This window comes from Callospermophilus lateralis, chromosome 7 (genome assembly GCF_048772815.1).
Source record: "Callospermophilus lateralis isolate mCalLat2 chromosome 7, mCalLat2.hap1, whole genome shotgun sequence".
NCBI classification, from domain to species: domain Eukaryota; kingdom Metazoa; phylum Chordata; class Mammalia; order Rodentia; family Sciuridae; genus Callospermophilus; species Callospermophilus lateralis.
This window is the reverse complement of record NC_135311.1, coordinates 57,204,518-57,276,606: the sequence shown is the minus strand read 5'-3', so window position 1 is coordinate 57,276,606 and position 72,089 is coordinate 57,204,518. Positions and strand designations below refer to the sequence as shown.

At 37.6% G+C, this 72,089-nt stretch overlaps 1 protein-coding gene across 1 annotated transcript; it reads left to right on the top strand.

The window, feature by feature from the left end:
* Positions 1-22,739: 22,739 nt before the first annotated feature.
* Palmd (palmdelphin) lies at positions 22,740-67,925 on the top strand. The gene is made up of 8 exons (XM_076863412.1): positions 22,740-23,230; positions 37,390-37,470; positions 43,144-43,268; positions 60,304-60,418; positions 60,559-60,592; positions 60,717-60,830; positions 62,365-63,459; positions 67,565-67,925. Exons 1-8 carry the CDS (start codon positions 23,186-23,188, stop codon positions 67,606-67,608), a joined length of 1,653 nt encoding a protein of 550 aa, XP_076719527.1. The 5' UTR covers positions 22,740-23,185; the 3' UTR covers positions 67,609-67,925.
* The last annotated feature ends 4,164 nt before the right edge of the window (positions 67,926-72,089 follow it).

The window sequence follows — 72,089 nt, the reverse complement described above, 5'->3', positions numbered from 1 at the left end:
ATAGTTATTACTTAACTAGACACAAAGCCACTTCATGTCTAATTAACTTTAACTCTCCACTTTTACTCATGTGCTGAAACCACAATTAAACTGGAAAATAGTATTTTGAAACTTTCCCCCATCTCCTAAATCCATAACAAAGACAATAATATCTAGTGCTGAGAAACCTTGAAGCAAACCATCACTTCTCTTTTGAGAATTTATTTTCCTTCATTGAGGCTCTTTAGGGATATATCAGAATTTTTTTTATGATTTTTCTTCAGGTGTGGGGAATAAAGCTGCCTTGGTAACCCAGAAAGCTATGCTAAAATCAAGTTGCCTGTGGGTGTCTGTCAGTCACAAAGAAACAAAGAAGAACACTCTGGAAAATAACATGAAACTGAATGAGCTCCCTCTGCAGGTGGTCTGCCTTCTTTCCCCTCGCCCTGGCTGTGAGTGGTTGTCCTGCCTGTGCATTATAGTCAGGCACCTGTCACTTGCTCATCTCCTTCTGTGGCTCCACAGGACTGAAGGCAGGGTTCATGTGTCTGAAGCTGTCTGTCCTCCCACACAGGCTACAGCAACTGACCAGCTACGAAGCAGAGATGACAAAGAATGAAAGTCCCCATGTTTCAGAAGGCGTTTTAAATTTCAAGAAATATCTGTGAGCTGCAAAGAAAATGCTGGGGGATCAGCACCTGATAAGCAGATGATCACACTCTTGACAATTGACATTATGGTGTGTCATCTAAGTGACAGGATTGGAATAGCTAGACTCCCTGGAACCAGAGGACCAGATCCAGGCAAAATTAGCTCAGCTTTTCATCATGGTGATGACTATCATCTTTTGCACTCCCTTGAGTGCTTTATAGGCAAGGATTTTAGGGAGAGTTTGCCAACAATTAATCCTAGTAGAGGCCTGCAGTTTTCAGGGTGGACATTCATTCATTTTATTCTAGTCCAGAGCACGTTTTACATAAGGCTGTCTGCAAGAACTGAGTCTGTGAAACCATCTGCAATAATATTACACCTTTTAATCAGCGACCCTGTTAAGGATCTCATGTCCCATGCTGATCCCAAATATAGAGACAATGGAGATGGCTGTAAGCAAAGCCTTTACTGAGCCTGGGAAATGCCTAGGCATCTTACCACCACACTGCCTACCAGCCCTAGTTAGAAACGTGAAATCCATACCCCGGTGCCGCAATCATCAGCTGGCAGTCTGAAAGTTTGCTGGGGCCCCTTCGGCTGTGGCTCTCAACACCCCGGAACTTAGTCTAAGGCAGAACTGCCATAAAGAAAATGTGTTATAAACAGAATAGTATTTTATGCTGAAATTTTAGTTCTGGAGGGGGGGGGGAGGAAGAGAGAGAGAGAGAGAGAGATTAACAAAAGGAGTAATTTGGCAAACAGGGTGGAAATGGCATAATTTCCCCTGGAAGGTAGCTTTCATTTTGCCCAGAAAAGATTTAGAGTCATAAAAATCACAAAATCATAAAAATCGCTTAAAGTAACAACCATTTCAATGAAAGTTTACACCAAGTACAGTAAAAAATATATTTCTGTTTGTCAACACTATTAAACAATCTTCTAGACCAATTTCCTTATTTTACAAGAAAAAAAAAAGTAGACTTTTCCCCCTAATAATCAACCACTTAAGAACAGATTTCCACTGGAGTGGAAGAAGAGGGTAGATCCAGGAGGGCGGAGGTCTCAAGGATCCTCTAGGAGCAAACCAGAGACTAGAGTCAAGACATGAAAAGAGAAATAAGAATGCTGGAAGATCAGATAGAAGAAAAGCAGAAGCAGGGTTGCTTATTCCACTAGACTAAATTCCACCTGCTCTGGAAGGTGGCAAAAAAGAAAAAAAAAATTAGAATTCTAGGTCCACAATGAAGCCAGAAAATTTTATAATCTTATGCTGAATAAAATTGCAACAAGCTTCTTTGGAACCTGGAAAGTACTCCCATGAAATGTGGCGAAACGCACAAGTTCTTTGTCAGACATTGCCTTGCCCTGTGTCCTCTCATGATAATGTTAATACACAAATGAATAGAAAATGAAGGATATGACTCCTACGGAGTCCCATAAGTTTTCCTGTGTGAAATTAGAATGGTAAACATATAATTAAAATATGTACTACTTTGCAATTAAAAGAGTGCCATTCCCAAGCTTTCTGACAATGCCATATAGTATCACTTTGCTTCTAAAAATTCCTTTCACAGTTGGCTCTATAGAAGTTTACATTCTGCACTATTCTTAGCTGTCAGCTAGATCTACAGCAGTTGGAGGATTCCGGGGAGTCCTCATCGCCAAATTCCAGGACACGTAGCTAATGTCACTATTTCAATATTCTCTTGTTAAAATAAATGCATGATCTAGAAGGTTTTAGTTATCAAAAGAATGGTACTTTTAAATATAATACAAACCAAAACAAAAATTTTTCTATAGCAAACTCTTAAAATAACAACCATTTCAATGAAAATTTACACCAAGTACAGTAATGGTGTTGACAAACAAGAATATATTTTTAAAACAATATCAGAATAAATAAATGATTCCAGCACCAAAATTACAAAGACAATATATTTTAGTAGAACAATTTGATCAATGTGTTTAATAGGCTATGTTGAATACATGTCTCATTCAGATTAATTCTTGATCAGATATTTGCTGAGCACCTTCTGAACAAAACACTCAAAAATGCCAGACTTCCTGAAGTTTACATTGTAGGGTGGATATTAAAAAAAAAAAAAAAAATTTAAAATAGAGAAATCATAGTGTATTAGGTGACAAACACTGTGCAAAACCAGAATGGTTTTGGAGTGTCACAGGGGAGATGTCAAACCATGTTAAATAGGGTGGCTTGCATGTACCTCATTAAGAAGGGAATACCCAAGAATGCTTACAGCAAGAGAAGGACCCGCCATGTGGGTATTTAACAGCATTCCAGACAGAAGCCTGTGCAAAGACTCTGAGGTGTAGCATGTCGGCATGTACGAGTAGCAGAGGAAGAGTAGCAGGAGACTGAGGCAGCTCAGTTGGTACAGGACTTTGTACACCGCTGTTAGTACTTTGGCTTTTATACTAAAGGTTCTGAACAAATGAATGATACGGTTGTACTCTAGAATGATCATTCCAACTGCTTTCTTGAAACATGTGGGATGGAGAAAGAATGGAAGCAGGAAACCCAATTAAGGGGTGAAAGACAAATAAATTGTTCATAGTAGTGTGCTAATAGTAGAGATAATAAGAATTGATCAAATAAAATATATAGTGATTTAAAGGTAGGAAAAATTGAATTTTCTGACTGGATGAGGGTATGAGAGAAAGAGAAAATTCCAGGGTATCTTAGAATTTAACCCTGAGCAATTAAAAAGGTGGTATCACCATCAACTGAGAAGGGGATGGCTGGGAATTAATTACTGCTAAGTTGAAGATCTGATGTTCCATTTTGGTGTATATTGGATTTAAGATATTATTTGCAATCACAGGGGAAATTTCAACAAGGCAGTGAATAAAGGCAACTATATCTAAATATTGCCACAAAAGCCCAAAATGGGATGGTAACTGGCAAGTTGGGAGAGGCAGCAGGAAGCTTTGGTTTACATTGCTTTAATATAAGAAATATTAGGGCTGGGGTTGTGGCTCAGCGGTAGAGTGCTTGACTCACATATGCGAGACCCAGGGTTCAATCCTCAGCACCACATAAAAATAAATAAAATAAAGTTATTGTGTCCAACTACAACTAAAAAATAAGTATTAAAATATATATAATAGATATGAAAGTATATTGGTATATTTGTAATAATATATTTATATAAATATTAAAGATGATAATGTTCCAAGAAGGTGAAAACCTGATGAATCAGGAGAGACAGAGGATTGCTTGAACAATTATCTTGAGTAGATAAGAAAGGATGGGATCCAGCACACAAGTAGAAGGAGTAGGCTTCTCTGTAAGAAGAAGCAATAGAGACAAGCACATACAATAAAGTTTATGGAGGCAGATGCTGGTAGATGGGTAAATATAACGGTTGGAGTCTGAAGAATTGTCTTTCAGTTGTGATTGATGATGATGGAGAAGGGGTATAAAGTTTAAAAAAGAGATGTAAAAAAAAATTAACTAGAAAAGTGGAAAAGTAAATGGATTAGGGAAGCATAATTCCAGACAGCATTAAGAATGAAGCACAAGCTGGCTTGTGCATGCCTGTAATCCCAGAGTCTCTGGAGGCCAAGGCAGGATGATGGAGAGTTTAAAGCCAGCCTCAGTAACAGCAAGGTGATAAGCAACTCAGTGAGATCCTGTCTCTAAATAAAATACAAAATAGGGCTGAGGATGTGACTCAGTGGTTGAGTGGCCCTAAATTCTATCTCCAGTACCAAAAAACAAAACAAAAAAGAATGAAGCACAGCCTCAGAGGCCCACCTGAAGTACATAATAATTAATTTACATTTGGACTCTATTCAAATTTTACATTAAGGCAAGATCGGTTTTTCTCCAGTCATGTTCACATTCATTGGTCCAGATACACAGTAGACAGAGAAATGGACTTACAGCTTTGGCAAGGAAGAACAGTGATGCCCAACCAGGCAGGGAATTGAAGATACACGCAAGGGGGTGACTAGAATGGTTGAAAAGGAATTTAAGCTTGGTCAAGACAGAAGAGAGCCCATTAGAAGGAGAGTAACAGAGTGATAAGTAGGAGGATTAATGGGCTGGAGAACTAGATAGGATCTGGGAAATGTTGTGGATCATTGTTCCAGGAGTAGGCTAGAAGGGAGGAAATGGTCATCATAGAGTGGGGAGAGATTATGCAGATGTTACAATTATGAGTAATCCAAAATTCAGGATAATAATCTTTTTTTGTTGTTTTTTACCCAAGGAAAGGTACTATAGAAAAGAAAAATATAATGTGAGCAGAAGAAAATGAGGAATGATTAAACACAGTTCTATTGAAAGGATCAGCAGGCTTTCAAGATCAGCTGTTAAATTGCTGCCTTTGGATTTCCATCAGTATAGAGAAAATAATGACAGGTGGCAGCCAGTGTAAGAAAAAGACTTTATTTCTCAAAATAAACTATCTTCAATGACTTCACCCATTAGAGATTTATTTAACACTCTTTTTTTGAAATGCATTTATTGTATCAGTCAGCTACATCTTAGTATAAATTGTAGTGATTAGAATAGTCCAGTACTTACAAAGCAATAGTAACAAAAACAGCATGGTACTGGTACCAAAACAGGCGGGTGGACCAATGGTATAGAATAGAGGACACAGAAACCAATCCACAAAATTACAACTATCTTATATTCGATAAAGGGGCTAAAAGCATGCAATGGAGGAAGGATAGCATCTTCAACAAATGGTGCTGGGAAAACTGGAAATCTATATGCAATAAAATGAAACTGAATCCCCTCCTCTCGCCATGCACAAAAGTTAACTCAAAATGGATCAAGGACCTTGATATCAAATCAGAGACTATGCGTCTGATAGATGAAAAGGTTGGCTCCGATCTACATATTGTGGGGTCGGGCTCCAAATTCCTTAATAGGACACCCATAGCACAAGAGTTAAAAACAAGAATCAACAAATGGGACTTACTTAAACTAAAAAGTTTTTTCTCAGCAAGAGAAACAATAAGAGAGGTAAATAGGGAGCCTACATCATGGGAACAAATTTTTACTCCTCACACTTCAGATAGAGCCCTAATATCCAGAGTATACAAAGAACTCAAAAAATTAAACAATAAGAAAACAAATAACCCAATCAACAAATGGGCCAAAGACCTGAACAGACACTTCTCAGAGGAGGACATACAATCAATCAACAAGTACATGAAAAAATGCTCACCATCTCTAGCAGTCAGAGAAATGCAAATCAAAACCACCCTAAGATACCACCTCACTCCAGTAAGATTGGCAGCCATTATGAAGTCGAACAATAACAAGTGCTGGCAAGGATGTGGGGAAAAGGGTACTCTTATACATTGCTGGTGGGACTGCAAAATGGTGAGGCCAATATGGAAAGCAGTATGGAGATTCCTGGGAAAGCTGGGAATGGAACCACCATTTGACCCAGCTATTGCCCTTCTCGGACTATTCCCTGAAGACCTCAAAAGAGCGTACTACAGGGATACTGCCACATCGATGTTCATAGCAGCACAATTCACAATAGCTAGACTGTGGAACCAACCCCGATGCCCCTCAATAGATGAATGGATAAAAAAAATGTGGCATTTATACACAATGGAGTACTACGCAGCACTAAGAAATGACAAAATCATGGAATTTGCAGGGAAATGGATGGCACTAGAGCAGATTATGCTAAGTGAAGCTAGCCAATCCCTAAAAAACAAATGCCAAATGTCTTCTTTGATATAATGAGAGCAACCAAGAACAGAGCAGGGAGGAAGAGCCGGAGGAAAAGATTAACAATAAGCAGAGTCATGAAGTGGGAGGGAAAGGGAGAGAAAAGGGAAATTGCTTGGAAATGGAAGGAGACCCTCATTGTTATACAAAATTACATATAAGAGTTTGTGAGGGGAATGGGGAAAAAATAAGGAGAGAAATGAATTACAGTAGATGGGGTAGAAAGAGAAGATGGGAGGGGAGGGGAGGGGGGATAGTAGAGGATAGGAAAGGTAACAGAATACAACAGTTACTATTATGGTATTATGTAAAAATGTGGATGTGTAACCGATGTGATTCTGCAATCTTTGTAATGTTTTGAATAACCAATAAAAAAAATTAAAAAAAAAAAAATTAAAAGTTAAAAAAAAAAAAAAAAAAGAATAGTCCAGTACTTTCTGATCCCTAACTCAGATCTTTCCAATGAGAAAGTGGAAGATCTCAACAGAAAAAATGAAAATATTGACTGATGTTTATATCAGCTTTATGCAAAATAGCCAAAAAGTAGAAACAATCCAAATGTCTATCAACTGATGAATAAATCAAATGTTGTCTATTCAAACAATGGAATAGTATTTGGCAATTAAAATATGCAAAGTTCTGATATATGCCACAACTTGAATGGAATTTTCATTATGCTAAATAAGTCAAACATAACCTAGTGAGACCCTGTCTCAAAATAAAATTTAAAGAAAAAAGGGATGGGGATGTAGCTCAGTGGTAGGATGTGACTGGGTTCAATCCTCAGTACAAAAAAAATAAATAAATAAAAGCCATATATTGTTTGATTCTATATAAATGAAATGTCCAGAAGTGACAGGTCAATAGAAAGTAGATTAATGGTTGCCTAGGGTTACAGGTATGGCGACTGAGTGTGAAAACTATGGTTAGGGGGTTTCTTTTGGTGGTAATATAAATGTTCTAAAATTGATTTTGATGATAATATACAACTCTGTATAGATACGAAAATAAAATTGGAATTTATAATTATTTGGGTAGATTGTGTAATATCTGAATTATACCTCAATTAAATTGTTTTTGAAAAAAAGAGAAAAGAAATGTGATGAAATGAAACACTGAGCTGTAGTGTAACACATGGTTAGCATACCCAAGACTTTGGTTTCAATCCCCAATACCAGAGAAAGAAAGAAAGAAAGAAAGGAAGGAAGGAAGGAAGGAAGGAAGGAAGGAAGGAAGGAAGGAAGGAAGGAGAAAAACTCAAAGTTCAAGTGAGCTTTGGACAGCTAAAGGGCAGTATTAAAAAAGACCACATTAAAAAAAAAAAAAAAAAAAAAAAAAACTTGGGAAACACTGAAAGAAGCTCTATCTTTCTTGGAATTTGACCAGCTGATAATTCACATGTGAATCTCTCTGGAATCTGCTCTGCAACCATCTTGGGCCCTTCTGCTGCTCACGGTTGCTAATGCTTCCCCAGAAGAAACACACACTGACCAAGCAAACCCAGAGCTTTTAGAGAACAGTGTATAGAGCTCAGTCTCCAATTTCAGGCAGAAATTAAATTCTCACTGCTGCAGGCTGTGTGTGTGACTTTGGATAAATCTTACTGTTCTTGGTCTCCATGTTCAGTGGGAAAAAAATGGGAAAGTACCCATCTTATAGTATCATTGCAAGAATTAAATATAAAGGGCCAAGAACTTATTGCAATAACTGGCACATAATGACTGCTTACTTATAATAACAACAAAATTTTAAGAATGTACAGCCAGATGGCTAGAGATGCCAATATATTTTAAGGTGTATACTCCAGCACTCTCTATTTATACCCCCAAGCCAGGCAATCAGAAGGAAAGAAAAGTAGTGCATTCAAGTGAGGTCTCTTTCCCCGCTTCCTTCTCTCCTCATCAAATACTTCCTCTGTGACAAATACTCCTGTCTCTGAGTGAAATTGATCCTTGCCTTCAAAAAGAAATGGCAATGTCACAGGGGCAGCTACTTTTCTACCCAAATGTAGAACAATTGCTAAGTTGTTACCTTTGGTGAAATGAATCAGGGTTGCTGCCATCAAATGGCCTTTGTAAACCTGTGAAAAGAAATTCACCAAAAATATGTCTTAATTTGACACTAACAGTTCAACGAGCAAGCAATGCTTGTGCAGATTTATGCTCTAACATTTATTTCATTACTTAATATATACACAAAAATAATAATTATTTTATAAGTAATAAAATAACCACTTTCAATTACTTCTTATTCATAATTATTATTAGTTAATATTTGATTACTATTTGTTAATCATTAAAGTAGCACAATGTGCTATGGAGTTACACACAAGAGAAGGATTAGTTCTATTAGCCCTGTCAGGCTTCAGAGAGGAGATATGCTTTCAAGAGGCCTTGGAAGGATAAGAAGAAATTCTAAAGCTAAGAAGCGGGCATGAGGACAGCAGTTAACTATCTGTCCACTGGAAACCACGTAATGGATTCCGGAGCACAACAACTCTAACTCCAGAGGCTCACCCCAGAATCCAATGCCCATGTAACTGGTTGAAGTGAATAAAGACAAAAAAAAAAAAAGATCATTTGATTTGACAGTGAAGACACTGGGTGAGATGCGTTTTCTGAGGAAGCTGTTGGTTCTGTTAGATATAAGAATTTCCTAAATTATTTCTCTTTTCATGTAGACCACTTCTGCAGAACTGAGATAAATTCTTTAGTAATTTCTTTGAGTGGGAAGCCTTCAAAAAGACATAAGCCCATGGAATTACTAAAAGGAAAGTCACTTCTCATTGGGGAGAGGAATTTATTATCTCTGAAATAATTATGCTTATAGCTGGAGCCTGACTATAAAAATCTTAAGTCTTTCTTTTTTCTTTTTTTTAAAGTACTACCAATTACCTGGAGGCAATCTCCCCTAGTTGTGAGATATTTAGTCTAATTTTTTAAAGGAAATAAATTCTTCTCTATGCTCAATTTTCATGCTCATTAAGTGTTTACAGGGCAAAAGAAAAAAAAATGTTTGCATAACTTATAAGGAACAAATCATAACAAAGTACTTAGTTAAAATTTATAAGTTCATAACTATGAAAAGAGGAATCTGCTTCAGAAAGAAGCCAAGTTTTCAGACTGGGAAAATTCAAATGCTATCTCCTCAGAAAGACTTTCTTGACCTTTCTAAGATAACAGCACATCCCACCACTGCCCCCCCAAGCCCTAACCATTAAATCTCTTAAAACCCCTGCTTTGTTTTCTCTGTAGCATTTAATCTAGAACTTTGTTCACTTTTCTCTTGTCTTTCACCACAAAATCTAAGGTCCAAGAGAGCAGATACATGCCCATGTTGCTCAGCTTTCTACCCCAACCTCATCCAGTATCTGGTTCATGGTGCACTATAAATTTTTGTGGAATGCATAAAATCAACCGGGCCACAGCAAAAATGATCTTAAGGTGAATGGCACTGAAAGGTTTCACCCTGTGAACCAGAACGTGAAGTTAACATATGATTCCCAGCAACTCCAAGTAATTCCATCCTTTCAAACTAACCACACAGGCACACACAAATGACCAGCTAACACACAGGTGGTATGTAGAATGAAATTTCCATAGCAGGCCTACTGATTTCAAGCTACTTCCTTAGGGAAAGGATCACTTTTTTTTTAAAGTAGTACTGGCCACTCAGTAAAGCATGAATGCTTGATTAAGCTCGCATTCCATTTTAGACTGTGGGAAGTGTTTTCCCCACTAAATATATCATTCATTTGACCTAAACACCTGGAAAGGTGACAAACTACTTTTATACCTGGACTCATTTAGTTATGTTTTCCCCGAGAAACATAATTATTTATGTTTTCTGTGGTTAAAGGGAGGAAGGGTGGAAAGGGGTGGACAAAATGGGCTGCATTTAAATAGTGAAGATCCATAGAGGCAGCCACCAAGAATTTTATGCACATTTGGATGAAAAGGAAAAAAATGAAACTGCCATGATATGGGATTAATTATGCATGCTGCTTGAGTCAGAATGTTGACTACAAGCTACAAATGTGTTAGCACTTCTTGGTTTGGTGAAAAGAACCAAGAGCTATTGACAAGAACAGAAATAAAAACTGCAATAATATTGCTGTGGGAAGCGAGGACTCTCAACTGTTATTATAACACTTTATCCAAATGACTTTAGAAAACCCAAGTTTTTCTTCAAATCATTTTTGTTATCTGTAGTGTTTAATTTACATCTTACTATTGCAATGGCCACTGCACAATGAAAGGTCTTTCCCAAATCCAGTCCTAAACATCCAACTGCAATTAATTTTTGCATCTTGAGCTCTGTCTTAGCTTTTTTACTTTTGTGACTAAAAGGATCTGACCAGAACAATTTTAGGAGAGGAAAAGTTTAATTAAGGGCTCAGGGTTTCAGAGGTCTCTATCCATAGACAGCAAGTTCCATTTCTCCAGGCTCAAAGTGAGGCAGAACATCATGGTGAGAGTGTGTCCGCTTTTTCGCTGCTGCGACTGAAAGACCCTATATGACAACTGTAAAGGAGGAAAGATTTACTTAAGGACTCACAGTTTCAGAGGCCTTAGTCCATAGAAGGCCAGTTCCATTCCTCAGGGCTTGAGGTGAGGACATGATGGCAGAAGAGTGTGGCAGAGAAAACCAGCTCACATGATGATCAGAAAGCAGAGACAGAGAGACTCTACTCTTCAGATGCAAAATACATACCCCATAGCCATGTCCCCAATGAACTACTTCCTCCAGCCATACCACCTGCCTCCAGTTACCACTCAGTTAATTCCATCAGGGATTAATTCACTGATTAGGTTAAGGGTATGACCCAATCATTTCTCCTCCAAACTTTCTTGCATTGTTTCACACGTGAGCTATTGGCGGTTACCTTACATCCAAATCCTAACAAACTCATAGCCTGCGAAGGCACACCTCTCCTAAAAGTCGAAGTCCTTTCAGTCCCAAGAAGCTCCCACACTCTCCTAGTCCTTTGCTGGAATTCTCTATCCATTCAATGGTGACCTCTTCTATAGCAACTGTTCATTCAATCATGCTGATCTCCTTCTCTCTGTTCTCCACTTACTCCTGCTTACCAATTTGAGGCATCCTGTCTTGCTTGGTCTTTAGAAGTGTTTTAGAAGGAAAGTATCCTCTATTGATTTTTACAGCTCTTTCTTCTCAGAACTAAAGTCGGTTTCCTTCACATTAAAATCAGACACTGGGCTCATACACATAAAAGTACTCCTCCCAAATAACTGAGCAGTTTCCCAGACTCAGGTATGCGTCTTTTCAACAATCTCCTTTATCAAGATGAGTTCTCTACTCAGGATATTGCTAGAGGTTCCCAGAGTCCCAGGGATAAAGGATCAGTTCCACAATTATCTCCTTATTTCTCCTTGACTCCCACTGGCAAATGCCTTGAAAATACAGCATCCCCCTCAGGAGTGTGCAGATTAGGTTTCCTCCTACCCTACACCACAGTTTTCCTGCAAAGGTGAAACTTTTAACATGAACTTGGTGCCTTGGAAGCAAATGAAGGTAAGGAATATGAAAGCTCAGATTAGTAGCCCAAAATTCCTCATTTACTGACAAATCTTACATGAAATAGAGAAAACACCTACCGATTAAAAAACAAAGAAGTCAACTAAAGTTGGTAGCTTGAGTTTCAGCAAATAAAAGAAAAAAAACTGAACATGAATCAGCTAACATTTAGGACTTCTCTGTAGGAGTGAATATTTCTCCCAAATAGAGAGGTCAGTGGGCTGCCATGTAACATCTATTCTATCAGCTAGAACATTTCGCTCTGTGGTATAATGGAGCTTGTAAATAAAGCTAAACTCAGAGTTGTTTCCCAAGGGGAGATCATGCAGTCTGCTCTGGTGGAATGTCAAGACGTAAGGGGAAAAAGAGATCATCAATAAACAAATGCACAGAACTGAATAGTTACATTCTTTTTTGTGGACAAACCCGTCTTTATTTCAGGCCCTATGTTAGGAAGTCACGGCTTCTCCTCTTTATAAATAGCTTGGCACTTGGAGGCTACCATTTGTAATGGCTTGTGACAGTCTCTGTACCTTTCCCACTCTTGTGTACCCAACGCATACCATTTGTTTGCATTCTATTGTCAGCGTGTACATTTGCATTTGGTAGATTTGTGGGAAGGCGGAGATGACCCAGCAGTCACACAAAGCTCAACACAAAACCAAAGGTGTTTGCATTGCTCAAGAAACTTTCTACCTTCAGTAGCTCCCAGAAATATAATCGTCTACTAGGCCATAGTAAGACACTTTTTCTTGATTCCCCATGCAGACAGAGTTAGTAAATTCAAAGAAAGGAAAATGGACCTGCCCCACACCCTAAGCGGTTGAGATTTTTATTTCATTCATATCCATTTCTAAAAGACACATGTAAATAAAGGAAGGCAATAAGAATAGAGTTTGATAAAATCAAATTGTCAAATGGGCAAAGCATAGTAAGTTAATAAAGCTGTGGACAAAATTAGCCAGAGATAGTCATCTAGCTTGACCTTTGTTTCCCAAATGAATTACTATTCTTACTCTATTCAGGGACTACTTTTAAAGGGCTGGTTACTATGGGGGTACCACAATAGCTTCAGATTTCATTTTTTAAGAATTCAAAGGTCCATGAGGAAGAAAGCAGCCTGTTCTTTGGAATTTCACTTGGAAAGAAACTTACACTTCAATAATCTTCAAGTTTTCTTCTGAAGACATTTTTATGCTCTAAGATTAAAATTAAACATATACAAAGAACTATTTGTATTGCTGAGAGTTTTAAAAGTGGGTGATGGACAACTGATACGGATATAAAGGAGCAGCTACCTCTGTCACTATCTGGCTATGTTCTAAGCCTTCAAATTGCTCAGGAAGTAAGGTTTCTAGTTAACCTTCAGCTCTAAAAAGGTCCCTACAGATCCATTGTGACAATCCTAGTTTTTGGAACTTAGTGTTTTGTTTTGTTTTTTTAAATCTCACCCCACCCACACCACTGCATGACTACATAATGCAATTCTTTCCGTCTTTGCCCTGAGCACACATTAAGCAATCTAACTCCTACACTTAGAATCTCACCAAAAAGGAAAGGGAAAGAGAGAGAAGGGAAAGAGAGGAGCAGAAGGAGGGATAAGGTGGGAAGGAAAATACAGGGTATGCACACAAAAGAATTTCACTTGTATGATGGATCTAATGATGAAGTAACCAAGTTTTGTTTTAATGTTAAAATAAGGCAAAACTTCTAAACATAAGATGTTTGGGTTTTTTGTTTTGTTTTGTTTTGTTTTTTTATTTCCTATGTTCCTTTTTAAAGGCCCACTTAAGACATACAATAAACACTGGCAAAGCATCCATGTCTCCAGAGAGAGACCCATTAAATATTTTGGAAGTTAACCTTTAGTTGGCATCTTTCTAAACACGTAATTCCCAAAATCTTCAAGCTAGAATTACAATTATCTGGAACTCAATCTGTCAGTTAGCAAAGCCTCACTTTTAATAGTGAAATGGGCTGAAGGGCAGACACACTGACAGCTGGCTCCTTGCTCACTCTGCCATGTAAATCCACTTTAACATAACTAGCTCACACCCTAGCTTTTAGAGTGATGGCTCAGCCTAGAGGCTGTTCTAATTGGATAAGCTTATAGACTATTTCCATAATGACAAAGAATCAGACGACGTTTTTCCACGATTTCCACAGTCAGCCTAATGGAAAGTCTGCTGGACAGGGAGTGTTACCATCTGATGAATCGGTGCCCTACCCAAGTCTGGCCATCTTGCCTCAATTTTCCTAGGTTGGAAATGAAGATATCCAAAAGCTTCTTCATCATGAGGCAGGATGAGACTGGTCTTTCTCTTGAATAAGTCAATTACAGTATTAGGTCATATGTGTAAAAGATTCATGCAGCAAATGTGAAGACACTAAAAGAAACAACAATATGCCTGTAAGATTTAATATACTTTCAAAGAAAGTAGCTATTATGCTTCATGACCAGGTTAAACTAAGTACTCATTTAATCTTGCTGTAAAAAAATTATAAGAAATCATTATTCCCACCAGTTTACACCTGAAGAAATACTCTTTTACATATCAATCAATTTTCCTCAGTATACTCCACTTACAAATGGAAAAGTTTAAAAATAAGCCCATGTCTCTGATTCTGCAACCACTAACAGTTGTTAATGTATGGAAAAGAATAAAGATTTGATGTCCATGACCTAGTTAAGGATCATTAATAAATATACAGAGACACAAATATATTGATTGTGTGTGTGTGTGGTCTTTAAATACCATGTACCTTATAAAACAAACTGGGAATTTATAAACCTCTATGTGACAATTTGGTAGTATGTCAACTTGTCATCTTCTAGAGAATCTATACCTATAAAGTTTATTCACCTTGTCTATGATGACATAGAAAATGAGGGGCTATGACTGTACAATGTCCTCTCTGCTTCACTACCTCCACCTTTGACTCATTCTCTTAATTAGTTAGCTTCTATGTGTCCACATCTAAAACACAGCTCAGTGGTCCTCTCAGCCACATGAGTGAGTGGAAGCTGGTCTTCCCTCTGCCCAGAGTCTAATTTTGGACACTTTTCACTTTTCTCCAAGAGTTTACTTGTCTTCTGTTTACCTCCTCACTTCTCTAATAAAAAGAGCACATTTTCTTATTTCTCTTTGTCTCCAGCACATAGCATGATGCTGGTTACATGTCAGCAGATGTTTAACTAATGTGTGATGCATGGGTAGATGAAAGATTAAATGATAAGGACTCATAATGCCAGGCTTCCATTTAGCGGTGACACACGTTTACAATTCCATATCTAATACCCGAATTGCAATCCTGTGCATAAACAAAGTGTTCTTTGAAACTCTTGAGGAATAAAAGTATTTGAGATCCAAATATTAGCACCAGAAATCCCCATGCCCAAATTTGGGAGCCTAGTAGAGCTGTGGAATCAACAACTTCTTCATGGGAAAGATAGCTCCTCCATGACCAGTTTCATTTCTCTATTTGTATTTATGATCCCAACATAAATACAAGTATTTATTTTGCTATGCCAACAAAACCTGATTAGACTTTAAGAAGAAAGGGAAAAAAGGAATGTAACAATTTCAATAAAGGAAAGGGACCCCACTTAATATTTTTCTTTTTGCAAATCTAGGACAAAAATTACCAACTACTCAAATACTAGAACTTATAATCAGTTACCCTTTAAACTCAAATGACAAACTTATGGGGGAAAAGTAGAAATAACTTTTCAAAACAAAAAGCAAAGAAAGATTGAATTTTTCAAGTTCAAAAAGCAGCTGAGTACACACACAGAAGGATCTGGATAATTTTAAACATACAGTTTAGTGTGCGGTATCATATATCATGGGCACCATTCTGAATACTTTTGGTTTCAGGAACATTTTTTGGTTCAAATATCTTAAATATCATTTTGAATTGACTGGCTAAAAAAAAAAAGTGTCCAGTGAAGGTATCAGATGGAACAGCATTTTTGAAAACACCCAAACCCAAAAACAATGCTGAGGGAAGGGCGGCTTCCCTACCCTGCTAACAAAGGAAGGAAAGTGAATAAGGCGAATGTCCTCAGCAATAATCTCACTCTAAACAAATGCATTAGAGCTAAACCTAGATGGTCCCTTTTATCCTGCTCTCTAGTGCACATTGTACAGGGGTGTGAATGCCACAAGATCTGCATGTATGTGTAGTAAATTTATAGAGGAAAACGCATTGTGCTGAAACATCAGTGTACTTGATCCTCATGGAATGATAACCATGGACTGCTTGGCCTCCAGCTTTTTCTGTAGTTTGCTTTTGTTTTTATTTTTTGGTGGGATTGTGGCACAGGGCCTCACACCTGCTAGAAAAGTGAGCTACATTCCCAGCCCTTCTCTAGCTGAGATAAAGTCATGTTTGCTATGATGCTTATTATTTTTATGTTCCTTTGGAAGCTGAGGAAGAGGGAACTAAAATACAAGGTCACAAATATGTTAAAAATTGACTTCTTGCTGGGCTCAGTGGCACACACCTGTAATTCCAGTGGTTCAGGAGGCCGAGGCAGGAGGATTGCAAGTTCAAGGCAACTTACTGAGGCTCTGAGCAACTTAGCAAGACTCTGTCTCAAAATTTAAAAAAAATAAAGGGTTGGGGATGTGGCTCAGTGGTGATGTGGCCCAGCACCCCTGGGTTTAATCCCCAGTACCAAGTTTTGATATGGTATTGGATAATTGAGGCTCTGTTCAAAAACAGTTGCATCTTTTATCTCTAAAAGTCAAACAATTGGTTTAATTAAACAACCTTTTCCATTAAATGGAGCAGTTGTTGACCTCTGAGAGATTCAGCCTGAAAGAATTATATAGATGTTCAAAGAGAAAGCAACTGCTTAACCACACACACTGTCCTACTATTTGTTAGATTTTTTTTTTTTTTTTGTATTGATAGACCTTTGGAATATTTCACTTTCAGAAAAGTTATGGTCTAATCCATGAACAAACTTCTAAGGAAAAATGGTTATAGACTGTGTCCAGTCTTAAAAATCAATGGAAAAATCAACAAAATGATCACATTTACATGTAAAGCATAATGCATTATTCTATGCATCTAATAATAATATGTGATTAAATATTGTGCTATGTCTCATTAAAACTAAGGAAAATTGGAGGTTGGATGGTTTAGAATTCAGACATGGAGCTTTGGGACCAGACAGTCCTAGATTTAAATCCTAGTTTCATTGATTACTGTATCTATAACCCTTTAGTAGGTTAGTTAATCTTTTTGAGGGTCAATTTCCTGGGCTATATAAGTTCCTATATTCTATTACACATCAGAGTGACTATATTTAATAATAATATATTAAATATTATAAGATAGACAAAAAAAGAAGATCCTTAATTTTCTCTCCCCAGAGAAATGGTAGATGTTTGAGGTGATAAATAGGCTAATTACCATGATTTGATCATTATGCAATACATGCATGTATTGAAACAAATATCACATTGTGCCTCATAAATATGTACAACTAGTAGGTGTCAACTAAAAATAAAAGTATTTAAAAAAAAACTTCCCAACCCATTAAGTAAACCTATAAAGCACCCGACATATTGAAAGATCACGGATCATGATGTCATCCTTTTAACCATTATTTATTGAGTGTCCATTAACTATCAGGACTTTTCTAATGGCTTAGAATACAAACACTGTATGGAGATGGTATTCCGGTGAAAGAAGACAAGCAATAAACAACAGAAGTACATTGACAGTATAATAGAAAACATAAGGGCTATGGGAAAAATAGAACAAGGTGAAGGGGATTGGTGGTATCGCAGAGGGGTTTGTGGTTTTATACAGTGTGGTCAAGGTTACCCTCATTGAGAATGGGCATCTGGGCAAAGATCTGAAAACTGTGAGGAAATGAGTTGTACAGGTGTCTGGAGGAAGTAAGTTCCAGGTAAAGGTGACAGTCCAAGATCCTAATTTCCAGTCTAAGCTAGAAACATAAATCCAGAAGTCTTGGTATCTAAATGGCATTAGAGCAAAACTTCCTAAGATCTCTAGGGAATAAGCAGATGGCAGTAGAGAAGAATCATGAGCAATTGAGCACTGAGTGAGTGAGGCAGGAGTAAAGGAAGTGAGTCAAGGGAAGAAAAACAGAAGGAGGAATCAACTGTACCCAAAGCCATGGATAATTCATGTAAGATAAGCATCTGCACTGTAGACCGTCTTGAAGCCCATTTACCCTCCAAACCATGAAGCTCAAATTTATCTAACAAAGAAATGATAATATCATGATCCTGACTATATAGAGCACCCCAGATGAAAGTAAAGCAGCTTCCTCTCTAGTCAAATGTGTGATCACCCTACTTACAGATCTCTGTCTGACCCACTTAATCCATAGTTGAGGGTGGTACCCCTGAAACTAAACACTTCTTGAAGGTCCCACCTCTTAATATTTTACAATGGTAACTGAATTTCGTTTTCTTTTTCTCTTTCTTTTAAATTTTAAGACAGAGTCTCACTAAGTTGCTTAGGGCCTCTATAAGTTGCTGAGGCTGGACTTGAACTTGCAATTCTCCTGCCTCAGCCTCCAATTCCCCCTCCCTAGTCTATGGGATTACAAGCATGCATCACCATGTCCAGATGGTGATTACAATTCAATTGAGATTTGGAGATGACATTCAAACCATAACTAGGCACTTTGGGCCTCTGGGTTCATATCTTCTGAAGGTTGTAAAGAATTCTGATGACCTTTTCTTTTATAGAACATGGCATTTTTTTTTTATTATTTTTTTTCCACAGGCGCTCACACTTCACTTTTTCTACCTTCCAAATAGATCTTCTTACCTAATATTTCCCTCTTTTTGTGTGTTCTGAGAAAAGTTGGCAGTTTTATTCTCCTGAAATGTGAATCTTATCTTTTCTCTCCCATTCCCCTCATTCACTTCCTTAGCATCAAGTTCTACATACAGATGTGTGTTTCTGTCAATCTTTCTATTTCTTCTCTCTACTTCACGCAGGACAGTCTCCTTCATGGACCTCTACCACATCATGTTTCCCTCCCTTTTATGCTTACAAATGTCTTTTCTGCATTTAAATCCTGTTTTCCCTGTGGTAGCTGTCCTTCAACTCACATTAACCTCCACCTTGTTTAATTTTTCTTGGATGTACTCTAAGTGCCACATGCCACTGCCCCTGCACTATGTCACACCATCCTAGCCTCAAGCAGCTCCATTGCCATCACTTTGTTTTAGCAGAGCATAACAATATCTGGTTCACTATTTGTTCCTTTAATTACTTCACATATGTATCTCACCTCTCCAACCAGACAGTAAATGCATTGTAAGAAGAGGCACTAATTCAGAATCTCTCATACCCCTGAACTCCTGATATGAGGTCAGCTAAGGAATTATAACTTTTAACTCTTGCCATCATCATTTACTCTGGTTGGCAAAGAATAAAATATTTAGTAAAGCCAGCTTAGTAAGATAATGAAGAACAGGCAAAGCTCTATTGAATCTGTTTTACAAAGGCTGGATTTGTCCATGAATCCATAGTTAACATTTAATGGATTCTAGCTCAGTAGAATATGATATTTTGTGAAAAAAAAATGATTCTAGATATTTTGTGATCCATCTTACTTCTAAAGATATAATAAATTTTATAAGAGACTTTGAGATTTTGTTCCTCAACTCCAGATTCCATATCCAGTTGCCTATTCAACATTGCCATATGGATAACAAAATGACTTATTGAAAACCGAGTTCTTGGTATTTATCCTCATCCAAAGAAAGAAAGAAAAACAAAAATCTCACCAAATTTCCTATCTCAAATAACGGCAACTTGCATTTGCTCAGATCTGGAGTCTTAGAATTATTCAAAATCTTCTCTTTTTCTCCAACTCTATATCCAATCTCAGGAAACCCTGTTGGTTCTATCAAGAGTATTAAACTATGGATGAACTGTCCACAGTTTAATCAATGCCCACCGTCCTCATTGTTCCCACCTTGGACCAAATTGACCATCATCTCTCACATGGATTGCAACGACATCCTGCCTAGTCTCTTTTTCCATCCTTGCAAAACTTTTCCCTATTCAGAACATCTCAGTGGCTTCTCACTCCACACAGTGAAATCTAGAGTCCTTTCAAAGGCCTAGAAGATTGTGCATGAATTGGAACCTGTGACATTTTCAGCAGCATCTCCTGTTACCCCTCCTGCCCTCCCCCTTGTCTAATCACCCCAGTCTTGATCCTACAATGTGCTAAAGATGGCCCACCCTGAAGCTTTTGCACAAGATCTTCCTGATATGCTCTTGCTCTGGTAGCCTAATTCCTACCTCTCCTTTAAGACCTTATTCAAAGACTCCTGCCTCATTGAACCTATCTTAATGACTGTATTCTAAATTAAAGTCTTTACTCTTTCTTTCCATAACATTATCACAGAGGTTGTCATGAGAAAGTACCTCTCAGACAACCAACTACAAAAGTAAAATTGAACAAGGGTCTCAGATGGTGTACTCTGAAATCCAGGCTGTGCGTTTGCATCCAGGCTGTGTTTTCCTGGGGCTGCTAGTAGGCAATGATTGAACATGGCAAGAATGCTAAGGTAGGCTCCTTCCTGGGACACATAGGACCACTCTGGTAAGCTGACTTTGGCTCCAGGACTCTTTAATGACCTTACCAATATCTCTTAGACTTCCCTGCTGATTAAGCTGTTTCCACACAACTTTTTCTCCCTCTTTCCCCCACTTGGATCTCCCATACCTCCCCAGCCTTTATTGCCTTCCTCCACATTTTCTCTCATATATTTATTTCCTCTAATAAAATTTTGCACATTTAGCCCACCTTGGCATTTGTTTCTCATAAGATTCAGAATAACATAATCATCTTCTCACCTATTATGTTCTACTTATTTATTACATTTATCTTTTACTGCCTACCACAAGATGAATTCCAAGAGAGCAGGAATTTTGTTCACTTATATATTCCAAACACTTAACATAGACCTGGACAAGTGTTTAATAAATACGTGCAGAATGAATGAACAACACCTGCTTTAAAAATATTAGCAAGTGTTTGTAGCATCAACTAGACAAATGAACAAACACATGACAATACCAATTGCTTGATACAACTTTGCTCCTTTCTTAATTCCCTGATCCTCTTATTTTATCGAGTCTTACTTACGCTAAAAAAACAAACAAAAAACAACTTTGTACTTCCTATAATAAAAATGAGATTTGAGGGAAAATTTGATTTTAGAAAAAGATCCAGATTAATAATTGGAGGACTGCCCATCTCTTCTGGGGAGCAGATATGCAGTTCTGACTGATATTTACCACTGCTACTCTCTTGTCTTTAATTTCAGCCAAGATCTGCAGATAAACAAAATTGAAAGCTTTGAGGGTTTGATTTTTTTTTAAGTTTAAATATCCATCCAAATGGCAGCAAACTTGGCCCATGCCTAAACAATTCTTGAACTCTCTATTCCCCCCAAGTGTCTCTTTTGAGGATGTAAAAACAAAGATAAACTTCACCCAAGTATAATTTCAGACCCTTGAAACTGCTGAGCTTCATCTTGGGATTGGGCTCTAGGATTGGGAAGCAAAAAAAAAAAAAAAAATATATACACACACACACACACACACACACACACACATAAACACACACATATGAAAATCTTATTTCATTAGGGCCCCTAAATTTCTGCAAAGGAGAATCCCATAGGGTTCTGTTGGAGGGTTTTACACCAGCTGTAATTTTTCTTGGAGCTGGATGGAGGAGGAAAGCAGGTTCAACCCTTCTTCATAAAGACTAACTTAGGCATCAGTCTGTGACTTACCTTGCCTGTGTCCTTGGACAGACCTTGATGAAGGGCTGTTGTAAGACCAGACAGTTGAAGTTCCAATCCTGACTTTGCTACTTATTATCTATGTGGAAAATTACCTCCCTGAACCTGTTGCCTCATTTTTTAAATAGGGATAACACATTTATTATTCAGCACCTTGTCCAATAAATAGGATGTAACTCATTTGCCCATAGAGAGTGCTCAGTAAATATTAGCCATTACTATTATTAATAACAGAAACAAAGGAAATTAAACCTTATGTTCAATGTTTGGTTTGTCTTTTTAAACTCTTCAGCTGTTAATATGAAGGTGTTTGATAGTATCCAAACATGTAATAATGAGGTAGATGGTAATTAGGGTTGACTGCATCCAAATTTAATTAAAGAACTGTCCCAGAAAAGAAAACAAAGTCAATTGCAAAGTTTCCTGGTCTCTGCTTCAACCTAAGAGCTTCACTGGGTTTCACTCCTGTTTTCTAAAGGGCAAGGGAACGTCCACGCAGGGTCGGGCTGCCAGCAGTTACAGAACATCTCATCACACTTGCAAAGGCTCACTCCTCTCTCTTGTGTAACTGGTGAGGTCAAAATGGGCACCTTCATGGAAGCCCAGAGTGCCATTTCTGAATGAAGTCCAAGAAAGAACTGCATTCCATAGAAATCCAAGTCAGGCACCAGCAGAGCATGGCACTTGCTGTTTAAAGTGCACTGAGCACTCCTGGAGGGCCAGCTTTTTAATATCATCACCTTAACACCTTTGATTTCTTCATGACCTAAGATTCCAAAGTCTCCAATAAACTGCTACAAATGGGGAGGTGGGAGAGGAGGACAGCCTGATGTAAATTTACCACTATGTGAAGTTCTAAAGTAACTATAGAAGTTTCTATTACTGCTCAAAGCCAAACAGAGGGAGAAAGACAAATAAGTGACTTGGCACTTCTGTCCAACTGAGGTGAGACTCTCTCTTTGTAATCCTGGAGTGAGAGTGCAGGTGAACTAACTTCCTGCAAACACACACAGACCCACGCATACGGGGACAGCTGTGTGTTGCTGGAGCACAGTCTGATTAAACAGTGCGTTGGTTCCCTGTGCCAATCCTGGAAAATAATGAATTGGGTAAGGAACAGTTAATAAGAAAATGTGCCTTGCTAACTGTGCACATTACAACAAAGAGCTGGCAGCTCCTGAAGGAAAAGGGCTTGTGCTGCTGCCGTTCAAACTTGTCAGTCAACTCGTGCCAGCAGCCTCAGCGTCTGCCTCCCCAGCACACCCTCATTACATGTGTCTGTCTGGCCTGATCTGTGCATCTGCTCAGAGACGCTCCTGACAAGTCGGGAATTTCTCCATTTCTCCCTGGTGCGAAGAGCGGATTTCTCCCTGCTTCTTTTCTATCACCTCCGTGCCTCTCCCCAAGGAGGCTCTTTGATTTATGGTAGCTTTGGACTTCCTTCAGCGTCTGCCTGCTCTTGACTTCTAGAATGGAAGAAGCTGAGCTTGTGAAGGGAAGACTCCAGGCCATCACAGTAAGTCTGCATATGGTTATAACTCATTAAGGTGGTTGCTTAGAGGAACAGCACTGGTTGCTAGCTGTCCCTGTTGCTGAGCCCCCCTCAGTAAATAAACAGATCCCTCAGCCTTCATGGATGCATCTCTGCTTCTCTTAACCCTTGTGACCCTCTATAACTCTTAGGCTTTAGAACCTGAGTGCAGGGCAAATGTTCCTGATTTTCACAGACAGTTCCTATGTTTTAAACAACAATCAAAAGCTTTTAAGGCAGTCTGGTTAACTATCATTCAGCTTCTGTGTACACCTTAAAAATACTGTTTCTCCTTAAATTTCTAATTGATAGGCATTAGATCAAAAAGCAGGTCCCCAGCTTGGAAACTTTTTAAAGCAATGAATGCAGCAAAAAGTTTGGATTTTTTTAAAAGGGGAGGAGAAAAAGAATTAAAACAAATGATCTGAAACTTTTTATTTGTAGTGTCATAGTATGTTCCAGAAAGCCTAACAATTAAAATGAAAGTTGGTATATTTAAGCTAAGCATTGAACAAGAGAAAAGTAGGTAAAAGCATGTATCAGATTAATTCTCAGAGATCAGTTTCCAGTACAGTCATAAACTGAATAAGATCCTGATAGAGGAATGTGGTGCATGCAATGGATTTGGAAAATATTTCGTTAATGCCGGGAAGAAAAATAGTGCATTTTTTATGCTTGTTCTGGGAAAGAGTCAAAGCAACAAATGGATTACTTTTCTTAAATGATTCAGCTATTTAAAAAAAAAAAAAAAAAACTTCTTAAACATGCACTTGGCAGTAACCTGGAAATTCATAACACAATCATTTATCATTAGTTGCAACTTTTAATACACTTTTTTTACAGGGGAAAAAACCTTGAAAATCAACACCTAATTTCTCATATTTTTTTGCCACTGAAATTAGCTGACAGGAAGAAATGAGTACTTTTTAAAAAACTGATACTTAATCAGTGTGGGTAAGGAGGATGTTTTTCTTGTCTCTTCAAATTCTCCTAGCAAAACTAATAATTCAAATTCTCATAGCATAACTAATTTAAGATTTTTATGAAATAGATACAGTGTCTTAGTTCCACCTAGGAAGGATTCAGTACGTTAAAATGTTTTCTTAGCCAGTGGTAAGGAACCAGGAGTCCATTGATAAGGCGGGCACTCTTCCATAAGATAATACTTTTTTTCATGTGTCTAACTTCTAATCATTATATTTCCTTTCTTCAGAAATCGTTGGCTTGGGTTGTTGTTTGTTTTGTTTTGCTGTTAAAACCCCACCACCATTTCAGCTGTCCTGCTTGAAAGGACAGGAACTCCCCTCTGTTGTTTTTGGCATGGATCTTTTATATTACAGCTGTCGTCTAAAGGTTGCTTTACTGGACTATGTGAGTTGTATGGTCACAAGCTCTTTTTAATGCTTCTTTCTCTTAATGAAATGAAATCATGTCCTCAATGAAATGTAAAAATAGATGCTTCTGTATTTTCCTTTTTGATTGGGGCATACCCTAGGTTAAGCCTGTACTACCTCCAGTGCACCTTAAAACTCATACTGAAGTAGCACATATTCCAAAGATATGGCTGCATGCAGTTATCCAGGAAGACTAGGAATTTTCACTGAGGGTCCAAATGCAAGCAGGATCCTAATAAGTTAAAAGCAGTCCAGGGGGTAGTAAGTTCCTAAATATGGAGACACATGGATTTTTTTGATGATTAAAAAAAAAAAAGAACTAATTTTTGGATTATTCCATTAGCCTAAACATACCCATTAAAAAGAATTAAGCAAATTTTCAAAGGTCACAAAATACTTGTAGCTTAGAAGTAATATACTTGTATAAAAGTTGTAGAGAAAAATGGAAAAACTTTATGGGAACAAATTCCCATTCGCCTACACCTCACCAGGCTAAATCCAGTCACATTGGTCACCACCTAGAGGGGAAATGGAGCAGTAGTGTGTCCATGGAAACAACACACCAACCTCCTCCCTCCTGGGGCCCTGGAAGTGCCAGCTTTCTCCACCCTGGCCTTACCCAGGAAACCACCTCACTATTCCCTTTCTTCCTGGGAAAATGAAAATATGTGGTATCCAGGAAGCTTGCAAGGATTATTTCATTTTTGGAAGTACTTATAATCTTCACAGTCTCTGACCTAGACTAACACTCAGAGGCAATCCTCTCATCTTAACCATTTTCCTGAAATAACTTCCATGTACTTCAAGAAAAAAAATCAGAAGGCAATTGCCTAATGTAGCAAGACACACCAACTCACAGACTGCACCTTGGAAGAAAAAAAACTTTAAAACTCTAAGATCTGTTTGAAGTATAATCTCTGCTCTTCTATTTATTCCACCTGGTTTCAAATGCCTTAAAAGTCATTATTTCCACTTTTCAAAGAATTGAAAAAATAAACGTATATGTCTATAATCTGACAGAAACAAGTGACGAACTTCCTCTTAAAAAAAAATAGATTAAGTAGATGGAATGTGGCACTTGGGCTCTCTAACTGAAAATTAAATTACTGTAGTGACGCCATTCATTTCTTGTATTTGTAAAGTGAACTTTAGACTAGTCAGAAATCTTCTTGAAGATTTAAAGACAGTGAAGGCAAAATTATAAAACTACACAGGAACAACTGTTTAAAAGAAAGTACTTCAGTGTAGGAGTACCAAATATACATTCAACTTAATTACTTACTTTGATCTTCTTTCTTCATTACTTCATCCATGCACCGATTCTTCCCTTAGCAAATTTGTGGTCAAAATACCCCTTTGCCAAAGAGTTCAGTTTGCACCTATATTTTTTAAAAAGGACTGCTTCAAACTGGTTAAATATTATTTTTCATGCCTAAAAGTCTCCTGAGGCTATATTCAAGTTAGTACATATTTTAATTAATAGTTGATTCTGATATAAAGGGAGAGCTATTGAAGTCATAATTTGAAATTCACTTGTAAGGTCGCTAGAACTAATGATATCAATGTCTTCAGCACTTTTGAAAGAAGTGGGATGAAGGCCTGAAGGTGTCCCCACAGAGTTATCTCTGAAGAATTCTGTAGAAGTAAGCATGAAGAATAGTAAAAAAAAAAAAAAAAAAAAAAAAAAAAAAAAAGCCTGGGTAGATTCCCCTCAGAAAGATCTTTTTAGGATGACCACTCCATGTGCTCTTGACATCCTCCTTCACAAGGAACACATTGTCTTATGTCTCCTCCTATGGGGACATTGGAAAAGACTGTTCCTAATATGGAAATGCTCAAACTGGAAAACTCCTGGTTCTGAAACTATCTAGAAATCACAGACTTGCAGAAACAGTTCTGTTCCAGGGTTGATCTGAGATGAATTCTGAGAATTAGAATCAATTTGCAGAGAACAGAATCAACTGAGCAGGCAGGTAACAAGATAGCTGCCATTTGTAGTGTCATCAAGACCTAACTTTAACCATTAGGGATGTATGTATCAACTCATTCTTTTATGGGTGGGTTATTATGTTTGGCAAAGAAATGTGATGTAGCACGTTGGGGGGCCTTTGCTCAATTAATCATTGTTAAGCACTTCCTGTGTGCCGAGCCTTATGCATTTATATGAAAGAAGAGAAATAAAGATCCTTGGGAACCTCCCAAGTAAAGGTGGGAGTGGGTGGCAATTTTAAGAGGCGTGGTCAGGGTGTGCTTCACAGATGGGGTAACAAATGAACATAGCTATAAGGGAGGGGGCACTCTGTCAAAAGTTAGACAACAGTAGAAATCACAAGTAGAAACACCTACCTACAACTGTCTCCCTTTGGAAAGGAGCAACAAAAAGTTCTGACCCTGGAATTTGAGCAATAGAGCAACATTTGCCAACCAGAGCTGCTCAAGAGAAAAACAAACAAACAACAATTGCAGCAACAACAACAACAACAAAAAAAAAAACCCCTCACATTTCCCTGGATCCACACCCTATTTCTTTCCACTCCCAAAGAATTTTTTTTTTTTTTTTACTTGTAAATACAGGAATTTAGGAGGCAGGAAGTTTTTGACATAAAACAGAAATCTTCCCTTTCAAAGACCCATATTATAATAATAACATAAACGCAGATGGGTTCTAATTATTCTAACATGGGTTCCCTTCACCTCATCTCCTTCTCTTTTGGTCAATATTTGAGATCTTCTTAAAGTCAATAAAACATCTTATGACCCAAAGGCAGAACCTGCTACAGAATTCTCAGGGCCTGTACATAGTGAAAATGCAGCAACATTTGTTCAAAAAATATGCAAAATTTCAGAATGGTGACACCAAAGCTTAAAACTAAGAGCTGGGCCCATCTGAGCATGGTGCCCCATGTGATTTTGCAGGTCACTTGCCCAAGAAGCCAACCCTGTCTCTATATTCTAGGCCAGCCATATGTATTTCTTCCTGTTCATTCTACCTGCACAAACAAAAGAGTGAAACAAGAGCAAGCTAGCCTGGACCACTACTTTTGTTTGGACCATTGTATTATGTAGAGTTCTAAGAACTTCTTAAAGCACTACCAGTGGTTAAGAGTGTGCATAATGAACCATTGTTACATACCATGTCTCATAGTTCAGACAAACTTACAAAAACAACTTCTAATTTGTCACGAGCATTCAAAGACATCCACGGGAAGATGGTAAATGAAGATGTAGCAATCTCCTCAATAAAGAAGCCCTATACCAGAATATTCAAACAATAACGCTAGGCACAATTTCCACAGTGCTGCACCAAGATTACATGTTTCTTCCACAGAGGGAAAGATTTCTTCAAATAAATGTGCTGTGCCACATTTCTTTGCCAAACATAATAGCCCACCCATAAAAGAGACCATGTGACCAGGTATAATAATTTTGATAGCTCATTAAGGAAACTGCTTTGATAACATGGGAAGGTTTTTCCAGTGTGCTACAGAATGATAATATTACTTCACTAGATACTCCACTGAAAAAGATCACCATGAACTTTCTGAACATTACAGAATGGTCAAAAAATAATCTGCTTCTTTAGAAAACTGTGTTAAAACAAATTAAAGTCTAAATGTTTAACTGAAGTCTAAGCAAATGGAGCACCTAAAACATGGCTTCCTAATTCCCAATTTCCAGTCTCAAACCATCTAGCCTTTTTAAAAATAAAAATATTTAAAATCACTTAAACTGCAGTGATGTCATTTTGTGGAGAGACTCTGTGAAAATTGACTGCATTAAGAAGTTCCCTTACCCAGAACAGCGTGGGATGAACATTTTCCTAAAACACCAAGTCGACAGAGAGTGAGAGCTGTCCTTAGCTTTTCCATAAAATCCTAAGGACTAAGAGGAGTCAGTCAAGCCATTTAAGACATGGAACTGGGATATCCTCTGAAGCTCTGAATGGAAATAAAAACTGGCTTCTGTCCTAAGCAGCAAGTTTTCAGTGTATCATTGCATCAGTCATCGACAGGGTGATGCGGTGCAGTAAGAGGAGCTGTGACAGCTGTTCCTTAATGGATCTGTGCTAACAAACCTAGAATATAAAGTGCATCTCTTAAGCAGAAGAATTCTAAGATTACTGACAACAATAACAACACCTATTCTTCCACAGCATTTAGGCTTTAAAAAAATGTTCACAATTATTATCTCATGTGTCCAAAGAGTCCTATGATTATTATGACTATTTTCAGCGACAAATGTTGCCATCTCCATTGGACATGTGGAAAATCTAAGACCAAGGATGATTAGTTAAATGGTAGAACCTCTTCTGTTTGTCAGATTTTCTGACCACAACATCCCAATAAACTCTTTTAAACATCAAAACTGCAACCCTCACCCGACTCAGAATTTCCTTTGATTTCTGTGGCTTACTCTTATGAATAGAGTTTGAAGTGGAGCAAGGAGAAGAACCTTTAGAGGTTCTGCTTCTTTTAATCACATTTTCTAACTCAAATCAAACCTCCACTGCAGGCCCCCCACCTTCCTTAACCTGCCAGGAGTAGAAGTGGGCAAAAGAGAATGTGTTGCCATTGCAGAAGTGTCTGTTATTTTTTTTAAAAAAGGACTGAGATGGAATCCAAGTCATTTTTCATATCTTGCAATATTGAAAGACCTGGTCACATCCTCCCTATCTGTCTCCATTGCACAGTCTCTAGCCTCCAGCCAGGATTTCTTAATACCAAGACCTCTTAGCATCTCTCATAGTTCTCCAACCATGAGCTCAGCACTAGCTGAGCTGGGGCACCAATATCATCATGTGGATGGGCAAATGAAGTAATGAACAATTACAGTCAAGCTGAGAAGGGTAAACACTAATGATTGACCTGCTAACAGATCGCTTTTACACTGAAAATTAGGTCAAGCTTACTGTCACCCCTTAATAACTAAAGGGTTTGTTTTGTGTTTGTTTTTTATCCTTGTTCTATTTTGTCACTATTCATTAAAATAAATGAGAAAAGATAATAAAAGAGTAGAACACAAACTGGACTTCACTTGGAGCTCTCTTAGAATTTATTGTAAGGTTGGAAAAGAAGACTAAAAGTACAGAATGAAATGAGATTTAGAAAGTTTTTGTTTTTTGATTTATTATTGTGATAACCACCATGCCCAATTTCCATGGCTACTTAAGAAATAGGGTATTTCAAAGTTAGATTCACAAAATACTATAGGACCAAGAGAAAACAGAAAGTCTCTGTTTATATTCCTATGTTCTTCACTCCATGCTTAGGACCTATGAACTCAGCTTCTCCTGGAATGCCTCCAATACCAGGGAGATCCACACCCTATTCCATTTGAGAACAGCATTCTGGGTTAAGATTTCTGACAGGATGTGCTAGAGTCTGGTTTCCTTCACCTTTCACCCAACTATCATGGCTCCAACTACTGGTGCTTATATAACTTCATTTTCTGGATTCTGATCATTTGATCATAGGCACATTCTAAACACTCTCTAAAATGTCAGTATCACTGTTAAAAGTTGGTGCTGAGAGTTGAACAGGACCCTTACCAGGACAGAGTCCCTTATTTTGGAAATTGTATTTCTACTGATATATTTGGTAAGCAATAAGGTGCATAAAAATTATCACTGGTGAAGCTACAGAAAATTAGGCTTAACTCAAGTTCCACCACTGGGTCAACTGTATGACTTAAGAAAATTAAACACTCTAGTCCTCAGCGTCAGGGTCTCTGAAGTTAAGAATAAGAATTAATTAAGTTCAGCGGTCATATGCACAATGAATATACAAAAATCAATAGTTTTCTTAAAAGCAATAATTACTCAGAAATATAATGTGAAAATATCCCATTTTCAGTAGCTACAATTTTTTTTAAATGTAAAACTTAAAAATAATACTAGTAAGGAAATATGCCAGGTTTATTTGAAGATTTTTTTTATACTTTTACATCTTCTGAGGAAATTTATAATAAAACTTTGCTAAGCAGCATAATATATGTGACCAGAAAGGCAACTGTTCCTGGATAGGTGGTTTGAATTCAGAAAAATTGTCATAGACTTCCAAATTTATTCTAAGTTTAATGAAATTTTAATCAAAATTTCTAAAAAAGCATTCTTACTTACTTCTGGTTAAAGCCTGAAATCCCTAAAAAAGGACAATTTGGCAAATGATATAAGAAATCACAAAAACTTTTTTATACTTTGATGCAGAACTTCATTACAAGTAATTTATGCCAAAGACAAATAAAAGATGTACACAGACATGGACATCCTAAGATGTTCATAATAATTCTATCAAGGTGTGTAGTTTTCTTGGTTTATTTGGTTGGTTAGCTGGAGTTTCTTTTGTTGTTGTTGTTGTTGTTTTAAATTTGGTGGAGAGTGAGGAGAGATAAGGAATTGGTTAGATTTTCAATTTAGTTTCTATTAGAATTAAATAAAATGAATCCAAGGTCCATTTGGAAAAATAAATTATTATTGTTAATCAAGAGTTTCTTATAAGAACAATAAAAGAATACTTGCCCAACTCTATCTTCCTACAGGCCACTGGTATGGAAAAGCATTAAAAACACTAACCTTCAAATAAATATTCTTTCCTGCTCACATTTTCACAAATTTGTATGGCATAAAAACTTTTTAAAAAACCATGCAGAACCAAGGCACACTGCTTTCCTGTGACCTAGATTTACCTCACAGATATTTAGAGACAATTAAATAAATTGAGACATTTATGTGTTTGAAGTAGTTCCTAAAACATTAAAAGTTCTCAATTAAGGCTGGGCACAATGGCACACACCTACAATCCCAGTGGCTCAGAAAGCTGAAGCAGGAGGATCACAAGTTCAAGGTCAGCCTCAGAAACTTAGTGAGGCCCTAGGTAACTTAATGAAATCCTGTCGCAAAATAAAAAATAAAAAAGGACTAGGGATGTGGCTCAGTAGTTAAGCACCACTGGGTTCAATCCCTGGTGCTAAAAATAAAGTTCTCAATCAATGTTAGCCATTATTACAAACATCAAAATCTTCATCATCTGCAGATCTTGAAATAATTAAGATTCAAGGACAAACTTTCAAATCTTTGTTTTTTACTTTCTGTTTTTTTTTTTTTTTTGGTGGTGCTAGGGATTCAACCAAGGTTCTTAAACATGGTAGGCAAGTGCTTTACCACTGAACTACACCCCCAGCCCTAAATCTTTGTTTTTAATGATCAAACCCTACCTCCTAGACATGCCTCTCTAAATACAACATTCTAAATACAATTCATTCTATATCTTTGCCAGGGATTAACCCATAAATCCCACCAGTCTTTTGTAATTCATTTTTACCCTCTTTCAGAAATTGGGGCATTTGTCTCTTCCAGTCTTCTATCTTTTCACTCCATCCAAGATTCCAAAGAAATTACATAACAATATTCTTCTGCCATGTCTATAAATTTTTCTTCTCCCTGGAATAAAGCTCATCGGAGACCGAAGAGCAGCTCTGTCTCAGAGAGTTTACCTCCTCTTGGGTGTTAATTTCCCTTTAAGTGTGTTGGTTCCATCCTTCCCAGGATCAAGACTACTCTCCTTAATCAAAACTATAGGAACAAACTAGAAGTGCAATAGTTCTATTTTGTCTCTGTTATTTTAGTATTATGTTGCACTATTCATCTCAGCAGTAGTTTTACTGCTTTAAACATTTTGCTATAAGCATCTCTCTCACACACACACACCACCATCACCACCCCACCACCACCCTCAACCCCCCACCACCACCACCACGCTTTTGTGACATTAGTGCTTTTCATGTATGATCTTCTCTTCACCCTGGATATTTACTTTATTTATAACATTAAGAATACGTGCAGCCCTCTTATCTTTAGTCTTGGTTACATGAGCTCATTGAGAAGGTCACAGTTAGAATTAAACTATGTGGCTTGGTTTTTTAATAGTACCTTCCTTTTTTTTTTTTTTTTTTTATCCAAGATTTTTTTTTTCTTTTGGTACTGAGGATTGAACCCAGGGCTACTCAACCACTGAGACACATCCCCAGCCCTTTTTTACATTTTGTTTAGAGACACGGTCTCACTGAGTTGCTAAGTGCCCTGCTAAATTGCTGAGGCTGGCTTTGAACTCATGATCCTCCAGCCTCAACCTCCTGGGATTACAGCTTCAGCCTGTTGGGATTACAGGTGTGTGCCACCGTACCCAGCTCATTTTTAATTGTGTATTCGTGGTTTCATTTATAAATGGCCCATGCCTCGTAATTTGTCTTCTCTCTAAAAATATTTGTTTCTTCTTCAAGAATTTTTTTTAAAGAATTTTGAATTCAAATTCAATTTGGTTGAATTCTTTTATGATTGCTCTAACTGGCTCTTAAAAATTTTTTGAATCCATTTAGGAAAGTGCGCCTGTTCCCCCTTTCTGGTCAGGTGGTATCTAGTATAACAGTAGCAGGCTTCTGTTTTTCTTTACTTTTTTCTAAACGCCCACAACTGGCTTTGCCTTTCTTTTGTGGAAACAGGAGAACCCAAAAGAGACCTGGGACTGGAAACTAAGGCTCTGCTACTAAACACCCTACTAAGCAATCACTTCATCTCTCAGTGCCTTAAACTCTTAGGTGTAAAATGAAGTACGTGGACATGTGAGAACTGAAACTCTGACAATTTGTAATACCAGAGCACCACGACTGTGCTGATGTGTCAATGTCTAAATCCCTGTGAGGGAAGCATATGCCTTTCCATTGTTCCTTTCGGTCTTGTGGCCTATTATAAATAATATCTAACTGACCCTGAAATAAGCTTCCCTGTGGGCCTCCTTCCTCCCTTACTCCTTAAACGTGACTGTGTCATAGGATGTCTGTCCTTAGCCCCTTCTTTTCTTTTCATAAAAGTATTTCTTATCATATGGTCTCATCTATTCCTTTCAACACCTACCCCCGCTTTAGCTCTAGCTCTGACTCCTCATCTCTCTCCATCCAACATCTCCATCCCACCAGACAGCTCCACCATGTTGTCCAAGAGACACCTCAAACTTATTGTGGATCCATCATCATTCATCCCCCAACTGGTTCCTCCTCCTCCCAAATTCCTATATCTATCAAGAGATTCTGTCTTCCTGTCAGTAACATCAACATGGAAGCCCTGTGTTCCCTTTGGACTTTCCCTCTCGCTTATCTACATGTCCTCAGTGGCCAAGTCCTGACAATTTTAATGCCTTGCAGTGTTGGACATCCATGCCCTCTGCACGTTCTTCCCAAGTACTCATGACTTCTGCTTTGTCAAGTAGCCTACCTGGTCCCCCTTCAGGTTCTCACTCTTTAATACCTACTAGGCAGTGAGGCTATATTTCACATCTTAAAACATGGTGATAAGCCTATTATTCTTTTCTCCCTGAAAATGGCTCATTGCTCCTCCCTATCTCAATACATAAATAAGTTCCAAACCCCTGTCATGCTATTCAATACTCTATTAAAAATCTATCCTCATCCTGCTATTCTTAGTTATTTCCTGCTATTCCCTGTATGGCAATTTAGATCTCAGATTTGCTGTTCCAAATAATACCCCAATGTTCTAGTTCCAGGCCCTTGACCTGAATGCCCTTTCTCCCCACTCCCAGCCTTATGCCATGCCAAAGCTTCTCCTAACCACATCAGCTGGAAGCAACCTCTCCCTGTCTCCCCTCAACCCTCATACCACCTTTCTTAACAAATGAATGACAGCTACCACTATATTTCTCTGACAACAGTCAATTGCACAAGTAATCTTCCTTCTTCATGAGACCAGAATCTCTTTGAGGGAAGCTTCTCTTTCTGAATAATTTTTAAACACTGTAAAAGTCTTTTTTTTTTTTTTTTTTTTGGTACCAAGATTGAACTCTGGGGCGCTCCATCTCTGAGCCACATCCCCAGTCCTATGTTATATTTTATTTAAAACCAGGGTCTCACTGAGTTGTTTAGTACCTTGCTTTTGCTGAGGTTGGCTTTGAACTCGTGATCCTCCTGCCTCGGCCTACTGAACTGCTGGGATTACAGGCATGTGCCATCTCACCAGGCTAAACACTGTAAAATTCTTAATGTCGCATGAATATTTGTACCTAAATATTGAATAAATTAATAACAAAGTAAAACAGAATAAATCCTGCCTTCTTGACTGAATAGGCATGTTCAATACTAATTGTTAATCAATAATACCTCCTAAGTTATTAATAATTCCTAAGTACTGTGATCAAGGTAATATCTTTGGATCCTAGATGATGACAATAACTTTATAGTTGTACAACAGCTATCTACAGAGGTGCTCTACATTCTGGGGAAATTTGGGGAAGCAGATGGCATTTCACCTGTGTTTCATGATCATTTGAGAAGGAATTAGCTGATTTTGACAATTTCTGGTACGCTGGCAATAGAGCTAGATATAAAACTTAGTTTGTACTGCCGTATTGAAACTAAATTATTGTGATATTATTTTTCAATAATGCTTATAGATTCCTATCAAATTTGGCAAAGGATAATAACTTATTGTTGATGGATATCTTATGAGGGAAAAGTATTCCTATCTTAAAATAGGATTATGTCTATAACATTATAAAATTATCTTCCCACCTACCTAGACCAATAGAAAAGAGGCATCATGTTACCTCTAAGTGACAAAACACTGGTATTCCTTAGCAACCCTTGCATAAGCCTTGTGTTGCCAAAACACCCCGAAGGCTCTGCTTCTACCTACAGCTTTCATTACCTGATTACTAGCCCTAGGATGAAACCAGCCCAAATAGGCAACCATCAGGGTAGGAAAGTTTTGCTGAGTTTCATAGTCACTCTCCCCAACCATACTGTACTCTTTTTTTCTGGGCTATTTGTGAAGCCAGATAGATACAGCATCAGGTGTAGAGAGCTGAAAATGCTCTCACTTCTAATAAGAGGTCCCACTGTTGCTCCTGTCCTGAAGCTGCCTTCAGGCCTTGGGGCTTGGTAATGCAGATAAAGATAAAGGAGGTTGTGACTAGCTTAACTAACTTCCCGCTTGAGGAAGTGCTACAGGGACTTGGCTAAATTGCCTGGGATTGGAACATGGCTCTGCCATGTCTTATTTATGCAAACTTAGATGAGTTAGTGTGCCCTAAACTTCCATTTCCCATCATATAAAATGAAAATTATTACAATATATCTTTGTTATTATAACTATTAAATAAAATAGCACCTGTGAAACACCAAAATGCTACTAATATTTGCTCAATAAATCTCTTATGGAGAATTGGCTCACAGAGGTTTTCAAGAGTCTTTGTGACTAATGACTAAATTTCATCCAAAAGAAAGAAGCGATTCTAAAGGTCCATGTTTTCTGCCTAATTTTTCCCAAAAGAACTGCTTCTAAAATTTAAGAAGTAGTGCTGATGAAGTCAGATGTCTCTCCTATACACAAAGAGAAACAGGAAGTAAAGTTGGAGAACAATGTGTTGTTTTTCTTCAACAAATGTACCTGCACTTACACATCAAAAAAGAGTTTTAATCTTCAAAGGAATCACATCAGGAAGCCATGCACTTATTTCAATAATGCTGCCAAATATTTTTGGAACTCTTCCTTCTAAATTACCTTCTGAATCTGCTTCAAATTCTTTTAGATGTCTTCATTGGCAACAAAATTTTATCCTTTGGAAATTTTCCATTTTGAAAGCAAATTTAAAACCAACTCTTATGAACAAAATGGAGGACAATGTCACCTCTAATCAAAATAAGGACTTCTTTACATGGCTATTCAGCTGCCTTTATTTCAGATATGGAATCTCAGGCCAGTAGAGGCATGGTCATAATTAATGTGTTGTTTTGTGAGTAAATAACAGGTTACATTATTACGTTACAGGAAACTTCACATATATTTGCTCACCTAGTGTTCATATCATCTGAGGTCTGTACTCATTTTCCCCATTTCATACGTGAGGTAATTGAAATGCAGAGAAGTTAAGGGTTTTGTCTAAAGACAGAGCCTTAAGTCGAGGAGCCAGATATCAAACCCAGACTCTCCACTTAGTATATATGCTATATTTTCTAGAAAGTACAACCTGTGCGTGTTAATGATTTTGCTTTCTGTTGTGTTTTGTTGTTGATTCTTTCAAGATACTATCATTTAAACTTGGTGAATGATAGTGTGTCTCTCCATGTTTTTTGTTTGTCTGTTTGTTTACCTCAGCTACTGTAATGAAGCAGTATCTGAACTCTGTCTCTCTGTTGTCTCTTTCCAAGGAGGAAGCAGTCCCACTTTCTGGCTGCCTGGCTTTCTAACTACCCAGAGGCAATCCTGGGCTTGCACAGGTGCTGGCCTTTCACCCAGCAGCCTCTTTACCCTTGAGCCAGAGGCCTCCCTTCTATAGTGCCTCCTCAGGCCTGTTTCAAAACTTCCTCTAAAAACTGGCTTCTTCCATTGTATCATTCAGCTGGGTCAGTCTCACTGGATTGAAGGAAAGGAAAGAAGAGGAAAGTAGGAAGGAAAGGCATTGGGATTTTTTAAGTTCTTTTAGGTTTAAGTTGATAAAACACCTTTGCATATTATTTTCCATAAACAGAGTGCTCTGCTTCCCCTGACCCCTGCCCTTTCTCTCTTTCCCATTTCTCTCCTTGGCTCCTTTGCTTTGAACTATAGGTTTCCAAAGCAGCTTCAGACCAATGTCAAGGCCATGTGGCTGACCAGTCATTCATTATTCAAATAATGACAAGCCCAAGAAAACACGTGTAAGCAAATTTTTTTTTAAATTAATTATTCTGGAACTTTTTAAATTTCAGGATAAAAGAAAAATACAGGAAGAAATCTCTCAGAAGCGTCTGAAAATAGAGGAAGAAAAACTAAAACACCAGCATTTGAAGGTAACCTATGACTTTAATTGTATTTCAATGATTTTGTATTCAAATAACCTAATGGCATTCAAATTTCAATAGAAACGATGCTTTCAGAGACAGAAAATTCCCAGCATAGCTCTCAACATTCTAATAGCCCTAGAAGAAGCCAACAAGCTAGCAATATTTGCATATGAGATGAATACCTTCTGTCAAACTCATGGGAAGCTGAAAACATGGTTTGATTACTTCTGTCCTTTAGCACTGAATTTCCTAATTTTCCTCAGTAGCCTTGAGAATTCAGCCTTGAGAATTTGGCCCTGATACAGTCTTTTTTAACATCCCTGGGGAGGGGATCCAGCTAGGAAGTTCCCTTTGAAATCAGTGAAAGGCCAGGCATTCCCCAGGGGATGCAGAACAGACAGTGTCCAGCCTGGTCAAGGATGCTTGTGTTTAAAAGCTCAGTGTGATGAATCCAATGTTGTTGGAGAATGGCTCGGGTTGGGTTTCTGTTTTATTTTGTTTTGACAGAACATGAGATCATAACCATAAATAAGTCTCCATTTTTAAAAATCAGACTTTACATCTTTCACTGGGTGTGGTCATTTTGTAATTAAAGCACATTGAGTTTCAATATTTTATTACGTAGCTTAGTCACAGGATGTAAGCAAATGACAAACAGGAGCTCCTTGTGAACAGGCCCAAGCAGGAAACTGTACTTATCTGGCAGGGCTGCTACCAATAAATTTAATGAATCCCCTCAATGAAACATTGTTTCATGCTCATGGGGGTCTCAAAAATGAAGTTAAAATTGCCAAATTCAGCTAAATCCTTTTTTTTTTTTTTTTTTGGTACTGGGAATTGACCCAAGGAACTTTACCACTGAGCTACATGACCCCATCCTTTTAATTTTTTATTTTGAGACAGGGTCTCATTGTTGCTGAGGCTGGTCCTCAAACTTATCATCCTCCTGCCTCAGCCTCTAGAGGTGCTGAAATTACAGGCACGTTCCACCAAGTCTGGCCTAAATCCATCTTTTTCCAATGGAATAAGTACACCTCTGAAAAGAAACTAAAACTCTGATTAGCCTCAGTTCTTCAGATTCAGTTGGCTTTTTTGCTCCTATACCAGCTGACATTGCTGTTGTTTGATGGATAATTGCAAATCATAGTTAACCTACTGCTGTCCTTTCAATATGTCACAAAGAATATACATGAACCAGGTGTGGTGGCACACACCTGTAATCCCTGCAGCTCAGGAGGCTGAGGCAGGAGGATCATGAGTTCAAAGCCAGCCTCAGCAACTGCAACATGCTAAGCAACTCAGTGAGACCCTGTCTCTAAATAAAATACAAAATAGGGCTGGTGGTGTGGCTCAGTGTTCGAGTGCCCCTGAGTTCAATCCCTGGTAACACACACACACACACACACACACACACACACATATATATATACACATAGATATACATGAGTAGTAAACACAAAAGAAATGCAATGTATATTCCTAGAAAATTGATAAAATGAAAACAGATTATACCAAGTTATATCAGTGTAATTCAAATGAAATATGTCAAATCTAGAACAATATTTGAAATAGATCATTTCTAAACCCAAACAACAATTTGAGAATTTGTGTGCGCTCGTTCTCTCTCTCTCTCTCTCTCTCTCTCTCTCTCTCTCTCTCTCTCTCTCTCTCACACACACACACACACACACACACACACATTTTTATACAATTTGGTTCTGGCAGAGAACAGCTTCCTGTGTCTGAGTAAACCGATAGCTCTCCAGCATATGGCAATTGCGATTCTTGCAGAATGGGTAGCAAATAAAAGCAGAGCTCACAGTAAAATAAAGGTTTAAATATGGCCTCAGTTCATTTTGGAAGTAAGTTTCACATAGGAAAAGCCTGACTTACTGATAGGTCCATTTTTGAGGTGCCACTTCATTTTAGTACTTGTCAAGAACAGACCAGAAAGTAATATATGATCTTCCTTATCAGTTTCCTTCTGGAACCAGGAGACCTTTCCTAATCTAATCCAATCAAAACATTTATCATGCTTTGGACTGCCAAATACAGTTGTGCAGATTGTGTACTGCATAAGTACAAATGGAGGTGCTGAAATCCTGCCCACACTTCCTTGCCAACTGTTTACTCTGGCCCATGTCTGCTTGTGCCAGGAGCAAGAGGTTTCCATTTTTTTTTTTTTCACACAAAGTTGATATCCAACTTCCAAAGCTGTGCTTGACCCAAAGGAATGGAGGTGAGGAGGAGGAGGAAATGATATATTTTCCTAATTTGGGAAATTCAAGATTAAATAAGCAAAACAAGTTAAATGATGGTGCTTAATTTAAATTGAAGTATAAGCATAAATTTCTTAATCTGAGGTGGTCAAAGTTTTGTGAAAGATGTGAAATTTGGGGCTGGGGTTGTGACTCAGTGGCAGAGCACTTACCTTGCATGTGTGAGGCACTGGGTTCGATCCTCAGTACCACATCAAAAAATAAAAAAAAATTAAAAAAAAATAAAGATATTGAGTCCATGTATAACTAAAAAAAAAAAAAATTTAAATGATGTGAAATTTAAGCTGGGTCTTAACCAGTAAGTAGAATATATACGGTTGTACAGAGGACCTTGAAGTACATGAACATTTATTAAACACTCATTATGTGCAAGGTACTAAATTGGACACTAAGAATTTAAAATAAATAAAATTTGACCTGTGCCCTAAAAATAATAACTGACACAGAAATGCATAATGACATTTATCCTATGATGAGCACTCTGTAGAAGTCATAAAAACACAGAGGAAAGAGTGGCTATTTGAATAGAGGATATTTTTCCAAGTTTGCAGAAATAGTTTGCTATGCCAAACAGCAACCAGGCATAAATCCAAATCAGCATTCAAAAATGTGCAAAAGTATTTTAAAAATTAATTCTACAATATGTTCACCAAGTCGAGAAAGTTCTAGTGGCCTCTATAGTTAACACTAGTTTCTGGTTTTCTTCTGTATCTGTTTGTTCTCTTTGCTGTGAATGTCCTTACCACTTCCCTGATGCAAACTTTTTATTACACTTTAGTGGCACAGTTAACAACATAAGCATAAGCACTTGCAAAGTGTTCCTCCAAGTGTTCCTCCTGCATCAGCATACAAACATTTCAAAATAGTTGCAGTAACTCACTACGATCTTGCTTCTGATTCCGATGATCATACCCAGGACCACTACACAGGGAACTTCCAGGGACATTCTCATTCCAGTATTCAAACAACTCTAGGATTTGCACATTAGGGATCTTTTTGCCTAGTAATAGCATCACAATCTCACACCACCAAGAAACACAAAATATACTGTCTAGAGAATTGTCCTTTCCTGTAAATCCATTCATTCACAGTATGAAAAAATCAATTTATCCCAAAAGCTTACTGAAATTGCTGGGTAGAATTGCTTCAGAAAAACTCTTTCCTTAAAAACTGCCAAAGATTTTTCTATCACCTGCAGGTAACTTATACTTTCATTCAGTTCATATGGTTTTTAATTCTCCATTTTACTATAGTGAAATAGATTTTCTTATATTCATTAGCTTCTCATACAAAGATTAAAGTCTAAACTATGGCATAAAAGCAAAATAACTGTTTTGTGCACTCCAATATGTGATTGAGATCATTTTGACTGCACATCCAAATTGTATATTTGATATTTAAATTAAAGCAGTGAAAAATGACAATTTGTGAAGTATGGACAAAGTTTTGTAAGTCTTTGATTAAAATTATTCTTGTTCTTAACCAGACTAAGAATCAAGAATGTAGCCCAAAGTTCAGCTAATCATGTTACCAGTTCATTCACCTCTATCTGCAATTCAACATCATAAACCATGCCATTCTAGTGATTGTTACAGATCTAAGCATGCAACTGACTGAACTATCCTCATGGATAGTTCTTAAGCACTGTAACTTACTTTGATAGGCATTATCTGTCTTCTTTATTATACATTAGCTATCTTTAAATGCCACCAACAAAAATAAGTTAAAAATCAAGGTGAATTCTTAAAAATGCTGATATATTTAGATTTTCTTGACATCTTTGACCTCAGGAGCCAAATCTTGACCTCTATTAGTAATATTTACTAGGTCTATGAGAAACATTTTTGCAAACAACTAACCAGCTATAATAAGAGGTCAAGGTAACACTGGGGGAGAGAATCTTCCTGTGACAGAATGCAGTAACATTGCTCTTCTGGAGTGTGTTGTCCACATGCAATTGCTGCAAACTCTGACAAGGTCAACACAAATGTGATGATCTGGGCTGAGGTTCTTTGTCACTTGGGTCCTGTGGCTTTCAAGTAGTGTCCTGTGTACCTGTAGATTTCCATGCACCTCACTGCTTTATCTAAAGCCATCTGAATTTTATTCGTTCTTCAAACTACCATTCCATATGATGTTTATTTGCAATTAGCGTACTGTTGGATTTTAAATAATCGTTTGAAAAACATTGTCTTTCTTAAGATAACCTTTGTAATTATCAAGCATAACCAAGGCTAATTAACTTTTTTGAACTCAAATATATTTCTATTTCAGTGGTATTAATTCTATCATCCTTTAAAAAGAGAAAACAACATTCTTCTTACTTGCTCTTATTTTAATTGTAATATAAGAGAAGTCCCAGAAAATAAAGTTCCTACAATCTCCTCATCATTATAGGCATAGTGACTCCCCAAAGAATAATTGAATAACTAAGCAAACAATGTAGGATACATATGAATACATGTGAAGCCCTTTTTTATCAGGAAGAAGGGAAGAAACTCCAACTCTTTGATAATAATAGAATCATATATCATACAATTTCCACTTGAGACATGGCTGGATGCTAGCTAAAGCCCCTCAAAAGTTTCTAGGTCTCTTTCATTGTTTTAAGTTTTCTTAAGCTCATCAGTTTAATTCTTTCAAGTAAATTCAAAAGAATTTTTTCTGTATGATGAAACATATCTTTTTTTGTGTTGTTAAAGTTGACAAAAAAAATCAACTCATCAATGTTTAGGTATAGCCATGAATTTTGGGCATCATATTATGTGAACAGGTAGGAAGCTGGATTTAAGAATGTCTAGAACCAGGGAGATTCCCAGAAGACAGAGGAGTGCTGGGTGTTGCTATTGTATCTTAAACTAATTTTACCTTGTTCTTGCAGCCCAAGATATAATAGCAGCCTTCTGTTTTGCCCACCATTTCAATTAGTCCCAGAAAAGGTTATTATGTGAGGTCATGGTGTGAACATCAAAATGACTTCATGGAACTTTGAACTTTGTTAAGGACACAAGACATACAGCCATCAACCAAAGAAATAACAGTAAAGACATCACATTGTGAGGTCTCTACAGGACTGTGATAAACATACAGCACAGCATGATTCTAGAGGGCTAGGATGGGGCTGCCAGGGAGGGAGGGGACAGGGGTCTTCATGAGCTGAAGGAGCCTGACACTAAGCCTCAAAGGTAAATAGAATTTAGATACAGAAAACATGGCTTTGGAAGGGGGTCAAGAAGGTTGTGAAAAGGAAAATGGCAGATTTTTGGGGGGGCAACGCAATGGGAGAAAATTCTTCTTCTTTAACATGTCCACTATTGAAATTCATAAGATTTGAAAGAAGAGATTTTTATTTAAGTTACTGACTGATATGAGAACATGTGTGTGTGTTTCCTGACACCAGAAAAAGGCCTTGAGGGAGAAATGGCTTCTCGATGGAATCACCAGTGGGAAAGAACAGGAAGAGATGAAGAAGCAAAATCAGCAAGACCAGTACCAGATCCAGGTTCTAGAACAAAGTATCCTCAGGTAGGACCTCACTGAGATGCCCCACGACTGCCTTCTCCTTTGTCTTTGTACAGTGTGTTTGTGTAGCAAGCTATTCTCAGTTTAAGACGCAGAATCACATCTTCCATTTTTATTTCCAAAAATGACTAGGGAAACACACCAGTAGGCAGAAATAGAAATGTTACTTTAAATGTCTCCTGAATATCTCAACGCTATTTTTAAACATATATGGGTGAGTTACCCATACCTCTCCGAGTCTATGTCCTGTAATTACCTATCTTCAGGGTTGTTGAGCAGATCTTAGAGTATTTATGCATCTACTGGGCATATGGCAGATGCATCAAAAACTGTGCTTCTTCCCAGCGCCAGACCCCACTCTCTCCTGAAAACAGGTGACAGGTCTACAGGTGTGTTTGCATTGTCTCTCCATCAGACCTCTCCCTCACCATCCCCACTCTATTTTGGAAGAGAAAATATCAGATACAGGGACCCTTTTCTACTTCTGTGACCATGTGGCCACAGGTGTTCATCTCATTTTTCCATTTCCTTCCCTTCCCATCATGCACAGTCAGCAACTCCTGGTGGAACAAGTACAATCATCAGATTACCATACCTTAAAAAGAGATAACGGGCTTGAAAAAAAAAAACAAAAAACAGAAAGCTCAATATAAGGTGAGATTACTAGTACTATCCCCCCCACAAAAAGATAGCATGAAGAATCAGATATTGGAAAGTCAAAAGTCATTTTCCAAAATGGACAACATGGGAAAAAAAGCTTCCTTTATAAAAAATTATTTCCATCTTATTTGCTTAATTACCCATTTGTGTTTTTAGTAGCTAAAATCATTGCTTATCCCTATTTAGCTGTTTTTCTGAAATTAACAATTCTTAAGAAGTTATATAATTTAAACATCTATTTTTATAAACCCCTCAGTTATTTGCTCAAAGACGTGGAGTGCTTCCAAACAGTAGACAATAAACACCTTAAAAATAAATAAATAAATAAATCAGCCCTACAGTTTGGAAAACTCCATTCTCTTAGCAAGAGCTTCTTACCAAGTCTGACTTCAGCTGATAATTACTTCCCTTCTTCCTCAGCATGGAATCCTTATCTCCCAAGGAGTCCAGAGTTAATCCCTGTAAGCCCTTCCCGCTGCAGAGACACCTCCTTGCTTTCCCTCACAGCTTCTTTTCAGTCTTTCCACCTACTGAACACCTACAACTTTATCTGTACCTGATGATAATTGAAGTGGCTACATATGCTCAAGCTCCATGAACAGGTTTGGGCAGCATTCTGAGTAATCCCAAGTACTTACTAAGACTCTTCTGATTGCTTTTGGACCTTGCCTGAATGCTCTCAGAAGCACATAAGCTTCTACCAGTACTGACAGAGGTCTGTCTAGTGACAGCTCCTGTCTGACCAAAACTAGAAGAGAATAAGGAGGAGAGGTATTTAAATAATATACATTATGCTCCCAGCACTTTACATATCCCATTTAATCTTCATAACTCTGTGAGGTAGGTATGAACTTCATTTTTTTTAATTGTACAGATTTTTTATTGTTTTACACCAAAACAAATGTACTGCAAATTACCAAGGGTTGAACTTCATTTCTTGAAGAAAGATTAAGGAAGTCACACAACTAGAAAGAGGCAGATCAGAACTATTTCATCTGACTACCCTATACTGCCTATCAAACAACATCACGCAGCAACCTCTGTGAACACAAAAGGTGTTACCTCTTATGATAAGTCTTGGAAGCATGATCTGTCCCTTTATTCTCCTTTCTCCAAAACCTCCTATCACATTGGGGGATCTTCTTCCATGTCCCTCTACTTTCTTAAAGTACCAAATAACTACCTGTTATTTGGTACAATTTCTGGCATCTCAATACAACTTCATTTTAGGTCTTCAGGATGCTATTAACTCATCACTAGTCCTAAATAAACACCAAATTATTTTAGTCCCCCAATATGAATAATAACAAAAATGGTTCATTCTGAAGGGCTTTGTACAGTTTACAAAACACATGCATTTACATTGTCACTAAATACTCGTGGCAATTCTAAAATAAATAAATAAAAATTTAAAAGCATCAATACCTTCATTTGATGAGAAAATAGACTTAGAGATGGTAAAGATTAAATTAAGACCACAAGGTCAGTTATGAGTAGCCTTTAGTCTAATGCAAGGGAAGGTCAGTGCTCCTCAGCTAGAAAATGAAGCGAGAGATGTAAATGTTCAGGAAATAGTAAGACACCTGACCGTGGACAAGTGTTATCACTTATAATCAGCAAACTGCTTTGGTTAAGGAACAGTCCGAAAGAAATGTATTTGCAAAGAATTAGTAAAGAATTTGCATTCCTTGTGGTTCACAGAGGCATGTTTATCTGGTGAAAAATGTGGAAGGAACAGAATGTTCCAAAGCAACATAGGAAGACATGAAATACGTGGGCCTTGTCTACATTAAGCAGCCTCCACAACTGCCCCTCATTATAGAAATCACACTGCCAGAGCTGCTTTACCTGATAATTGAACATTTTTTTCTCCGATATTTCTAAAGCTATGAAATAATCAGGTGCATGGTTTTTTGTTTTTTTTTTTAATTCAATCTTTGCCTAAACAACTATTCACAGTGCCTAAGAAGCTTTTATTACCAACTAAACCAGAGCAATTTCCTGCTAGTTCTGAATAGCAATCAAGCCACCTGATGAAGTTGAACTAAGCAGAACTGTCTCATTCCCTAAGCCGGGAAAGTAACCCAAACCCTGCATGTGATTTACCATTTCACTTAGGTGCCTGCTCAGGGGTGACATTGGCCTTTCTGCTATTGGCCTTTCTACCTAACTAGAATAGCTAGTTAATAGCTAGAGAATAAGAGTTGGATCAAAACAGAAACACTGTAATTACCTTGGATTTTGCACATGAAGTTTTCATTCCTTTTATGTCCATACTTACGTGTGATGGGCTAAAAGAGCACAGCCTTTGGCATTCAAATCCCTGTTTTGCTAACCACCTAACTAGAATTCTTTCCAATAGGAAATAATTGATGAATTCTTCTTTATGGCTCAAAATCTAAAATGCTAATAGGGCTTAATTTTTATAGAACATTTGCTGTGGACCAAGCATTACTCATACTTATTATTTCGTTGAATTCTCACAATCACTCTTTAAGGTAAGTGACATTTAACAGGTGAGGAAAATTTATAGAGTCCAACTGACTCTGTTACATAGTTAAAAAGTTAAGAGCCACAATTTCAATTCTAGTTACAAGTCCTAATTGAGAAGTAAAACTGTGCCTTAGATCCAGCAGAAAATTTTTACAAAATTTAAATTCTACCATTTAAATAGTGCCTGACTATGATAGTGCCTGACTTTAATCCCAGGATCTTGGGGCTGAGTCAGGAGGATCCCAAATTCAAGGTCAACCTGGCAACTTACTGAGACACTGCCTCAAAATAAAATAGAAAGGGCTGGAGATATATCTCGGTGGTAAAGCACTCCTGAGTTCAATTCCCAGTACCACATACACACAAAAAGCTAAATCCTGTACAATCCATTTTTAAAGCAATTTTTTTATTTCCAGGCCATGATATGATTTCACACTTAAATGCATCACCTCATAAAGACATTCACCTAAATATTTAACATGTGAAAAACACACAACAGATTCCCTGATTCACACATAACCTTTAATTCAAACAAATCTTCTTATACATCCTCTAATCTTCTCTTCTGAAGAGAGGAAACATTTCACAAAATAAGTGGATTTCCATTGTTTTTCTCTTTGGGTCACATTCTAAGCCATGGAACAATACTGTTGAGTATTTTGCCTTATGCCTTGACTAATATCTTAGGAGGCAGTGTTCCCAGAAGAAATCTGCATGGAACATATCATTATGAATCACTTTGCTTAAATATATTTAATTTGCCTCCCAAATGAGCCCTGTTCTTCCTGGGACCACTAAACCATGTACTTTCTGATGGCAGGCACAGGTGCACCAACTTCTCCCTCCAAACATCCATGTGCACAAATCCTGTACTGATTCTCCATTGCTGACCTCTGTCCAACACCCCACACCCAGAATGATACCCCAGGCATCCCCAAGAAGTCACCAAAGAAACCTTGTGTTCACATGCTGGGTTCTTCTCTCCAGCTGCCCTGCAACTCTCATGACCTACCTCCCTCTGCCAAACTGCATCAAGCTCCCCTCCAGACATTTTCTACTTCTTGAACTGTGTCCAGAGACCTTTGACTTTAATTGAAGCACACAGAGCGCCTGACAGAAATGTCATAAGCATAAAATGTAAAAGGTTAACTCTCAAGGAGAATGATGCAATTACACTGCATTCCCTTTAAGCAGGATAAGCTACTTATGATTAAATGTTCTCCAGTAAGGTTATTTTTTTTTTTATATTCCAAAATACCCTTCTGACCTTCTGCCTTCTTTTAATAAACTTTTATTTGTCCCCAAATAGTTAGAAACTGGTTTCTACATGTAGTATGAAAGGGCAAAGTTTGCATGTGAAGCTTTGGATTTCTAAGTGACTGTGTGTCATGAGGAAAACTGAGCTGTCAGGGCAGCTGGAGCCACATCCCACATAACAAGGAAAATTCCTCCACAAATGGAGATGGAATACAAGAAAAAGAATTTTTTTCAGCATCATCTAAAGCAATAATCAGTTAACTCAAAAGACTCCATTTCAAAAGGAAATTCAAAATATCGATGTAGAAATAGGTCAGATGTTTTTGTTACTGGTAATGTCTATCAAAGTTTAGTTCATTATGATCCCTATGCAAGTTTAACCCATACCAAATGATTTAACTACCTATGCAGGCCAAGTGCATCTTAATGGAACTAATGTCTCATCAAACACAAGTGGGAGGTCTGCATGAATAATACCACATTCTAGGTGTTTCTGCCTCCCCACTCCAACCCAGCTAACCATATCTAATACCATATAGCAGGAAGATAGACAGGCTGCTTGCTCTCCATGACAACATGAAAGAGAAGAGAAAGGGGAAAAAGGAGAAGGGAAAAAAATCCACCATTTGTTTCTTATTAAATTTGCTGTTGCCTAGAAACACTTAAGAAATTATTCTGAGGCAATTATATGAGTCAAAATCATTTCAAGCATGTTTTTCACTCTCCATATTTGACTAATTGGTTTACCAGATTTGTGATAGTTCATCTGTTGTTGTTTTTAATTTCCCAGCTAGTCTGGTTATTTTTAATACAGGAGTTTCATTTTGATTTTAACAAAAGAAGCTAAGTAAACCAAACTTCCAGCAAAAATAAAGGAAGGCATCTACTCACTCTACCCCACTAAAACATACATGCACACACACAGAAGGCCCTAGTACAAAGCCTAGCCCATGGCTGGAATACCTGTGAATACATAGCTTGATACATGAATGAATGAGAAAATTGAGAATGAATGGATGGGCGACAGATGAACTTAAAAATAATATCTCTTTAAGAGGACCAGAAAAAAGCCTAAACAATGACTCAAACTCTAATAAACAAAAAGAAAGCCCTGAATATCTTTAAAAAGTAAAGAATAATCTAGTGTACACAAGGCCCTGGGTTCAATTCCCAGCAACCCTCCCACCCCCACCCCTGAAGAAGAAGAAGCAACATCCAACTCTGTGTCAAGGGCAAAGCTATGTATAGTGGTGCCCTGGGGCTGGAGGCAACTGTTGATGGCATGTTTTAACATTCCATCATGACTTTGTTCACTTTCTCTCCTCTTCAAATACCCTTTTATGTCCTATCCCCACCTCCCAGCATGCTCTCTTGTTCATACCTAACAATCCCATCTGTATGTTAGTAGAAGTACTAGCCTTGCATACGCAAGGCCCTGGATTCAATCTCTAGTACCACATAAAAATAATAATAATAATAATAATAATAACAACAATAATAATAATAATAATTAAAGGAGCCAGAATAAACACAGAACCACCTTCTTGGTGGGCTGAAAAGTAGATTAGAATAACCTCTGAGGGCCCTTCCTGCACCCCACTTCAATTCAGTAGCAGCTACCCTTCATGGAGCATATCTTAGGGTATTAACATTATTCTAATAATGACAATTTGCTATTGGAAGTTTAGTTAGACTAATTTTATGAAGATGCTAATGCATATAAAGCTAAAAATCCAGTAATAGCCATACCATGAGTCACACGTAGTTCTTTCTGACTCCAAATTCTTCCCCTCATCCTTCCTATAATTGGTTAAATTCATTGTTGCAAACCTGCCATATGTAAGTCTTCTGATCTTCTAGAGGCAATTCCAGAATCGAAAGCTCTTCAAAGCAAATTTACATTTGTGTTTATCTCTTTTCAGATCCTTTAACTTTCCAAAGTGCTTTTACATTGATTTTTCTCATTCAAAATGATACTCAGTGCTCTAAAACACAAATTTAAGACCATTAGCTTAGATGTCATAGATCTCTGGCCATGTGGACATGAGTAAAGAAAGAACAAAGGCACAACTGAGCAATCCAGAAAGTGGGGGCTGAATTATTTGCAATAATCCATCCTCCAAGTTTTGGTGACAGAATAAAAAATGTTCAAAACCAAACATTGCATCAGAGAGAATCTGTGCTGCCATAGGGCCTAGGTTTCTCCATTCCCCAGAAGTCCCTGTGACTAACTCCACCAGCTCAGAAAACGTCTACACTCACATGTTCAATGCATTCTTTGTCTGCAATAAGGCAAATGTCATTGAGTGCATTTAGACCACCCAAAGTTAACTGGTCATTGTTGGCTGTTCTGTTATATTAGGATTGGAATTTATATTTGTCAGTCTTCAAATAACAAAATTCTGTTCTTGGTTTCAAATATGAACAATTAACACTAAGAAGCAAAGCAAAAATGAAGTGAATGGAACATAGGAAATATAGTGACGGCTCTATGATTAGAGATAAATGTTAAGGGTTACAAGGCTCAAAGCCAGTGATTATTTATGAATAGAGGAAGTCAGTGGCTGTCTACATCACTGAATATGTTTTTCCACTCATTATATGGTTACAAATGGTTTATTCACTAGAAATATTTTTGTTCACAAATTTTTCAAATAACAAAAAATGCCTATCAGAATCATGCATGAGCACATAAGTGAACTTCCCATGTTCTGGCTACAACAGTACTTAAAAGTCATTTGAGAAACTTATGACAACTGACTAGAGGTCAAATTGAATTATTATTACAATTATTTGGCTCTTATTAAATGTTTGACATGTACTACACAATTCTCTGCGTGCCCTAATTAAAAACCGCACATACTCAGCTTCTGTTCTGCCAGAGTATTTGAGAAGCTCAAAACTAACTAACCAAATCCGATGCCACACCAACATTCAAAGAATGTGTTTATTGACATTCATTTGAAAATTACATTTGTGCCAGGCACAATGATGCACACCTGTAATTCCAGTGACTCCAGAGACTGAGGTAGGAGGAATTCAAGTTCAAGGCCAGCTTAGGCAACTTAGTGAGACCATGTCTCAAAAAATAAAAAGAGATGGGGATAAAGAGCAGTGAAAGGGTGTCCCCAGGTTCAGTCTCTACTATCTCCCCCCCACACACACACACAACACACACACACACACACACACACACACACACACACACACACACACTATTTTTACAACTTTCATATTATAGTGGCTTATTCACATTTGGTTTCCTATGGGAGGTGCTGCGATTGAACCCAGGGTCTTGCACATGCTATGGAAGTGCTCTACCACTGAGCTACATCACCAGACCTCTCTCAAAATTTTATTTTGAGGCAGGATCTTGCTAACTGCCCAGGTTGGCCTTGAACTTGTGATCTTCCTGCCTAGCCTCCTGAATAGTTGGGATTGTTTCATATTTTCTATGAAAATGAAACTATTCATTTACAAAATATTATTCTGATTGAGAGGGTTAGCTTTTCTAAGTCATTTTTTTCTAATGTAATCACCATACACAGCAGTTTCAGTAATTATAAATTATTTGACTTTCTAAGAATCTGCTGCTTCCAATCATCAGAACAGACACACTTATTTCAGTGCCCCTGTTGTGTTGGCTCTCTGCTTCTACTTATCTTAAAGCTGCGGCGTCGTATTGGCTGTCCTCTTCTTAAAGGCTCAGGATTAGAGGCAACAGATCTGGCTCACAGCAAACTGTGCTTGCTGTCTGCCAACTGCCCTTTAATTCTCTGGCATGCTTGTCCTTAGCATGTGACTGTTTACTCTGGTAGGTTAGATTTTCCTAATTATACACATGCCCTTTGACAATGGCTGATTCCCAGGCAGCTCTTGTTCTTTCTTCATGTCTGTGCATAGAAATGTTCTTCATCTTTTTTGACATGCTTTTATTTCAGTTAAGTGAAGAAAATGTCTGACATGCAATCAGCTCTTAATAAAGTTTCACTAAATGTTCAACAAAATTTACCAGACCCCAAAGTGTTAAAATAAAATTTTAAAATTCTACCTTCTATGAGATTACATACCCTTATTTTTATGGAGAAAGTATAGTTTGGCACTACAGTACCTTTAAACTCTGACCCATTAGTAATAACTTATCTGCCTGTTACATATGACTACTATAGTATACTCAAAATTACCTGACTAAAGTTATCAACCATGTGTTCCCAATAATATCCATTGGGTTTCCAAAAACATTCAGTTAGATGAACTATTATTTAGCAAAAAAATAAATAGAACTTTCTTTTTTCATTGCAAATTTTAGCTATTGAAATTAGTTATCTGTTAAAAATTTTTAAAAATTTTAAAAGTGCCCAAAATATTACCTATCATTATAAACTGTATTAGATTTTACCCGTCATGTAGAATCATAAACTCTTGGAACTCCTAGGAGCAAAGGTGGATTCATTGTTCTGTTTTCACTAGTTAACGATCTGAAATGAATACAAGTAATTCTGCAAATTAATGAAAAATCTCATAAAATCTGTCAAACTATGCTTCATCCCACATAAAGTTATGCAATCTTTTATATACTGGTTTTGTTGGCTTAAAAGATTGGTTAAGAGCAGCAGTTTAAATGGGATGGGCTCATTTCTCTCACACACATAAAAATCCTAACTGATAAACACCGAAGTGGAAGACAGCAACAATGTTATAAGGATTGTAGAAAGATCCTGTTCTTTCCTGTCCTGATGCTTTGCTACTCTCTAAGGGATGCTCTTGGCAGTGTGGCGAAAGCCAGTTTATCACCACATCTATATCCAGTTTAAGAAAGAGAAGAAAAATACAGGGCAAACAGCTCTGTTTTAAAGCTATGACCTGAAACTTGCATAAGTCTACTATTAGCCAGAATTTAGTTACACACACCATCTAAAAGCAAAGCAGAGTTGAAAATGTAGTCTATAGCAAGATAACGAGGAAGACACACCCCTACCCCTAGACACACACACATACAAACCAGGGAGTTCTATTACTAAAAAGAAAAGGGAAATGGATTTGGGTGCAGGGAGAAACAGCAGGTCATCAAGATAGACTAGAATATTCTTTCTGCCAACATTTATGATACTATTGTAAATATTATGACAATTCTGACAATGCTGGAACAATGTTGAGGTTTTCTGAATAGAAAAGTATTTTCAAGAACAGGTTGCAAGTCTGAAGCTGCATTAGGACCATACTTGCTCTAAAATCATTCCATTAACGTCAAAGATCAAATCCCTAAGTCAGCAGATTTTCTCACCCACAGGTACCCAAAGATGGTCTCCTTTCCCAAGCAGACTGAGGAAAAGGAAAACTAAACTTATTTAAGGAGCTCTTCTATATCAAGTCCTGTGCAACAAACGCTATCTCAATTACCTCCTTACAACAACGCTTAAGGAATACTATTATTTTTCTCTGAATGAGAAATCTAAAGTTAGAGGGGCAAATGATTAATCCAAGCGTGTTAGCCATATGGACTCATTTTCTGTTTCCTTGGGTAGAGCTGGAAGGAGTCTTTTCTTCCCCTAAAAAAGCGGGCCTTCGCACAAAAACTCACAAAATACGGTTAAATCACTAGCTACCTCCCATTCTCCCAAGATTTAGGATGAAAAGGAGAGAATCTCTAGGCCCAAGGAGAAATCAGAGGAGTTAAAATTGCTCGCCACCTGAAGCAGAACTCAACACAGGCTCAAGACATTCTGAGAGCCTGTGAATCTCAGAAGAAATTGGATCCTTCTTTGATTAGCTTAGGCAAGGTCGGGAAGCAAAGGGGTGGGAGGTTCTAGCACTTCCATCCTAGCCTCAGAGATACTGTAGTAGCACAGCCTGGGTCTAACACCTGCTAACTCAGGCTATGTCAGAGAATAGTGATTGGAACCTTCTTTGGGTGTAATACTAGGTCTTTTTGTTTGTTTTGTTTTTAATGTTTCAGAAATTTTATTTGTTTATTTTTATGTGGTGCTAAGGATTGAACCTAGTGCCTCACACGTACTAGGCAAGCACTCTGCCACTGGGCCCCAGCCCCAGCCCTAATACTAGCTTTTAACAATAGCATTTGGGCTAGTGAGATGCAAGTACCCAATCAATCCTTTATAACATAGCTAAAAGCTAATCATAAACTTAATTTCAAACATAGCATTGGTGCTTATATCCAAACTGCAATGTTATAATCAAATTGCATTAGACAACTGTGTACAACTGTATATTTAAGACACACAGCTTCACTTCCTTCTTTGAACAAGTCTTGTGTTCAAGCAAAAAGAAAGAAAAAATCCTCCTATAAAGTGGCATTATCTTAGAAAACCCTGGGCTCTTTGAAGTAGACAAATAACCAAAAAACAAACAAACAAACAAACAAAAATTACAATGCAACAAAATAATACGACAAAGATTAGGACAGAAATATTACCTTTCTGTGTACTGGATCAGAACTTTTACATGTTGGCGAGGCCCAGCCAAGTCATCCTTACTTTCATTATTATCATGGAAAGTAAGAAGTCTTTTTGTACTGCTGAGAAAAATGAATGCTGTGTCTAAGTTTATAAGAATCAATTTTAAGAATTAAGTCTTGTTTCCACAGTGACTAATTGGAGAGGAATTAACAGCTCAGGCTATGTAGGCAGAGATCTGCTTCCAAATTCATCCTGCCTCAGGTTGCCCCTGAGTCTCCAGGCCGGTGGCCTTGCTAGGCACCCAGCTTGCTCATCTTTCAAGTGGAACTAATAACAGAGCTCATGGGATTGTTGTGAGGACCAATTAGGCCAGTGCCTGGTACAATGTCCATATGTGATATGTGTTCAGTGTTGTTATAATTGCTAACAAGTCAAGTACAGGAAGTAGGGTATGAACTTTTGGATTGGGATTGTGGTTATTTTTTTTTTCCCCTTGAGTTGTGGTCTATTTGGCCCCTAATGGCAAACTCCATCAGGTTGTTAGTCCTTGTTAACTCCACCAAAAACTGAAAGAGATAAATGAACCCTCAGCTGCAGAAAAAATTGCCTTGTGAAATAACTCCTTCTTGACGCATCCAGCATTTATGTGCTGTCCCTTTTTTTCTAAGACCAAAAAACTGCATGTTGGAATTGGATTGGGGATATGATCTTGTGATGATTAAGGGAGGTTATTACTACCACAGAGCATGAAATGAAAACTACCTGCTCTCACCTAGGGAGCTCTTGAAAATAACCCTCTTTTTCTCCAGCAAATAGCAAGGAGAAGAAAGATTCCAATAATGGATCGCATTACAAATCCTTTTTCATGTACTCTGCTTATCTAAATTGGCTTATGATGCCTGCCCACCACCTCTCAGAAATTGTGAGAGGTACTAACTCATCCATCAAACCCCGCCTAACAGTCCAGGAGGCACCAAAAAGGATATTTCTCTTTCTCTGCTGCCTGCTTCTCAGCCAAACTGAATCAGCATTTCAAGGAGCTCAATTCCCATTCGGAAAGGTAATACCTTCTAAAGATGGGGATGGCAGTACTTATGGAAATTCGAAGCCATCAGCTGGAAAATAGGCAGGTGAAGGTTAAAGAGTTATCACCCTGAAACCTCCCCAAAAGCTTTCCTTGTAAAAAGAATTTTTAAAAATATACATACACATATTCACACATAAACATGTGTATACATATTTACATACAGATGTAGGTTCTGTGAGCGTGTGTGTGTGTGTGTGTGTGTGTACACATGTTTTAGTAATTTTTTTTCACAGCTGTGACTAAAGGATTTGACCAGAACAATTGTAGGGGAGGAAAGGTTTATTTGAGGGCTCACAGATTCAGAGGTCTCAATCCATAGATAGCAGGTTCCATTCCTTGGGCCTGGAGGTGATGCAGAACATCATGGGTATAGAGTATGGCAGAGGGAAGTAGCTCACATGATGATCAGTAGGCAGAGAAACAGACTGACTCTACTCTCCAGATACAAAATATATACCCCATAGCCATGTCCCCAGTGAACCATTTCTTCCAGCCACACATGTAAAAGAATCCAGTTATATACATGTAAAAGAATCCAGTTACACACATGTAAAAGAATTCAGTTACCACTCTGTTAATCTCATCAGGATGAACTCACGGATTAGGTTAAGGCTATGACCCAATCATATCTCTTCCAAACCTTCTTGCATTGTTTCACACATGAGCTTTTGGGGGATAACACATGTAAACCATAACAATATACATATATATATATATATATTTTTTTTTTTTCCAATACTTCTTATACTTGTTAAATGTTTTCTCTCTCCCAAACTACCTTTAGAAAAGGATTGGGTATGAGTCCCAAATTTAAGTCCTGCATGATTTTGGCTTTAAATCAGAATTAAGTACTCTTTTAACTATCAATAAACACTGAAACAGGGTAGGGAAAAACTAGATACACACATATGTAAGTTAGAAATGAATAAAACTGGAAGAGAAAGAAGTAATGAAGAAAATTTTTAAATTTTAGAGAGATGAAGATAAACAAACTTCTTATAAAGGAGGTATCAAGAACCCATACCATATCAGCCATCCTCTTTGGTGTCCAGGGTTTCCCAACCTCAACACTAATGACATTTGGGGCCAGATAATTCTTTGTTATGAGAGAAATATTCTGTGCACTGCAGGATATTTAGCAGCATCCCTTGACCTCTACTCACAGCCCTGCCCAGTCACGAAAACCAAAAATGTCACCAGACATTGCCAATGTTCTCAGGAAGCAAGATCACCCCCAGCTGAGAACCACGGAGCTAGATATACAAAGGTAGTCCCCGCCTTCTGGTTGTAATTTTTGTTTTATGCTCCTCGGTTCTCAAAATTTTGGTGAATTATGGACTGTGAAAGTTGTCAGACTCACTCTTCCATGGTGGGGCTCCCTCTGAGTTCTGACTAAGAGGGGGAAGGGAGGTCTGGAAGCATCCAGTTTCTTACTCTCAGTTACTCTTCTCTAAGTTTCCATCACTAACACTTGCACTCTGCTCTTTTAGAAAGTTTTTTTAGAGCAACAAATCTCTGATGTTTATCTCTTAATGATATTTATATTATCCATTAATAATACACAAAAGTGGCAAATCAAGATGCAATCATAAACTGTTTTGCATTAAGTGGACATTTTTAGAAACGTTCTACATGAGTAACCACCTCCTGTCACAGGCTTGTGATTCTAATTAGCGCCAAGATGTTTCCTTATCATCTCTTTTAACTGAGAGTTGGCTGAAACTGTGATGGAGAATGGGAAGGAAGTGTGTGTGTTTGTTTTTGTTTAGTTTTCATAAACATGTCATGATGTGTCATGAGACCGAATCAATGCAGCTTTCACCTGAGACTTGAAAACCTTCAGAAGTATTCATTAGCAGATACTTTGATGAGGTCAGCAAGCTTCCAGTCTGATATTCTTACCATTTTAGTCTAAAAATAATCATGAGAATCATATGGTGTTACCCATGGCCTTTTCTTCAGAGGGAAACAAATACCAGAGCATTTCAGAATCCCCTGATATGTCATGGGCCAGGCAGATCAAGAGCTCAGGAATAGAAGGGACAGGTACAGGAAGAAAGTAGCATTTGCTGAGTCTCTCTTTCATTTTTTTAAAGTAAGCCCTAAGAATTTAGCATGGACCAGACCTTTAACTGTGGAATTGCCCCAGGCTCAGTCCCTGGAATTTTTAATTACCTCCCTTATTTTCTAGAAAATCTTACCTATTAATGTGGCTTCAAATACCAACTTCCCAATTTATATCTTCAAACCCATACTCCTCTGAGCTCCAGGTATCCAACTGTCTCCTCTATATCACACCTGACTATCTTAAATTTAACTTGTCCCCCCAGCCCTAATCTCCTGCCTTCCCTCTCCCTGGTGTCAGTTCAGCTGATTAAATTTGTATCTTCCCAAGCATTCAGGTCACAAACACTGGAGCCACCCTTCTCAGCTGTCTTTCTCTCTCACCCATGTAAACATTTCTAGATGTTTCCAAAATCCAACCATTTCTCATCCTTCTACCAGCAACTACCCCAGATTAAGCTGTCCTCACCTGAACTATTATAACTAACCTCCGTGTTTGCCCCTTGGGCCTGTTCTCACCACAGCAACCCATCTAACTCTGTAAATTCCAACACTCCCAATGGTTTCCCAAAGGCCTTCCATACACAAGACCCCGTGCCATCTAGCTACCTGCCACACCTCTTCACTTCTTGTCACTTGTCTCCTTACTTTCTCTGCTCTTACTTCAAGCTTATAGTTGCTTGTTTCTCTCTTTGGAGCACACTAAAACTCTCTTGTGTCCCACCCTCATTTATTTCCTCAAGAGATCTTCCCTGACCATGTTATGTACCCCTTATCCTGGTATTCATAGTTCTTATCCTGCTTTTTTCAAAGAACTATATGTTCTTTGAAACAAATGTGTGTATATATACACATTTGTTTATTATTGCATATGTACACACACACATTTCTATATATACATTTGTTTATTAATACAAGGGTCGGCAAACTATGATCTAGGACCAAATCCAACCCTGTCCTGTATTTTTACAGATACAAGCTAAAAATGTTTTTTTAAATTATTACTAAAAGGTTGTAAAACAAAAGGAAAAAGGGGAAAGAATGAATGAATATACAATAGAAACTATATGTGGACTAGACTGGAGAGCCTCAAATATTTTGCATCTAACCTTTTGCAAAAAAAAAAAAAAAAAAAAAAAAAAAAAAGCTTGCCAGATGCTGTATTAGTATATTTTCTCCTCTAGAATATAAACCTCTGGAGGGCAGGGACTGTGTTTAGTGCACTGTCATACCCTAGTACATAAAATAATTTCTGGTGCAAAGTTGATGCTAAATAAAGATTTTAAATGGATGAATGAAGGAATGAGACATTGAGTCTTGGTGAAGTCAATGAGTCGTTTAGAGTCACAAAGAAAGTTGGTAGATGAACCAGGATTCAAACCCAAGTTCCCCTGATCCCACATCTGGGTCCTAAGGTCCAAAAACTATTTGCAGCAATGATTATAACCCCCTTAATTTCTACCCAACGTTTCCTCATTGTAAACTGCCTCTAATATGCACATTAGGAAAGGATCCTGTGAGACAGGATGAAAAGAGATGAGATGCAGGGACAGTGTCTCTGCAGGAAACCTTGAAGAATGATTCCATGATAAACTGACATCTGATATCAATCATATCCAATTTGTTTTCATACACAACAATGCTTATTAGTAAGACAAGTATTATTCTTACTGTACAAATTATAAAGCTGTGTTTCAGGGAGATTAAGGGAGTCAGCTCTCATTAAATAGTGAGAGGCAGAGACAACAGAATTCAGGTCTATCACTTTGCCTACAGAGCTTTCTGCTCTACCAAAGTGGACCAACATGTATCCCACAACTCTTCTGTTGGCCAATATGCTACTGGAAACATAGAGAAATTTTAATAAAAATTGTGGTCATATGTTAGTAACTGCTAAGAAATCAGGGCTACTACATTTCACTTGAATTTCTGTAATATGCAAGAAAACCCCCTCAGCTATAAATGTCCACCTACTAATGGCAAAGGCAGCATCAAAGTCAGAACCTTGAAACTGAAGCAATGAGTAGGAGAACAGCCAAGTAGATCATGTCTTCGACTTTTATTGGTGTAACAATAGCACAGGATTTTGGAGCTGCCAGGCCCATGACCATCTTCAAGAGGAAGCCAAGAAAAATGACAGTTACGTTAACTAACACAAACATGCACAGCTGTCATCTCCTGGACAGCTGCTGTCTCTAATCAGCTATCCTCTGGGGCAGCTGACGTTGGGGCTTAGAGTATTTGGCCGAGACACTATGTGTGCTTCATGGCTGCCAAGGGCCAGGCTGAGTAATTGTGTGACTGCCACTGGCTGTTTTTATAGATTAGAGGTCATGATGATGCCCCCTGGAGTTCATTTGATTCTGACAGCCTACTGTATGCTGGTCAAAATACCAGCTCAGAGTGTTTACAACAGTCCAACTTCAAATGTGTCTCTTTGCTTTACAGTTTTCTTATAGTTTGTCGAACCATGTATGCACATTTTTCACAAAAATATAGTCTCTATAAACAACAGCAAGTGAGGACATTGTACTAGATTGTGCCCATTTCCCCATCTGTTCATCTTACTCACTAGAACATACCACAACTCTTAGGTAACGTAAAACAGTGTCATTTTCAGTGTTAGTATAGACTAGGTTTTTATGTCTTAAATAGCTGTAATTGTTAAATAAAGTTGTACCATTAATTTTAGTTCAACTCTAACCTTAAGTCTCTTTATAAAAGAAGTTGGTTTACTTCATTTGGAAGTAACCTTAGTAATTGCAGTGAGGAATATATGACAAAGGTCCAGTATTTTACCTAAGAAGTGCTTATGTTCAAAAATGAATAAATAAATCTTTTTAAATTTTTAATCTAAAATCATTCAAAATCAGGTGTTAAGTGTCTTCGGTGTATCAAGCATGACACTTGGTGTGATGCTGTGTCTAACACTGTTCTTAGAAGGCGTCTGCCTACTTACATGCAGTATTCCCAGGAAAGTCCATACATGAGGAAGACATACTTGACAACCCTACATATATACTGTGTTAATCAATAAAAAGTATATCATTTTTGTTGTCAGGCTTGAGAAAGAGATCCAAGATCTTGAAAAGGCTGAACTGCAAATCTCAACCAATGAAGAAGCAATTTTAAAGAAACTAAAATCAATTGAGAGGACAACAGAAGATATAATAAAAGTACGTATCAAATAATCATAAAACTATGATTCCCTCCCAAATGAATCAACAAATACTCTTGTAATTTTTCAAAGTGTTTCCACATTTAGATTTTATTTTTTAAACTGAATTAATCATGGCAAATTCTTTTTTTCTTATAGTCTGTGAAGGTGGAAAAGGAAGAAACATTGGGAGGTATGTTGTTCAGCAGCCTATTTCATGTCATATAAGATTTTTTTTTGACAAGTCCAGTGAGATTTTTTTTCACATTATCATAAATATATCCTAAATGCATTTTTAATTTGTATCAATTTTACAGAATCAATTGAGGATATCTATGCTAATATCCCTGACCTTCCAAAATCCTACATACCTTCCAGATTAAGGAAGGAAAGAAATGAAGGAATAGAGGATGATGAACAAAATAGAAAAGGTATGTAAGAAATCTGTGTTCTATGGCATGTCTTCAATTTCAGATTTATAGCATCATATATTTACAACTTGCTGTAGCATCTTATGCTCCCAGATTAAGCAATGGTCCATTTTACAAACTTCCACGAGGTATATTAGTCACTTATACAGATAGGGATAATGACGTTGCAATATTTATTCCATGCACTTTATTCCCTACAAAACTAGTCATGAACGGGTAAAATAAAGGCTTTTGAAGGAAATTAGAAACTCTGAAAAACTAAGTTTCCCTGACCAAAAATTTCTCCCCCGACATATTTCATTCAGTAGACCCTCTTGGGTTACTGAAGTGCTTTTGAAAATGAAAGCAGTCTATTGGGAAGTAAGTATTATTTACCCTGGAGGGGAACAATTTTACTGAAAATAATATACTTCAGAGCCTCTGGAAAAAAAGGAATATTTGTGTTAGAGAAGAGAGGAGACCTTTGAATTTTATAATAGAAGGAACAGCTACTCTCTTTCTGCAGGTAGACGTATCTATCCACTCCACAAATACTCAATGAATATCTAATTGTACCAAGCTTAGTTAGGCACATAGTAGATATTCACTAAACATATCACATTAGGGAGTGAAATGCAGAATAAAGTAGAAATGTGAGACAGGGAGGGTGTGGATAAGGGATGGAACCATTTTGGTTGGGTAGCCAGAACCATGAGACAATAGAGGAGGCATGAAATGCAAGATGAGTTAAGGGATAGAGGGAGGATGTGACAAAAGTCAACATTGCCACATTGCAGTTTTTCACAGAATCCTATTAGCTCTACCCAGCCTGTTAACTTTCCAGCCACAGGGTTCTTATCTGGGTCATTAAACAGATCTCAATTTTCTCCAACCCAACCAATTACCTCCAGTTCAAGTGTTTCAACAGCTGATATTGGGGTCTTTAGAGCTTCTTCTACTTGAAAATTAGTGTGAAATAGAGAAGCGTATGATCTAGACTTCTCCTTCCCTTGTCCTTACCAAAACAACCCCATTCTGTGGAAACTTTAGAACACTCCTCTATAATTTCAAGGCATCAGGCCTGTGCCACAAGGATGTAACTCAATAAAATGTGGTGTGCTAGGTATTTCTCCTCTTGCAATGCACAATGTAACATATTCCTCCTCATTAAAGGAGAGATTAACTCCTCCCACTGAGCAATACAAAAAAGCACAAATCTGCCTTGTTGGTTTCTTAACTGGAAAGGGGACATCTTTGGTTCCCCAGTGAAAATTCTTACCATTTGGATCTATCAGTTTCTCTTCTCCAATCAGCTTCACTTCTTTAATCCTTCAGTTATTTTTTTTTTCCAAAATTCCACACACCCATACCTAAAAACCCATGTTGTTACCAGGTTGGTCATTATATAACTAATGAATAAAATTAGAAACTTAAAAAATAAGCAACATCTTACACAAAAGAACATCAAAGTGTACAAAAATAAATCCTATGAAAGCAGGCTAGTTTATAAAAGAGAGAGTTAACTAAATCAAAGATCCAATTTGTCTCTTAACAGCTTTGTATGCCATGGAAATTAAAGTTGAAAAAGACTTGAAGACTGGAGAAAGTACAGTTCTGTCCTCAATACCTCTCCCATCAGATGACTTTAAAGGTACAGGTATAAAAGTTTATGAGGATGGGCAGAAGTCAGTCTATGCGGTCAGCTCTAATCCTAATGCAGCACACAATGGCACCCATGGCCTGGCCCCAGTAGAGGTGGAGGAGATTTTAAGACAAGCCTCTGAGAGAAACTCTCAATCACCAACGGAGTATCATGAGCCTGTATATGCCAATCCATTTTGCAGGCCAGTGACCCCACAGAGAGAAAAGGTCACCCCTGGACCAAACTTTCAAGAAAGGATAAAGATGAAAGCCAATGGACTGGACAATGATGTAAACGAATCCATGTACAATATGGACAATGGAATTTCAGAAGAAAGGAGCAATGACTTCAACCATATCAGTCCCATCCATCCAACACCTCATCCCCGATCAATGACTCACCAAGCAGAAGAGACGTTCCACACCCCTCAGAAGAGGGTGATGCCTCCTTGGGAAGAATCGAATATCATTCAGGACAAATATGTGCCCTCTCCGAAGGCCAGACTGAGCCCCAGCAAAGCAATAGTTGGGAAGTCTGAACCCCATGGTTCTTCACCCACTCACCAGGAGGAGGAGGATGTTAGATACAATATTGTTCATTCATTGCCTTCTGACATGGATAATACAGAACCTGTAACAATGATTTTCATGGGGTATCAGCAGGCAGAAGATAATGAAGAAGAAAGAAAGCTGCTGACAGGGTATGATGGGATCATCCATGCTGAGCTGGTGGTAATTGATGATGAGGGGGAGGAGGAGGAAGGAGAAGTGGAGAAGCCATCCTACCATCCTATAGCTCCCTGCAGTCAGGTTTACCAGCCAACCAAACCAACACCACTTCCTAGAAAGAGATCCGAAGTTAGTCCTCAGGAAAACACAAACCATAAGTCTCCCCACAAAAATTCTATATCTCTGAAAGAGCAAGAAGAAAGCTTAGGCAACCCTGGCCGCCATTCTCCACTTGATGTTCCGACAGCTGGAGATGGGACTGAGGATCCATCCTTAACAGGTAATAAAAGTGACAAGGCATGCCACTGCTGTTTAGTCATGTGACAACTTTCTCTCTGTGTTAACAAACCCTCTTGTTTTTTCGGCTTCTTTGGCATCTCACAAACTAATACACATTCAGAGTTTTTCTTAAGGCTGATCCAATTATTATCACCAGAGTAAAGTGATTAAGTCACTTTAAAAGTTAAGAAGTGAAAATAAATTGTTACCTTATTTGGATAGTAAATTGACTGACTTTAGTAGCTTGATATTTGTCTTCTGTCATGGTGTGAATGTATTTGGGACACTAATATGTGGGATCATTGATAACAAATTTCCCACCAGAATCTGATGACAACTACTTTTTTTTTGTTTGTGCCTGACTGCCTGACTATGATTTCAACTTTCCACATAAGTTAACAAATTGCCTTAATTTTGCAAGAAAAAAAAATACAAGAAACGAATATTATTTTCACGGTATTTTGTTATTTTGCTATATCTTGTATCTCTATATTTTTTATAGTTTTATTAATTTTATTTCCTTAATATTTCTACATTTTTAAAAATAGAATGTCAGTTTATCTTAACATTATCTGTGATATTTAACTTTGCATAGTCTTCTCCAACTTAGCATATTTATTTTTCTATTTGTATATATCTGCCTTTCTCATTCTCTATGAAGTTTTTATAGCTTTAGAGCCACCTAATTATTTTAGTATTGAATGAAAAAGAACTTTAACACTTTTTTTCTACCAAAGTGATAGCTCCTCAATTTTAAATTCTTTTTTATCACTTAAACATCATATTCTAGTTACCATTTATAAAAGAAATAATAAATTGCCTGACAGACTCAATTAGAATAGCTGTGCTAAAAATATCCCTTGTTTAGAGATATAAGTCAAATGACCCAAATATACACATTCTGGGTGTTTGAAAGGGATACTAATATTTTATATGTCTCTAAATGAAGAATTATCATTAGAAAGCAAAAGACACCAAGTACCAGCCAATTCAGCAAATAGAACCTAAAATTCTATAAAAGTGTGGTACCTGCACAGTTCTGGATGTTTCTTCCTCAGCAAACCTTAACCCAATCTTGGGCTGCTAATAATACAATGAAATGGACCTTTTTCCATTCTTTTAAGTAGTTAAATTAGGGTACCAATTGTAAATGTAATCATCTGAAGAATTTCTAAGCCCTTAAGAAGTGTCCACTACATATCTTACTCAATAGGAGTTGAGTCAGGTACCCCCACAGTGAAAACCTGTAAAGACTACATTCTTTTCTGTTTTGAGAATGAACTTTGTTTGCTGATCAAACTTCACATTTCAAATGCATTTGTAAAACAACACAGAGGACTTGGAAAGAGGAATGCACTGCTTAATGGTCAACAGCAGTGACATTACCCACTGTAAGACCTCCCTTTTATGAACCTGGATGTTAGCCAGCTCCTTCCAAACACCCTATTCCTTCTCCCCTAAGCATGTCCACACATTTACCCCAAGAAAAATGACAGGAAGTGACTAATGTTTCCAGACAACACTAATCATTGCCCCTGAACTACAATAATGAAAACAGGAAAAGCTATTCTAGACAAAGTAACAATACAAAGTTCTGTACTATCAATCCTGGATCTAATAAACAGAATGCTCCAAATTCCTTGCCTTCCATCATGATATTATTTTACAGCCCTGTTTTCCCATTCATCACGGGGATGAAGAGCTGTATTTGTTTAAATGAGTTTTTAAAATAAGTTAATCATATTGTCATAAATATCTCTCAGGGACCATCCATATGTATAGAATACATAACCACCTACATATTTTAATTTCATGAACATGAAGTAGATTGAGCTTCTCATCACAGCTCCCCCAAAATGATTGTATTTAAAAATCTACCACTTAAATCGATTCCTTTATTTCTGCTATAGGTCCCCTTTAAATACAAATAGTCCTTGTAGATTTAATAGTTATGAATGGTTAGTCTCTTTTTCTATTGATATAAATATGGTTATCAAAGTCTTATCTAAAAAGCAACTTTTAATTGGAAAACAGAAGGAGGTAGAAATGGGAAAAGCCAGAGTCTAGAAAGTTTAAAGACAAATTATTTTTGTCAAAATTATAAACAGGGTAATAAATATGATAGGAAATTTTTAGGCAATATTATGTCCATCTGCTAACGTAATATAACATGGTCATGTACTAAGGTATAGCTCAATGCTGTACCTTTAATGTGTGGTCCCAGCAAGCTTTTCCTGGAATTTTACTCTTACACTCCCACAAGAGACAGCTGGCTTTCCTGGGTAGTTTCACACACCCATTCTTGTAGTTTTAGCTCAATTCTGCCCTCTTATGGATATAAGTAGTATTTCAGGTTGACAAGGTGGGGAACCTCAGCTCTGGGGAATTCACATGTTATTGGTGCTGAAATTGCCAACCTGTGGCAGCTAGTAGGGGCCAAGGGATACTGAAAGGAAGGACAGAAGATCTCTCCCACCAAGTTTAGGCAGCTATAACTGTGTCCAAATTGCTACCAGGAGAGGAAAGAGGAATCAGAGAAGAAAAAAAGGAGAACTGACACCCAGGTGTTGAACCTGCTACACGTAGGGGACTTCCATTGCCAGCATGCTCTGTCCCCACACAACTATCTGTAATTCTTACCATCTATACCCACCATAGGCTTGAAGCGAGAAGGAGGAAAGCAGACTCTAACCAACTGCAGTGGAAGTCGTGGTGCACAGAGCCTGCCTGATTGACAGAATCTCAAGATGAGGAGTAACTGTAGGAAAGAGGATTTCAGCCTGCCTTAGACCATTAAAAAGTCACTTACCCCTGCTCTCTTTTAGCATTGGCAAGGTAGAGGTTCATAAAATTCAAAGTAGAACCTTCATAACATCTTGCCTTTTGCCTGTGCTTACCTCATATTGTAGAACTACAGACCCCTCCTAGAGGCTCACCACCCAACAATGCCCAGCCAGAGACCACCTGCCTAAGACAGGGTGGGAGAAATTCTCTCAGCTGTCCCAAACTAAAAGGAAGGTTCTTGTTCCTGCAACTATAAATGATCATTCAAATGTCAAGGGAAATAATATTTTTTAACTTCATTGAAACAAAAAAAAATTCATATAGGTAGATTAGACTGAGAGTAAAAATGACCATGATCTTGTTAACAGTAGCAGATCCAATCCCTTTTCATATATGGTACTGAAATGAGAGCTCATGTCTTCCCTTTTGGTTTTCATTAAACAAAATTGTGCAATTAGCTTAGTAACTAGTCCTTGATCCATTTTACACATAAATGTAATACCACATCCTTAACATAATCAGTAGGTTAGTGCCTCGGAAACAGCTCTCAACCTTTAAAACATGACTGAGGCAGCTACACTCTGAAGTCCTAAACATTAAGGCATGATACCAGAATACCAAAGGACTGTTCTAAATTCTAAACCTACATTTTAAAAAATGCTTTCTACATCCACATATCATTAATAGTAGAACACACTCAAAATGTATCAAAATGTATCAAAAGATACATTTGCTATTTGAAGGCATATTTATATCTTAACAGAGATAATTAATAATTAATCCAACTCAAATGCTGGTTCACATTGTTTCATATATATATATATATATATATATATATATATATATATATATATATATTCGGTTTTATCATTGTATATCCAAAGGCCAGAACTCCTTTGAACAACCAAGTTCAATGAGCTAAAATATAACTCAACCATGAAATATATTTTAAGCATTAATTACTATTTTTTTCAGTAGTACATAGCTCAGAAATACACAATTGACCTCTAAGAACATGTATCTATGGCAAATTGTAAAAATGTGCACTAATCCTATGTTTATTCAACTTGTACTTTGTTTGCTCTACTAATTTTTATAATCTTTATAGAATTAGGTTCCTTCTAGTTCTGAACCTGCTTCTGCCCTAAGTTAACCATAGCTTATCATTTCTACTATCTTTTTGTGCTACTAAAACAATGCTCACATTGTTGGATAAAACCATCTGAGGTATGTTCTAAACTTTCCTGCATTCTATGAAATGGTCATTTAGAATATAAATTAAGGCTTTTTTTTAGAACTCTTGTTGTTTTTTTAATTTACAGCTTTAAGGATCAGAATGGCAAAGCTGGGGAAAAAAGTGATCTGATGGCTGTATCACCTATGTGAGCAACCTCTGGAGAAGAAATTAAGAAATGTCTGCAAATTTCTCTTCAGGATATTTTGTTTCATTTTCCTGGAATCCAAAAAAATATAATTATATCCATATTAAAATATGTGAATAAGTAGTAGTTATTATTTGTGAAAAAATTCCAAAACAGCTGCGGAGAACAACTGCTTAACTTTTCCAGTAATTTGACATGATTCAGTGGGGAGGGGGCTAAAACCAGCATATTTTTATTGTATTGACACCAAAGCATTTCTAATAAGAGCTTGTTAAATGTAAGAATAAAGTTATTTAAAGTATCCTGGTATTCTAACTTTGCTAATACAGGTATTGAAAAATCATAGGATGCCTTTGCACCTCATCACAGAAATATTCATCTTATATTTTGACAAGTAAAACCTGACATCCCAGGTCATTAATGCCATAAGACAATTGCATCCTCCTGCTGAGGACCAACTCAATTTGTTTGGTAGAGATTTCAGACCCTTGCACACATTCAAAAGATGCCTGCACTAATTATCCTTATATTTTTTTTCATTGAATAATTCTTCCAGACATAGAAAGAAATAACACATCAATTTTGTATTGGTGCATAATTATGGTAAAATAGTGGGATTTGTGGTGACATATTTATACATGCATAACCATAACTCGTCAATTTCATTCCCCAATCCTCCTCCTTCTTTTCTCTCAGGCCTTTCCACTGCTCTACTGGTTTCCCTTCTATGTCCATTTATTCCCGCACTTTTATCTCTAACTTACACTTTTGAGAAAAAACATGACCCTGACTTTCTGAATCTGTCTTATTTAGCTTAACACAATGTTCTTAAGTTCCATCCATTTTCCTACAAAAGACATAATTTTGTTCTTCTTTATGAGTGAATAAAACTCAATTATGTATTTATATCACATTTTCTTTTTTATTGATTTTTTTAAATAAATGAAAGCGGAATGCATTATAATTCTTATTACACAGATGGAGCACAGTTTTTCATATCTCTGGTTGTATATGAAGTATGTTCACATCAATCTGTGTCTTCATACATGTACTTTGGATAATGATGTCCATCACACTCCACCATCCTTGCTAACCCCCTGCCCCCTCCCTTCCCCTCTCACCCCTCTGCCCTATCTAGAGTTTTTTCCTCCCATGCTCCCTCTCCCTATTCCACTATGAGTCAGTTACCTTATATCAGAGAAAACTTCAGCATTTGGTTTTTTGGGATTGGCTAACTTCACTTAGCATTATCTTCTCTTAACTTCATCCATTTACCTGCAAATGCCATGATTTTATTTTCTTTTATTGCTGACTAATATTCTATTGTGTATATATGCCACATTTTCTAATCCATTATCTACTGAAGGACATCTAGGTTGGTTCCACAATTTAGCTATTGTGAATTGTGCTGCTAGAAACATTAATGTGGCTGTGTCCCTGTAGCATCACATTTTCTTTATCCATTCATCTGTTCATAAACACCTAGGCTGCTTCCATAATTTGGCTATTAAGAATTAACTGTTATAAGCATAGTATTGTGTATTGCTATAGTATGCTGACATGAATACTTTGGGATGAATGCCAAGGAGTGGTTTAGCTGGGTCATATATTGGTTCCATTCCTAATCTTTGTGTGTGTGTGTGTGTGTAGTGCTGGGGATTGAACCATGGCCTTGTGCGTGAGAGGCAAGCACTCTACCAACTGAACTATATCCCCAGCCTCGTCTTTTGAATTAGCCTCATATTTTGAAAGTTTTAATTGTCTTGACAGTGCACATGAATTTACAGATAACTGGCACATTCATTCTTCTTAAACTATCATTATTTCCACTCAGGTCAATGTGAACTCTATGTTGCAATGACTGATTATAACCTAAGGGTGCTGGATAAAGAATTTCCAATGCTCACAAAGAGAACAAGTCTGGGTTTAATTTGACTTATTCTTGTGAACTATTTGGAATTTTGATATTAAAACTAATATGAATATATACAGCATGCCATTCCTAAATATTCTTGCCAGTATGTTAAATCCTGATTTGAAGAATAAGCCCATCCCAATAAATCCTCTCTGACCCTCATTATACCATCCATCATCCAACACTCTCAAAACCCATTCCCAGATCCCCCTGTGTCATACCATTATGTACTATCCAGGTTCTCCAAATCTTCCCATAAATAGTCTGTTTCCTCCCAGGTCAGAAATGGAATTTCCCTGCTGGGACTGCTAAGACTCTAAATCCTGGAGGCAATGAGAGGTAAAAGAAGCAGATCCCACAAAGAAGCACTAACCTGTGAACACCTGCCTCAGTTGAATTGTCTGGCAAGGGGCAGCTGTTCTGTAGCCAAAGAGAATTCCTTCTGCTGGCCAGGAATCTGCAGGTTTAAATTTCTGAGACACTTTCAATAAATACCCCTATTCTCGGTCCAAGAGACTCCTTCCCTTTCACAGTTCCAGCTTTGTCATAAGCAACCTGTCAAACCTGCATGTCCCTCTGTAGCCCTGCCACCCTTAGATCTTCAGCATGGGTTTAATTTTAAGAGCAGTCCATCCTTTGGCTCCATGAGACATGGCTCTCTTTAAACATGCTATGGAGACTGTCTGGCTTTCTGTCATGCCTAGGTCAACAGTAGGCTGATGTAATCCTAACCGTTTTCTTCAAGGCTTCTACTGCAATTATCAAAAAGCAGCCAACTTCATGGTACAAGTCAGTACACAACAATAGCTTTCCTTGTATCAGTCAAATTCAAAGCTATGGTAAAACCCAACTCTTCCTTTTCACCTGTACATCATTTCAATGCAAAAAACAACAACAAAAAAAAACAACAAAAAAAGGGTGTCTTAGAAATTCTAATAGTACAGCCTGTCGAAAGTTGTCACTATGTACTTATATGGTCCTATTTGCTACCTGACCAAACAATGGACGGTCCAGTTCCACAGTCCCATGCTAAGTGTCTGCCATTGCGAGCCATTCTTGGTTTTAACAGGGAGCAGAGCCTGAAATTAGAATGTGGGTACAAGTGGTTTATTTGAGAAATGATCCGAGGGACAGGAAGAAAGATACAGGAAAGAATGGTCAATGCAATCAATGGTCCACAGTCAAGGTTAATGCTCGAGGCAACAGGTACTCTCTTCCACCATGATCTCAGAAGAGTGTACAGGAAGCACCTAAAATTGTATGTCTGAAGGAGAGGACACTGGAGCACTTATCCAGCAGCTCTGGTGCCCCTGTGGAAATAATCCACCCACACACACACACACTTCTAGCTTGCACTTACATGGATATCACACAGATTCCTGCAATCCTGGAGACAGCGCAGAATGAAAAAGGAAAAAAAAATACACACTCACAAAATGCTTCTGGAGTATGATGTCCACATAAGTGTGACCCAACTCAGAACCCAACTCAGCTATGGCACTGCAGAAAGTGACCAAGGAGCTAGGACATGGGCACCAACTGTGTCTGCCATACTAGCTGTATAATCCTGGACAACAAACTGAACTGAGCATGTTTCCTCATCTGTAAAATGATATAAATGCCGCATGCCTCAAAGAGGTATCTGAGAATTCTACTTACCAGTGAATGGAAGGTACCAGGTGCCCTATCCATCATCAAATTGGCTGAGATGTCATACATTAAAGCTGACACCATTACATCCTTCATCATCCCATATCTTGAAGTTTTGTGTGTCTCATGCTTATGTTTAGGTCAATGGTCCATTTTGAGTTCAGCAGAGTAAGAAAAGTAAGTGAAGGAAAGCTTAGGAAAAGTCAGTGAAGTAAGAATGAAGGTAATTTTTCCAGAGTTATTAAATTGTTCCAGCCCTACACCTTGAAAGATTATTTTCCATGTTCAGCTACCTTGGCACCTTTGCTAAAAGTCAGTTTGCCTGTAAGTGTGGGCTTACATATGGATTCTCCATTCGGTTTCATTCTTCTGTATATATATTGCATATCAATACCACATTTTACCTGTAACAATGGAACTTTATAATAAGCATGGGAATCAAGTTGGAGTGAGTCATCCACTGTATCTTGTTTTTTAAAAAATATATATTTTATAACCAGTTTGAAATTAACAGAAAAAAAAAAGAAGATAGTACAGAGTGACCACATACCCCACACCCAATTCTATTAACTTCTTACACTGATATAGTACATTTGTTACAGGTAATGAACCAGTTATAACACACCATTAGTAACCCAAGTCCCACAGTTTGTTCATATTTCTGTAGTTTTCTCCTAATATCCTTTTTATGTTCCAGGATCCCACCTAGAAAACCACATTATTTCAACCATCATGTCTTCTTAGCCTCTTTTTAATTGTGACAGCTTTTCTGGCTTTCCTCATTTTTGATGACACTGACAGTTTTGAAGTTACTGGTCAAGTGTGCTGCAGGATGTCTCTCTGTCACATACTTTTTCTCATGTTAGAGGAGGGTTGGACATTTGGGGGAAGATCTCCCCG

What these genes read in the sequence shown, in the direction of transcription:
- Palmd (XM_076863412.1), top strand. Translation starts at nt 23,186, where the DNA reads ATGGAAGAAGCTGAGCTTGTGAAGGGAAGACTCCAGGCCATCACA. An exon ending in GAAGACTCCAGGCCATCACA is followed by an intron (nt 23,231 to 37,389) that starts GTAAGTCTGCAT and finishes TTTAAATTTCAG; the next exon opens with GATAAAAGAAAAATACAGGA. An exon ending in TAAAACACCAGCATTTGAAG is followed by an intron (nt 37,471 to 43,143) that starts GTAACCTATGAC and finishes TCCTGACACCAG; the next exon opens with AAAAAGGCCTTGAGGGAGAA.